Genomic DNA, 67780 nt, shown 5'->3' on the forward strand with positions numbered 1-67780 from the left:
ATCTGCTTGATATGTAATAATGCTATTAGCGTACCAAAGTTACACAACATTAATCGTCACTATGAACAACGTAAGTCAAAATATGATAATTACGAGGGATTAATGAGACAAGGAAAGTTGAAAGAGCTCAAGTTGAGGCTGAATAAACAGCAGTTCGTGGTGACTAAAGTATCTCAAGAAAGTGAAGCGGCGGGGCATGCAAGCTACGTCTTGTCGGAGTTGATAGCTAAACCCTCGAAACCTTTTACTGAAGGTGGTTTCATCAAGGAATGTCTCATTAAAGCTGCAGAAATTATTTCTCCTGGAAATGGGAAGTCTTTTCAGAGAATCTCTTTGTCTCAAAATACAGTTGCGGAAAGAGTTACTGATTTGGCCAACAATTTAAGTATTCAGATCAAAGCAAAATCACCTAGTTTCGAAGCTTTCTTCATTGCCTGTGACGAGAGTATGGACATTGGAGGCGTTGCTCAGTTAGCTGTGTTTCTTTGCCCTTGCGACACGGATTTCAACATTTTTTAAGGAATTGTTAGAACTCGTACCGATGCATAACACTAGTACAGGACAAGATATATTTAATTGTGTTTTTAAACTTGTAAATATACAATCTTGCAAATATACAATCTACCTCTCTCAAAATTAACTTCTGTAGCTACAGATGGAGCTCCTTTGATGACCGGAAACAATGGTTTCGTGGAATTACTGCAAAAAAAAACAACAAAGTGAAATTTATAATGGATCCAAGATTTATCATATGCATTGCATTATACATCAAGAAGTATTATGCGTAAAGAAGGTAATAAACATGGAAAGTGTGTTGACATCTATCAAAAAAATTATCAATTTCATAAAATCTCCAAGTTTAAATCAGCCACAGTTCTCTGCTTTCTTAAGTGAATTAGCGAATATTCCAGTTTGTCCTACTATACTGAGGTACGTTGGCTATCCTGCTCCAAGGTTCTTAAACAATTCTGGGACTTGAAAGAAGAACTATGTCAGTTCTTAATAACTAAAAATCAAGACACAAGCCTGTTTTTTGACAAGATATGGTTGCAAGATTTATCTTCATGGTTGATAAAACAAAACACATATATGTTTTGTTATAACTTAAAACTGCAAGGAAGAGATCAGATTATTACAAACATGTGTGACCAAGTCAAAGCATTCAAATGTAAGCTAGATCTTTGGGAAAAGCAGTTGAAAAATGAAGATTTAATGCACTTTCTGGCATGCAACATGAACAAATCAAGTTTAGGTGAAACTGCATCGTATCAAAAATACGCAGAAGAAAATGTAAGCCTTAGAACTGAATTTGAAACAAGGTTTGCAGATTTTAAATTTTTGGAAGAAATTTTCTTCAATTTTTTCAATAAATATAGAATCAGTACCTAATCAAATGCAAATGGAGGTAATTGAGATCCAGTGTGATTCAGATTTGAAGGCAAAATTCAGTGAAGTTGGCGTGCCTGAATTTTACAAATATTTACCTGCCCGGTTTGAAAATACTCAAAAATTCGCATATGAAATTATTTCCATGTTTGGAAGTACTGATCGGTGTGAGAAGTTCTTTACAGTTATGAAAGGAAATGTCTCCTGTCAGATCCAGAATTAGACGTTCCCCTTGGTCAGTTTTGAAAGTTATCACTGTGAACAAGATTTCCGCCGAAGTAGGAAAGACAGTAGCAGAGGAGAGATGCCAGTTGTCAGGAAGAAAACATTAATTTTATCATTGCTCTTGTGCTTTTTTTTTTAAACACTTTACTTTTCGAAATAAACCTACGTTTCTATGAAAATTGAAGCTTTTGCTTTGTTGCGGTCCACATAAACTTAAACCTTGTTTATTTGGCCCATTTAGCCTTTGCGTTTGACATGCTTGCTCCAGAGCAGTGGTTCTCAACCTTCCTAATGCCGCGACCCTTTAATACAGTTCCTCATGTTGTGGTGACCCCCAAACATAAAATTATTTTCTTTCTTTCTTTTTTTCATTTTTTTAAAAAATATATTTTATTGATTTTTTACAGAGAGGAAGGGAGAGAGATAGAGAGTTAGAAACATCGATGAAAGAGAAACATCGATTAGCTGCCTCCTGCACATCTCCTACTGGGGATGTGCCCGCAACCCAGGTACATGCCCTTGACCGGAATCGAACCTGGGACCTTTCAGTCCGGAGGCCGATGCTCTATCCACTGAGCCAAACCGGTTTCGGCACTTTTTTTTTTTTTTCATTTTTTATGGTACTACATTTATTGAAAGTGTGAAGATACAGAACCTTTATAAATATCTAGAATTAAAAATTACCTATGAAGATAAAAACAGATTGGTTTTAAAAAGTCAATTTAGTAAATATTCTGTTTGCTCTGTTTCTATGACAATATTTGGTATAAACACTACAAAATAAGGCAAACTTCTGGGAAAAGTCATTAATAAAATTCTATGAAAAAGTGTTCGGTCCTATTTTAATTTGTAGAGTCACTGGCAAAGTACACCAGGCGAGTAGAGCAGTTTCGAGGTCCAGTTTCAGACAGAAGGAGCCTTCTCTATTTTGGTGCCAGAGGTGGTCGGACGCCCCGCCGCTTCATTTCATCGAGTCCTTTCCAGTATTTAAAATTGTTGTCCAGGTGCTGCAGTGACTCCTGTAGGTCTACACAGTCGTCCCAAGCACGGTACCTGTCTGTGACGAAGCAGTCGATGAAGGAGATCTGGGACTGGGGGATGCTGCAGGTGTTTCGGTCAAAAGCTGGCATCGCCACAGGTAAGTCCAGCCTCTTTTCCTCTTCGGTCTGAGAAAAACACTCCTCCGAGATGCGAGATGCGTGCAGCCCACTGGATGCACTGCTCCCAGGGCCGGCAGGGGTTGGACACGTCCCCGCACTTGATCATCAGCCGCTTGATCAGAGTCGGGTTCTCTGGAGACCGGAGCATGGTGTCTACATCCCGAGGGTTTGGCTCACTCCCCTCGCTTTCCTCCAGCTCTGCCAAGGGCTTGACGACACTGTTGACAAACTTATTGATGTGCTCCAAGTGCCTGGTCATCTCCGTGGCCAAGACCATGTCGACGATGGCCTGGCGCAGCGTCCGGGAGTCATTCCTCTCCACGTTCTTGAAGATGTTGCGCTTGTCCTCCCTGGCGGCCAGCTGGAAGGCCAGGGCCGCGTGGTGGCTCTCCAACACGGCACCGTCGTTGTACAGCACGGCCCGCGCGCTGCCCGCGTTGCACAGGAAGAGGTTGGTCCTCCCCGGGTGGTCCAGGTCCTGGATGGCGGCTGCGATGAGGGCGGCGGCCTCGTCCCCTGAGTCTAACACTTGCTTGATCCTCTCCTGGCAGAGGCAGTAGGCAGTGGCGTGCGGCACGTGGGCGGCGTGGGTGGAGTTGTGGCAGGGGTTGGAGGCGTGGTGGTTGGCAGCCACAGTCACAGCGTCCTCTCCGAGCACTTCAAGAATTCACAGGCCCCAAAGCGAGCGAAGATTTCGAGACCAAGAAAAGTCAAAGGCCTTTTCTGAGTGGCAGTCTCCAGTTCAAAAACATTATTAAAGTCCCAGTCGCCATCGTTTTCCATGGCCTCAGCTATCCGCGGTGGGATAGCGTGAAGGGACTCGGAGGTGAGTAAGCTGCCCAGAACTTGCTGCAGGTTTTTTGTGGAGAGAGTACACTCATTCCCAGATAGTCTTCGAAAACCGTCAGACATCAGGCCCCCAATGAGGCTCTTGGGGTGCGGATCCTCTTCCTTCGCCCGAACTGGGGTGAATACAGCTCCGAGGTTCTCAGCATTTCCAGGGCGCGGTCTAAGGCTTCCGTCACAGGCACGGAGCTGTTCTCCTGGACAGCACTGATGATACTGATCACCTTGGTGATGGGCGCCTCGGTGGTCATGGAGTGGATCCGGGCCATGGAGGAGTGTCGCCTCTGGCTGGCCACTTCGCCTGCTCGTGAGGCCGCACTCCTGACGTCCAGGGAGCTTTTCCTCTTGTCTTTATGTTTACCCGATGGATTATCCGTCGGAATGTCAGAATAAACAGATTCCGTGATCTTCGCAGCCTTACTGTTGGCGTTGCGCACTCGGATGATGGACACATAGTGTCTAATTTTTCCTCCCCGTCCAAGGACAGGTAGTATCTTCACATCTTGTTGTACATTATCTCCGTTTTGGGCGTGGTAAACGCCGTGCCACTCCTTGCCCATCTTCGTGCATGAATGTATAGTATTGAACAAGTCAGCCTTTTTCTCATTTAGAGGCATTTTTGCTAACTCCTTCCCTAATCATTCACCCGACTCATAGCCCACTGTTGTTTCAAATGCTGGATTTACATACTGTATGTAGTTGTCCTCACTCGTGATTTTAATGGCGTCTTGGCGTTTCTCTAGTGCAGTGAATACTGAATTACAAGCCCCGAGTTTCAGCTGTGACCGCACCTCTCCAAACTCCAGCTGCCGCAGCTCCGCATAACAGGCCAGGAGGCTGGGGTTCTCCACGTCCTCCTCGTAACGCCGGCACTAATGGGGGGCATCACAGACTCTTCTGCATCCCGCCTGCGTACTACACCAACGATAACTGTGTTTTCTGAAACTTGTGTGGCTCGAATAGACTGGCACAGCGCCGGGGCGTCCAGCTGCTGGGGGTTTCTGTGGTCGATGATGATGATGTCGTGATTTGCAGCCAGGAAACAGGTCAGGACAGCCTGGACCTCCAGGGCCACCGTGCACTTGAACCCTGCTTTTTCACACGCCTTACGGAATCCTTCACACGGGCTGTCGTCTTTGATAAACGCTAACAGTACCTGGAGTTGATCTGCATGAAACCTCATGGGGCCAAAATGCACGTGAGATGTCGGTCTCTTCGAGTTGGGGTCCGCCGGGAGGGCGCCGCTGGTGGTGGCCAAGGCTTCGGGCTCCGGACGGGGCAGGGCGCCCGGCCCGCCCGGCGCGGGCAGCTGCGCCGCGGGGTCCTGCGCGTCCTCGGCCTCCCGGGCGCCCGGGTACACGGTCTGGGTCTCGGTAACGTGGATGCTCGGGGCGCAGCCCATGCTGGCGGGGCGCCGCCCATGCTGGCGGGGCGCCGCGGACACGCTGGCGGCGGCCGCTCTCCGGTCAGCAAACGGCCAGCAAACGGCCAGCTAACGGCCCGCCCGGCGCCTCGCGGCCACCGCCAGCGCCGTGTCATCGCCGCCCAGGCGCCCGGGCGGGCGCGCGGGCGGGCGGACGGCGGGAGCGCGGGTCTCACGTCAGGAAGCGCGGCCGCCGCTTTTATCCCGGGGCGGCGGCGGCGGCGGAGGGGGCGCTGGGGCGGGGGCGCCGCGGACCCCGCCGAACATGCCCTCCCCAGGCGCCCGGCCGCCCTCACATCGCCCCCTCGCCGGCCGCGCTGCGGGGAAACGCGGGGGAGGAGATTCGCGCTCTCCCCGCCGGGAGCCCCACGGCGCCCGACACCTCGGGGCTCCGACCCCCGAAAGCAGCGCCCCGGCGGCCTCGCCGCGCCCGCCCTGAGGCCCGGGCTGAGGGGAGCCCGAGGGGCGGCCGCCCGCTGAGAGGCAGGGAGCGCAGACCCAGGCGGCCCGGCCCGCGCCCTCGAGCACCGCAGACACGGCGCGCCCACGGGACCTGCGGGCTCCGGGTCGGGCTCCGCGGATTGCATAAAATTATTGTCGTTGCTACCTCATAACTGTAATGTTGCTACTGTTATGAATCGTCATGTAAACATCTGATACGCAGGATGTATTTTCATGGTTACAAATTGAACATAATTAAAGCATAGTGATTAATCACAAAAATAACATGTAATTATATATGTGTTTTCCGATGGTCTTAGGCGACCCCTGTGAAAGGGTCCTTCCAGAACCGCTGCCCTAGAGGATTTTACACTGGCAATTACGAGCTCTGGTCCAAAAGAGGCAGTGTGTCTCACAATTCATTGGCCAGAACTAGTCACATGACTCTACCCAAACACAAGGGAGTCAGAAGGTGAAATCTTAGCATATTCCCCCAAGGCAGAAAGCTAGGAAGATCTGGTGAACAGCATTCATGACTACAATATGAAACTAAATGGCTACTACTGAATCCATCAGACTCTGGCTTAAAATTACACATATGAGATTTATACACCAATGTTCATAACAGCATTATTCACAACAGCCAAAAGATGGAAACAACACAAATGTACATCAACTGCTGAATGAGTAAACAAAATATGGTCTGTACATACAATAGAATATTTTCAGCCTTAAGAAAAATTAAATTCTGATACATCCTACTACGTGGATGAACCATGATGATGTTATGCCAAGTGAAATAAGCAGACACAAAAGGACTGATGTATGATTCCACTCTGGAATTCTCTAATAAGAATTTTAAAGCAGCCATCACAAATATGCTTCAATGAGCAATTACAAACATGATTGAAACAAATGACAAAAAAAAATAGAAAGTCTCAGCAAAGAAATAGAAGATATATAGAACCACTAAGTGGGAATTTTAGAACTGAAAAATACAAGAACTGGAATAAAAAAACTCAAAGGCCCTGGCCGAGTTGGTTAGAGCATCGTCCCCATATGCCACGGTTGCAGGTTCAATCCCCCAAAATTCTAGCAAGAAGTAGGCTGAGAAAACTACACAGCACAAAAAACGGGCTGCCTTTCATAGAAAAGGGTGATTCAGAAGGTAAAATCAAGAACATAGCAGGCAGAGCCATAGAGGATGTACAAATTGTCCGTAAACACTTGAGATTACATCTTGGAGAAATGCATTAGGAAAATGCAAATCAAAACCACAGGGAGAGAGGACTTCACATTTATTAAGAAATATTGAATCAATAACATGTACGATAACGTGTGGCAAGGATGTAGAGAAATTGGACTCTTCTCTCATTACTAATGGGAGTGTAAAATGGTACAGTTGCTTTGAAAAACATTCTGGCAGTTCGGCCAGAAGTTAAACATAGAGTTACCATGTGAGTCAGTAATTTCACTCCTAGTTATATATATACCTTAAAGAACTGAAAACTTTTGTATGAAAACTTATTCATAGCAACATTATTCATAATAGTCAAAAGGTGGAAACAACCAAAATGTCCATCGATTTACAAATAGATAAATAAAATATGGCAGATCCATAAATGTAATATTATTCAGCCATAAAAAAAGAAATGGAGTGCTGATACTTTATACAACATGAATGAACCATGAAAACTTTGTTAAGCAAAAGAAGTCAGACACAAAAAGCCATATATTTTATAATTTAATTTATATTAAATGTCAGAATAGGTAAATCCAATGAAACAGAAAAGAGATTAGTAGGGGTTAAAGGGAATGGAGAGTGATTAGGATGATGAAAATGTCCTGGAATTGGATGGTGGTGATGGTTGCACAACATTGTAAATATACCCAAACCACTGAACTGTATACTTTAAAAATAGTAAATTTTATAGTATATTAATTATATCTTTTTTAAAAAGATTTAAAAAGATCCATGGAGACACTCCTGGACAGAAATCAGACTCAGTTTTAATGAAGGAAATGTCAACATTTTCCCAGCTGGATTTGAGAATTGCTATGGACCAGTGACTCGTGTGCCTCTCAATTCCCTTCTTATTTCTTTTCTTTTTTATTTTATTTTATTTTTTATTTTTTTAAAAATATATTTTATTGATTTTTTACAGAGAGAAAGGGAGAGGGACAGAGAGTTAGAAACATTGATGAGAGAGAAACATTAATTTAGCTGCCTCCTGCACACTCCCCACTGGGGATGTGCCCGCAACCAAGGTACATGCCCTTGACCAGAATCGAACCTGGGACCTTTCATTCCACAGGCTGAGGCTCTATCCACTGAGCCAAACTGGTTAGGGCTCTTTTCTTTTTTAAAAAAAATCTTTTTATTGATTTCAGAAAGGAAGGGAGGTGGTAAAGTTGATTGTGGTGGCCCTGACCAGTTTGGCTCAGTGAATGGAGCGTCGGCCTGCGGACTGAAGGGTCCGGGGTTCGATTCCGGTCAAGGGCATGTACCTCAGTTGTGGGCACGTCCCCGGGGAAGGGGGTGTGTGCAGGAGGCAGCTGATTGATGTTTCTCTCTCATCATCGATGTTTCTAACTCTCTATCCCTCTCACTTCCTCTTTGAAATCAATAAAGATATTTTTTTTAAAAAGTTGATTGTGGTGGTAGTGGTGAAAGTGGGGGTGGAGGTAGAGGTGGAGGGGATGGAGGAGGTGGAGGTGGTGTGCCAGAGACCATTCATCGTCTTCACTAGCTGAGTTTAGACAGAGACCCCCAAAAGCTAGTAGCCCTTCAAAGTCCTAGTAAAGGTCAGGGCTTGAAAGTCCTAGCAAAGGTCAGGGCTGTGCACCACCCAGTTAATCTAGGAACCACTCAGTTAATTTAGGTAATAATAGTTGAAGCATCCCCACCTTAGTTCCCTTAATTCCTTAGATACTTATGTAGATTCTTGTTGATTACTGTTAATCAGATACCCTGCCTACTCCCGGAAACCTATTGATGAGCTAATCAGATACTTAATCTATTCCTGGAATTTGTCCGCTGATCCCTGTGTCATTGAAACCTCCTTACCCTAGGGCTACCCCAAACAAACCTCCTTACCCTAGGGCTACCCCAAACAAACCTCCTCACCCTAGGGCTACCCTAGACCAAATAAAAGGTTGGAACGGCCTGAGCATCAGTGGAAGTCCCTCTCCTTGAGTTGGACTTGCCCGCCTGGTCCTCCAATATTGCAAAATTATCTCGTGTCTCTTTCTCTCATTTGTTGTGCGGCTACTCTTTCAGATACCGAACCCTACTCCACGCGGGTCGTGGAAGGAATCACCCGACAGTGGTGGTAGAAATGGAGGTGGTGATGGTGATGGTGGAGGAGATGGTGGAGGTAGGGTTGAGGTTGGTGCTGGTGTTATCTACGCAAACTGCTCATGAGTTCTAGTCATTTGAGCTGGATAGAGGGTTGGACTGCTGTCCAGGGCACATGATACAACCCCCTATAGTGCTCTCACGGTTTAACCAGCCTCTTTCCAAATGCCATTTTGCTCTTGAATTCTTCACTGTGAATAAATTAAGCCAACAAATTCATAAGTGATATCTCTTTCCTGATCACTCCCCCTATCTCCTAACGAACAAATTTTGAGATGGGGGTAAAAAAGTGTAAAGAGGCTTAACTCTTGAGAGATATTTGCCTGGCTGTGTACAGTGTGCTTGTGGGAGAGGTTGGGCAGGTTTGGGGACCAAAGGGTGCCAAAAGGCTCCTAGGTAGAAAGAATTCGGAAACAAACTTGTTCTTTCTCCCTTCCTCTCCTTCTTCAACAACTGCCAGAGATGATAAATAAGAGACAATTTATTCCACATTACCCAAACTGCAGGCCAGGTGGGAACAAAGAAGAGGAGCGCAAAGCGGGTCCAAAATCCTTGCTTCCTAATGATTTGCAGTGAGGAGGGCCGAAGTACTTAAGGGTTGTGGGAAAGAATGAGGAGGGTGATCCGGGTCAAAGGACAGAACTGGGTGCCAGGAGTTCAGAAAAGCTTACAGAGATTCCTTGCCTTGTTCAGATGTCAGGCTTCTTCCAAGCTGACGTAGAGGTTTGAGACACCGTACTCAGCGAACCTGACCTGCTGCTGCTGAAGGACAGGGTGGAAGACGCACTGCTCAGAATCAGACTCCAGAATCTTTTATTGTTGAAGTAGCAGAGGAACGCTGGGAAAAGACAAGGGAATGGGGGAGAGGAAAGTCAGAGAGTGGAAGGAAAGTGGCAAGCGGGGTGAGCCCCAAAGGAAGTCCCTGAGAACCTGGCCCTGTGACGGTCAGCCACCTCGCCACACTTTCTCTGCCCTGACCCACACCCACGTCCCCTTCCCTCCCAGGGCCCTCCAGACACTCACCACAGATGAGATATAAGATAAACACCACCCAACCAATAAAATAGCTCCACCCGATGTGGATTGAAAAATTCTTCTCCACCTCGTAGAGCCAGACATCAATCGGAAACAACAGGAGGCCGGAGAAAAGTAAGGCAACTAGGAGACAGGAAGCAGAAGGGTCATTGCCACCCAGGGATCCCATAGGGACTCTTCCTCACCTGCGGTGCCATCGCCACAAACCACAACTCCCATGAGCGCACACAGAGTCCATGGCCCCAGGGGTTCCTGGGAATCAACCCCTCCCTTCCACCTCTCTAGTGACCAGGAAATGATGGAAATCCATTTCCAGCAACAACTACCAGTTCTACCTGTTCTGTTTTTCCACCACCCACCAAGCCCCTCCCCAACGGCCAGAGAAAGGACGAGGGAGCAGTGCCGGGGAAGATGGGGTTAGGAGACACTGAGGATCTTTCCCAGAACGAAGGGGCACCTTCACAGACGCTTATGATGCACCCGATCAAGCCAAAGAAGGGCACTCTCTGCAGACCAGGGATGTACGGCAGGTACAGCCAGATGGCGTAGAAGAAGCCCAGCACCAGGGACAGGCTGAAGGTGATCTTGGCCACCCCAAAAAACGGGTGCTCTGTCCACAGCTCCAAACTGTCTGGAGGAAAGGAGAAAACGGGATACACGTAAGGATCTGCAAACAGACAAGCTATCATCCACAGAGCAAATCTGAGAAAATGCTCCGGCCCGTTAATAACCAAAGAAACACACACTTGAGATAACAATGAAATATCACCTCTGAAACAGGCAACGGTTTTTGATGGAGATGGTTTGGTAATCCTAACCCTATAAAATCAAATCGCTCAATAGAAAAAATAGGCAAAAAACTTGAACTGCCATTCTCAGAGAAGAAAGTAAAAAAAACATACGAAGCTCAACACAGAGAAATGCAAATGAATTGTGATTGTTGCTGTTAAGCCTCACCCAAGGCTATTTTTTCCCCACTGATGTTTGTTTGTTTGTTTGTTTGTTTGTTTGTTTGTTTAAGAGGGAGTGGAAGGGAGGGAGGGGGGAGAGAAACAGACTCATCGATTGATTGCCTCCTGCACTCGCCCCAGTCTGGGGCAGGGATCAAACCTGCAACCCAGGTACATGCCCTCGACCAGGAATCAAACCTGCAACCATTCTGTGGGCAGGCCGTCACTCTAACCATGGAGTCCACCAGCCAGGGCAAAATGTGCTTTTAAAAATCTATTAAATTAGAAAAGATCAAGACAAAAGTGATGATATCTAGTGTAGGAAAGGATTTAGAAGAAAGAAGTACTATCACATACTACTAGTAGGCAGCATTTCTAGTAAGTGATATGGCATAAAATAAAAAGAAAATAAAACAACAAAAAAACACACCCTAAACTGTTAAGCCCTTTGACCCAGAAATGTTTCTTTTTGGAATTTACATTAAGGAAATCATCCAAGATCACACTATAAAGTATATATAGAGATCTTTGCAGAGATATTTAAATGTACAAGAGATTTGTTAAATAAATTTAAGTGTACCCACACATTGGATTAATGGCCCTAGCCGGTTTGGCTCAGTGGAAAGAGTGTCAGCCTGCAGACTGAGGATTCCGGGTTCGATTCTGGTCAAGGGCATATACCTCAGTTGCAGGATCTGTCTCACAGCCCTGACTGGGGAGTGTGTGTGCAAAGGTAAGCAATCAATGTGTCTCTCTCACATTGATGTTTCTCTGTCTCTCCCTCCCTCCCTTCCATTCTCTCTAAAAATCAATGGGAAAAAATCCTCAGGTGATGATTAACAAACAAAATGATGATAAGACAGCTGATTGTCTTTGAATAGAGTGTTTCTAGGAAGAAAGGAAAAACAGGAGGCTCACTTCACTATATAATCTTCTGCATGTTTTGAATTTTCACTCTGTGTATATACAACCTAAGCAGATAAATTGTAAACATAGGTGTTGCTATAGAATAATTATTTAATGATATAAGTAAATGCTCACAACTGAAAAGTGGAGTTTGCAACACAGGGCATGTAGAATGATTACAATTTTTTAAAATAATAGACATTTATTAAAATAAAATAATGCATGTGAAACCTATATAATTTGATTAACCAATGTTGACCCAATAAATGCAATAAAAAGTAAAGTAAAATAAATATATATCTATATTTCTGTATTTATTTTATGTATATACTAGAGGCCCGTTTCAGGAAGATTCCTGCAAGAATAGGGCTTCCTCGGGCCAATCGTGCCGCCAAGCCCTGCCGCCCAAGGCCGCACATGGGGGCCCAGATGGCAGCTCGCGCTGACCTGCCCTGCCTGCAGTATGCAAATTAGCTGCCATCTTTGTTGGCGGTTAATTTGCATATCACTCTGATTGGCTGATGAGCGTAGCGAAGGTATGGTCAATTAGCATCTTTGTCTTTTATTAGATAGGATACACACAAAAGGCTGGAATTAAAACCATTGTAATGTCATTGTGATTATATCTGTGTGGGGAATTTTAGGTGATTTTTATTTTATTTTTTAAACTTTCTGTATCTCCCCCAATAACTATGCAATGTTTTTTTAAAATTAAAAGTTACACAATTATTTTTAAATGTACATATTTAAAGAATAGTTTATTGATTTTTAGAAAGAAAGGAAGGGAGAAAAACATAGAAACATTTATGTGAGCACAACATTAATCAACTGCCTCCTGCACCACCCCAGGGTGATCTAGCCTAAAACCCAGGCATATGCCCTTGACCAGGAATCAAAACAGCAATGTCCTGGTACACAGGACAACACCCAATCAATGGCGCCACACCAGCCAGGACTAAATATATATGTTTAAATATATATATAGTTAAAGTTAATAGTCATTGCTAGCAAAGATACAAGGTAACAAGACTTCTCATACATTATTAGTGGAAGTATAAATAGCTATCATACTTTTTGAAAACAACATGGAAAATATTATTAAAAGCCTTAAAATATTCATACTATTTGACCCAGGAAACCCACTTTGGGAAATCTATACCAAAGAATTTATATTAAACACAGAAAAAGCTTTATTTTGTTGCTTCCATTTTCCTCAAGTGTAAAGTTAGAAATGCATTTGCCAAGAATAAGAAAATAAAATAGTCAAGTAAGAGGTGATAAATTTATTAAGTTGAACATTATAGTTACTTATAAGAAAATGTTTATTATATTGCATAAAGATAAATTTTAAAATAATATAAATTAAAAAATAAAAGATATAAAATTATTTAGAAGAATAAATACATCTAGGTATGAGTCATGTAAAACGTGTTCAGTTTTTTTTTTTAAAGCCTAGAAAAAATTGGTGCTCAACACACTGCTACTAGTGGCTGCCTTTGAGCAGCACTATAGAGCAAGTTGGCTGCTTACATTAGTTTTGGAGCCAGACACACCTGAGTTATAATTGTAAACATGCCATTATTAGGTTGATCCATATGAATTTGCTCTTTTTTGTAGATGAAAAGCAGTCAAATATTGTCCATTTCATGTGATTAAACCTAATAGCTTTATGACCCTGAGCAAGGCACTTAATTTGAGTCTCAATTTTTTCATCTATAAAATAAGAATAATTGCCCCATCAGGTTTGAGGATTCAATGAACTAAATAAAATAAGTGTATAATAAATAATAGCTTTTGTTTCCCCAAATGTATTGTAATGAGGGTGTATTACTTTTATAATAGAAGAAAATAATAACAATGTGATTTTAATATATATATGTGTATATATATATATATATTGACTTCAGAGAGAGAAAGGAGAGGGAGAGAGAGACAGAAACAGCAATGGTGAGAGAGAATGATTGATTGGCTGCCTCTAGCATACCCCACCCTGGGGATCAAGCCAGAAACCCGGGCATGTGCCCTGACTGGGAATCGAACCATGACCTGCTGGTTCGTGGGTTGACTGACGCTCAACCATGGAGCCACCACACCAGCCGGGCTACGTAACTTTTTTTGAAAATGTTAATGACAATGAAGAAAAGGAAATGGGGAGGTCAAAGGTTCTGGTTTTCCACCAGATCTGAGAGAGGAGGCCCAAATCTGCAAGTGAGAGGACAGCATGCTGTGAGATTAACAAGAGCGGGGAATGAGGCACCTGCAAGAAGCCAGGACAGAGAGGGCAGGGAAACCAGATGTGGAAACCCGGAACTGGCCCAGAAAAGCAAAGCCTGAGCCAAAGGCAAGAGCAGCTGCTGGGACCAGGGTGGGAGGGAGAGCGTTCTGGGGACTCCTCCCAAAACTCTGGGTACGCAAGCCTCGAGAAAGGAAATCTCACCCTGATGGGCTCTTCTCCCAGGATCGTGGTGAAGGATGTGATTGATGAGTGATTCACGTGCCCTGCCAGTCCAGGCCCCTCACAACATCTTTCCAAGTACAGACTTGACTGCAAGCCTTATTTATCAAAAGCAGTAACACTTTCCACTGAAGGGCCAGGCAAGTCAGTTTGGCCAGGCTTGGGGAGGAAAAATGATCCTTGGCAATCTCGGGGCCAGTGGAGTCATCTTGTGGGCCAACACACTGAGGATGATCAGAAGGAAGGGACAAGAATACCGGGGTGGCCCTAACCGGTTTGGCTCAGCGGATAGAGCATCAGCCTGCGGACTCAAGGGTCCCAGGTTCGATTCCGGTCAAGAGCATGTACCTTGGTTGCGGGCACGTCCCCAGTAGGGAGTGTGCAGGAGGCAGCTGATCGATGTTTCTCTCTCATCGATGTTTCTAACTCTCTATCCCTCTCCCTTCCTCTCTGTGAAAAATCAATAAAATATATTTAAAAAATAAAAAGAATACCGGGGTGTAAATGGAGAGGCCAAGGCAGACTGGAGGCCTGGAATGGGATTGGGGGGTGGGGGTGGGGGTCTCACCTTCCTCATCCCCTGAGGAGAAGCAGGTCTGGAATACGCAGATCTGCAGGAGCCCCCGGGACATGACGTGGGTAGACGTGTAGATGCGCTCTGTGACAGCCGCAGGCCAGCGCTGGAAGAAGCGGATGGTGGAGGGGTACAGCCACGCTTTGGAGAAAGCCATGATCAGCATCAGGGACAAGGCGATGAGGCTGAGCACCGAGGCGAGCACCTGCGCCTTCCAGCGGGAGGTGTGTGCAACTTTCCATTTCAGGGGCAACAACGAGTCCCGGTGGCGGTACAGCAGCCTGTTTCTGCTGGGGGAGGCGGCGAAGTCCCGCGCCCCCTCTTCTTGTCCCGGGTTCACCTCTACCGCATCCTCCTTTTTAAGCACCCCCTTCCTTTCCATGTTTCCGAAGTTTACCACTTTCTCCTCACCCCTAATGTCCCCTATCCCAATCTTGAGCCTCCCCTGTCTCCCCTTCTATCCTCCACCCCATGTCGCCCCTTCCCTTCCTAGGCTCAGTTGTCCCTCACGTTCTAAATATTTTCATCAAGCGGAGCAGGTGCCACCATAGGGCCTGGCATCTGGGAAAGAGCCACCCATCTGGCGGGACAGGGCCCCTAACTGCCATGGAATATTCCTGGGCGTCAGTTACATGGGGGAGGGGCCCACGGGCTCACCCCCAACTCCTTCTCCAAACACTGCTCCTCAGGTCTCAGCTCAGAACTGTGGCTCTGCGGCCTCCCTTCACCTGAGAGCAATGGTCTCTGAGGGTCTCCTTTCCCTTCCCATTTCGCCTGCCCTGACACCAACCTCAAATGCTCACTGATGGAGCAGGAGGAGGGAGAAGAAGTGTGTCCCCAGGAAAACATTTGGAAATGTCTTCCAGAGGTGTAATCAACCTCACTACTGACCCCTACCCGTCTCTCCCACCGCTCCTCACTTCCAGTCAACAGTTGCCATTCCCTTCCCTCTTCTTTCTTCCTTTTTTTTTTTTTTTTTTTTTTTGCAGGAGGAGGGTAGGATAAGGACAAGGTATGTGGGTGTCATGTAATCTGAGAAGATTTTTCTAATCTCTCTTTTAAGTTATAGGAAAAGAAATCTGAGTCACCCATGGCAGCCCGGTTGGTTATAGTGGCTCCGGACCTCACTTAGCTCCTGGGATTCTATGAGGAGAAAGCTTTTCACATCTGGGTGTGAATTTGAATCCCGCCAGAGTTGGTTTGCTTTGTGGAAAAATGACACATGTGGTGAGGCTCACAGGCGGTAGGGTGTGAATGCTGGGCTTTCCTCTTAACAGCCTCGTGAACCTACATGAGTCAAAGCTTCTTTATGCCTCCGTTTACTCATCTGTAACACAGGGACGATAATACTTGCCTCAGGGCTTGGTTTGAGTGTTGAATGAGAGAAGGAACAAAAAAGCACTCGTCGGTTCATAGTAAATTCCCAGAAAGTGATCGTTATTATTGTTAAATTATCGTCTTAATTATTTTTGTGCTCTTTCGCCTGAGAAGGAAACAAAAACAGCGGTTTTTGGCAGACTTCCTGGCGTATCAGTGGCTGTAAATGCGGGAACAGAACCTAAATGAAGTAAAAGGTGAGTTAATCACGAATCCTGAGGTCATGTGCATAGCTGCACCTTGGGGACGGCTGGAATCAGGAAATCATATACTGGCAGTCCAAGATCGCAGTGCTGTCATGGTCGTCATGGTTGGGTGAGGCCCCACTTCCAAGTCGCAGACTTCTCGCTGTGTCTTTATGTGGGGATAGCGAGCTCTGTGGGGTCTCTTTTACCAGTGTAAGGGCACTAATCCCATTCATAAGGGTCCACCCTGATGACCTAATCACCTCTCAAAGGCTCACATCCTAATACTATAAATCTTGGGGTAGTTTTCCAACATATGGATTTGGGGGTGCACAGACATTCAGACCATAGCACTCCGACTCTGGTCTTCCTTCTCCCAGAATATCTTGCTCTTCCTCTGCAGACCAACCTCCTCCTCTCCTCTGGTCCACGTAGTGAGAAACGTGGCCCTGACACCTGTGGAGAGCGGCCACAGTGTTTGGACAGGTTCAAGCCTTGGACTAATGAGAGGGCACAGTTCTCTCATGGCCACGTGCAAGTCCCAGCTTGGAGGGCACAGCCCTCCCAGCACAATTATAGCCAACAGCTGTAGTTATAAGCTTGAACCTATGGTCCGAACACGTGGCCCCATGTGTCTGAGTGATGTGGGCTTGATAGAGTTCAGGTGCATGTAAATGAGTAGGATCGAAACCCACGAGAATGTTGTAAACATCTTGACCACATCCTTACTTTGCCTCGTGGAAACTGGCTATAAAATAAAGACACGGCTTGTAGTCCGTGGCGCTGTCGCTAGCTCTCCATCAGAGAGGCTCTCCATCAGAGGGGACAGCGTTCCACCCAGACCCAGCTTTCTTCTCTTGTCTGTCTTTTTTCCATCCTTCACCGCCCCACTCAGGCTCACCGAACCTGGCTGAGCTGGCTCAGCACATAAGGCGCCCAACATGGCGCCTGAGTATGCCATGGCCGTGCCAGCTCACCACAGACACCTAAGCTATTAACCTTTGGTTGTCAGAGAGGACACCTCTCAGTCTTTATATATACATATATATTTCTTTATTGATTTCAGAGAGGAAGGGAGAAGGAGAGAGATAGAAACATCAATGATGAGAGAGAATCATTGATTGGCTGCCTCCTGCACACCCCACACTGGGGATGGAGCCCGCAACCCAGGCATGTGCCCTTGGCCGGAATTGAACCTGGGACCCTTCAGTCCAGAGGCTGATGCTCTATCCACTGAGCCAAGCCGGCTAGGGCGAGACCTCTCAGTCTTAAGTCCAAACATTCTTTGGCCCTGCCAGGGACCAGTGCCATCCCTAGAACAATCAGCCATGGTCAGGGGCACCCGGATGTGGAGGCTGACCCATGAACTACTGACAGATAGGGAGTTGGTGAACAAATTCCCTAGCTTTCTTGGCCATGGATTGGGATAACTCTCTTCTACACTAGGAGGGGGCAGTGATGGACAAAGGGGGTGCTGGGCCTACTGGGACTGACATTCATATAGAGCTGGTGACCATCAGGATTGTGTTTCCTTCTCTGGCTCTGTTTCAGTTTTTCCTGGAGTTCCTAAGAGTTTGTAATCATAATAAACAGTTCCAATAGCAATGCAAAACAACATGGAAGAATCTTGGAAATACAGTGTTTCCTGAAAAAACAGAACTCCCAGAAGACTACATTGTAAACATTTTTATAGAGCTCATAAACAAACCCAACTAAACAGAACATTGTTTATGCATACATGCTGTTATGAGTGCATGGATTTTTTTTTTTAAGCAGTGGAATGATAAACACAAAAAATGATATTGCCTCTCTCTCAGGGGGAGCAGGGGAATGGGACAGGGAGGATTACATTGGCACATGCACATTACTGGCACTAGGTTCCTGGTGCCTGATTTGGGTGAAAGGTACATGGTATTCATTATAGTAGAATCATTTATAACTAACATATATTTCATATAATCCTGTGAATCTATCAAATATTGTCTCTCAAAAGGTAATTAAAACAGTTCAAGAAAGGAAATGTAATCTCAGTGATTACTAGCTCTGCATTGAAAGATATTTATAAGTCACAATACATAAGGTAAACACTGTTAATTGAGTTTCAACTTTTAGAATCAACAGATGGACAAAGCACGGAAGACTTAACTATTGCTACAAAGGTAAACATAGCTGTTATCCTCTTTGATGTTGCCCGAGTAAAAGCCTAGCGGAGGTAAACGGAAAGTGGAAAGAGGAGAAGAGAGCTGAGGGGAAGGGGTGGGGGGCCCGACAACAGGGTCTCTACGTAAGGCTGTGTTACCTGTGCTCTGCACAAGAGCACCCGGCTGACGGGGGCAGTGAGAGCTGAGCTCCAGGCTGCATTTTGCTTGACAAGCCATGGCCCCTATAGGAGGGCTGCACTGGAAGAGGCCCTTTGTTCTCTATTTCATAAAGGTGCTGCTCCCCGGAAGCCATTTACCCCACATCTATTCCGAGGGGCTGTCTTTTGGCCACAAGGTGAAAGGCACAAAGGCGCCTTCCCGGCCAACTATCTTATAAGGCTGTGTAATCAGTGAGAATTCTGTGGTTGCCAACACAAACCCAAACTAAGTTAGGAAAAAAGGAGTGTATTGGGGCGATGCTGAATCAACACGGGCTCAAAGAGGAAGCGGAACACCCAGGCCTAGAACTAGGCAGGAACCAGAGGAGCCTGGGAAGGTGGATGCTCTCACTGACAACCGCCAGAACCACGTGGACTTGCGGAGGAACCGTTTTCCAGAAGAAAGGAAGCCACGCATTCAAAAAGTAATTGTTGTGTCATAAATCATCGAATGAGATACAAGACGCCGTCATAAGCCAATTAATTAGGAGTCGTTCATTGCGCACGGCCCAGAGGGAGGTGTCTCTTCCAAATCTCTGAGCCCCGGCATAGGGGAAGTGTCTTGTATTTATACTTTTTGAGCGTCTTTGTTTGCAGGTTTCACTAAGACCTCTGTGTAGGTTATTGTTACAGTTAGTTTGTAACCTTGAATACATAATGAGTTAGTAGTTGGAATTATTATCAGTATTAGTCTATTTTATTTTATTTTTTTTAAAATATATTTTATTGATTTTTTACAGAGAGGAAGGGAGAGAGATAGAGAGTTAGAAACATCGATGAGAGAGAAACATCGATCAGCTGCCTCCTGCACATCTCCTACTGGGGATGTGCCTGCAACCCAGGTACATGCCCTTGACCGGAATCGAACCTGGGACCCTTCAGTCCGCAGGCCGACGCTCTATCCACTGAGCCAAACCGGTTTCAGCAGTATTAGTCTATTTTAGTCTGTTACATTAGATGGCTAGCTTGCAAGGTCGGACAGTTAAGTTTATCTTTTTCTATTATTTGAACTAAAAAACAAAGTCCTTTTACAGAATAACAGACTGTCTTGAAGTGACAGTTTATTTATAATGACAGAGTTTACAGGAGTAGGGACTATCTAACAATAGCAGAGAGTTTCAAACAGCAGTTTTTTTAATACCAGATAGAGGTTACTATGCTTCATAATAACTTGCTTACACAGGTGGGGAGTACAGCCAGAATGGAGTGCAAGGCTAGGAGGTTTCTGAAAAGGAAACTGCTCACCATTCCAGCAGTGAGGACAGGTACCTGGACATCCCTTATGGCAGCGGTTCTCAACCGGTGGGTCGCGACCCCTTTGGGGTCGAATGACCCTTTCACAGGGGTCGCCTAAGACCATCAGAAAACACATATATAATTACATATTGTTTTTGTGATTAATCACTATGCTTTAATTATGTTCAATGTGTAACAATGAAAATACATCCTGCATATCAGATACTTACATGACAATTCATAACAGCAGCAAAATTACAGTTATGAAGTAACAACGAAAATAATTTTATGGTTGGGGGTCACCACAACATGAGGAACTGTATTAAAGGGTTGCGGCATTAGGAAGGTTGAGAACCACTGCCTTATGGGACGTAGCCCCTCAATGACTGTGGGCAAAGCCGACCTGGAGAACACGGCCTTGGGCTTACACAGCCTCGTCGATCACTCCTTGACTGTCCATGTGGACTTGCTTTGCTACCTGCATGACACTCAGAAACAGTCCCACTCCAGGCCAGCTCACCCCAATACACAGGAGTGTGGCTCTCCTGGCCGCGAGCTCCCAGGCCCCCGGCATTCTGGGATAATTCAGTGGCCAGAGACCACACGCTGCAACGTTCCCTCGCCTTTGCCTCTGTGAAAGTACGCACCCATCTTTCTGTGGGCCTGATGGTGATGGTGTGTTCCACAAACTCTAAAGTGTGTGCTGATGACTGGGCAGCTCCTTAACAGGCAGATGCCCCGCCTGTAACAAGGTCCCAGGTGATGCCCCAGGTTGCTGGTCCGAGGCTCACACACCGAGTGGGGAAGCTGTAGAAGACGCCCCACAATGTCTCGTCACCTACAGGGTTTGGCACACAGGGAAATGATAGGCAGATCTGCGTGTCAGTGTGTGTCCTGCTTGCGTGGCTCTGCCTCTACCTCTGCGGGAAACTTCATTGCCTTTTATAGACCAACTGAGCAGAAGTGGGAAGGAAAATTACTGCGGAAAAAAAGCAGAAAGTGACCGCAAATTAAGAATTCCTGGACAACCCGCTTGGGACCCCTCTCTGCTACAGAGAGCTTTGTTACTTTACCTTCTCTAATAAAACTCTGCTTTTGCTAAAAATAAGAATTTCTGCTCTGAAAAACACAGTTAAGAGGATGAAAATACAAGCCACAGACTGGAAGAAAATGTTTTCAAATCACATATCTGCTAACGGAATTATCCAGAATATATAAAGAACTCTCAAAACACAATAAGAAAACAAACCACCCAGTTTTTAAAAGGCCAAAGGATTTGAACAGACACTTCACCAAAGAAGATATTCAAGTGGCCAATAAGCACATGAAAAGATACTAAGTACCATTGGTCATTAAGAAAACACAAACTAGCCCTAGCCAGTATAGCTGTGAATAGAGCGTTGGCCTGCAGACTGAAGGGTCCCAGGTTTGATTCTGGTCAAGGGCACACGCACAGGTTACGGGCTCAATCCCCAGTAGGGGGCATGCAGGAAGCAGCCAATCAATGATTCTCATCATTTTTTTAAAATATATTTTATTGATTTCTTACAGAGAGGAAGGGAGAGGGATAGAGAGCCAGAAACATCGATGAGAGAGAAACATCAATCAGCTGCCTCCTGCACACCCCCCACTGGGGATGTGCCCGCAACCAAGGTACATGCCCTTGATCGAACCCAGGACCCTTGAATCCGCAGGCCGAAGCTTTATCCACTGAGCCAAACCGGTTCTGGCAATGATTCTCATCATTGATGTTTCTCTTTCTCTCTCCCTCTCCCTTCCTCTCTGAAGTCAATTAAAATCTATTTTAAAATCAAATTTAAAATCACAATGAGAAATCAGAAACATCAATCAAAAAGGATATATGCACCCCTATGTTCATAGCAGCACAATTCACCATAGCTAAAACAGCCTAAGTGTCCATCAGCAGATGAATGGATTAAAAAACAGTGGTACATCTACACCATGGAATACTGCGCTGCTGTAAAAAAGGAGAAATTCTTGCTATTTGCAACCATATGGATGGACCTGGAGAGCATTATGCTAAGTGAAACAAGCCAGTTGAAGAAAGATAAATATCACATGATCTCACTCATTTGTGGAATATAATGAACAAAATAAATTGATGAACAAAAATAGATCCAGAGACATAGAAGCACCGAACAGACCCTCAAACCTCAGAGGGATGGATGGCAGGGGAGGAGGGTTAAGAGATCAACCAAAGGACTTGTGTGCGTGCATATGAGCATAACCAATGGCCACAGACAGAAGGAGGGGTTTTTTTGAGTTGTCTTACATGTAATCGATCAATATTACAAAGTGTTCATGCTACATACAACCTCATAACATCCAGGGGTGTGGGGGCCTATAAAAGGGGGGACTTCCGACCTCTGTCCTACAGGGGGGCTCACCGGCCTGGCCTCCTGCGAGGTCAGGGGCTGTGGACGCTTGACCCGCAAGCTTCCGAGTGCTGAGCACGGAGCCCGGCTCCTCCAGGCCTTCCCGCGAGCTGCGCGTGAACCTGCGCGGCAGGTGGGACCTTCGCAGGCATGGCCGTGAGCAGGCACACGCCACGAGAGAGCTGACTCAGGGGCCTTTACCTTCTCTAAGAAAATTCTGTTTTTGCTAAAAATAAAAAATAATGTCTCCTCCCTCCCCCCCCCCCCCCCCATTGACCTCTCCCCGCCGGCTCCTCCCTCCCCAGTCACTCATGTTATATGCTACCCCCGGGGCTGCTTCTGTTCTCCTCCCTCAGCTCTGTGCGCCTCTGGCTGCAAGGCAGCGGGGCCTAACGCCCGAGCCCACGCTCCCGCCCGCGATCTCTCGAAGTGGCCCCGAGGTCCCCGGCCGGCGTTTAGCTGGCTGCACCGGGTCGACTGCGGAGCAGTTTGGGCTTAAGCACTAAGGCCAGGCTGCGCTCCCGAAGACAGACGTGCTTGCAGAGGACAATGGGAAACGTCCACCCCACCTCCGATGCTGGGGAATTGGGGTCAGCCAGCTACACGCCGGCCCTGGACCCCGGCGAGTTCGGGGCCACTTCGAGAGATCGCGGGCGGGCGAGTGGGGCGCGCTGGCCGCAGTGGACGGCAGGCGCAGGACCGGCGCCTCGACGTCTGAAGGATTTCTCGGTGGGGGCGGCCACCCCAGGTCCTGCCTCGCGTGGGAGGCGAGCGCTGAGAACCTGCACACCCAGCTCGGCCAGAAGACGTGCCAAGGCCGAGAGCTGGAAACCGGTGTCGCCAAGTAGGTCTGGGTGCACCGGGACCCGGCCAGGGCGCGGCGGGGCGGGGCGGGGCGGGGCGGGGCCTGGTCTGGGGGCGGGGCCAAGCCAGGAGGCGGGGCTACGAGGGGCGTCCAGGTTAGAACCGAAGGGGACCTCTGGGAGTTTCTCCCTTTGCTCCCGTAGCTCCCGTAGCTCCCGTTGCTCCGGCCCGAGACTTTCTCGGGCCGCTGGAAGGTGGAGAGCCGCTGGTTTGCAGAGGGCGTGCTGGGGAGCCAGGTCGGGCGGCCGTCGGGGTTTGTCCGGCTGGTGGAGGGACTGTCGGAGGAGACGTACTCCTGCACCGGGTGGTTTGCCTGCCTGGTGACTGGCCAACCCGAAAGCGGGAACCAGCAGATACCCCGGTAGCTGAAGAGAGAGGCGAGTCCCGCGAGGAAGGAGGGAGGAGAGAGAGAGGAGCTTTCGGGAACGGACAGAACCAGGCCGCAGGGCTGGGAAGGATCTCAGCAAGTGGGCTGGAGGGCCTGTGGGGCTGGAAGGCGATGGCAGGGGGCTAGCGAGCAGGCTGCCGGGAAAGGGGGCCCTCATCCGCCTGTTGCTTGTGGTCACGATTGCAACCCGCCTCCGCTCACCGGTAACAATGGCCACAACGATGCGGACCCAGAGGTCATAGAAGGGCCAGTGCAAAGAGAGGTCAGTGCCCTGTCCTAGCTGCATTATCACTGAATCCCCATATATGGAGGCCACAAATATGAGGAGCGGGACTGTGGGATGGAGAGAGAGAGAGAGAGAGAGAGAGAGACTCCCAATGGGGCCCGGCTTCCCACCCCCCACCCCCCATACACAGCTGTGCCTCCCCGGAGCCTATGAAAATATGAGTTTCTTCCACCTCCCCAGCATGATAGAATGTGAAGGCATGGAGTGATGGCAGCTTCAGGACCCCCAAATGGGTCAATGAACCTCTCTACCACCTGGAACATTTGTACTGACCCCTGCCACCCCCACCACCATGCCTGGAACACCAGACGGGGCAGCACTGGGAGACGTCTCCCAGAACCCTCCTCCCATGAACCCTCCTCCCACACCTGTGAGGAAGCTGCAGAAGGTGACTCAGAGGGGCAGGAAGGGTGAGGAGCACCACAGGATGGAGAGGGTGCTGGGCCAGCAGGAGTAGAACAGGTATATGACAGAGAGGTACATACCTGGTGGAGGTGTGCAGGGGGTGGAGGGAGAGAATTCATGACTCGCCAAGTTACCTACAGTCCCCGGTACCCCCTGTACCACCCCATCATTCCCCACTCTGTCTTCCTTACCCCAGCCCCAGCCCTCTGCCCATCTACTTTCTCCACATTCATGGTGGTCTCACTGCCCCACATCCACCCCTCTCCCACATAGCTGTCCTTCATGCCCCTCGCCCTCTCCGACTGTCCTGCCGAATGCACACTCCTCCCGGACTGCACACACTCACTTGTCACCCCAAAATGGAAAGGGGGCTCTAAGATAACAGAAACAGACCATCCCCTCTCCTTCCTGTCTTTTCCGTCTCTTCTGGAACATGTGGTTGTATTTTATGTGCCTTTACATCCCAAAACAACTCTTATCTGGTCTTTGTCTTCTAATTACCCCATTACTAGGACACCTGAAGTGGGGCTTGGGGGCTTCCTCAAGGCAGGGCTGAGGGAGGGGTTGAGGAGCTAGGAAGTATCATAGATCGGTCATATGTGTAGCTTTGTGTGAGCCTCCGATGTCTGCCTGTCTGTCTGTTTCTCTGAGTATTTCCAAGAGAGAGGGAGTTTGGTTGGAGGGAGAATCCCCAACCAGGAAACTTGAAGGAGCAGGTGCACCCCACCACGACCACTACCTTCATTTCCTGGACTTCAGTCCCTTTGATGCTCTTTGCACAGATCTTCCCAGGGCTGCTCCCTTCTTGTCATTTGTGTCTCAGCTCAAATGTTACCTCCAGGATCTTCTCCAAAGCTCCCCCTCCACCCTCACCCCCCCCCCACCCACACACACACGGAGTATTCTACATCACAGCCCTTGCTGTATTTTCCCCATAGCTGCTGCCTGGTTTTATCTTGCTTATTAAATTGTTCACAGTTGGAAATTGTTCTTTCCACCTGGCCCCAGACCCAGGATGTCCTCCTTGAGGACAAGGCCCTTGTTTTCATCTCTGTATCCCCAGGTCTTAGAACAATGCCTGGCACAGAGAAGGCATTCAGTAAACAGGCGTAGAATTGCTTGAATTAAACACAGTGATGCTTGGCTGCTCAGGAAAGACCTTTATTGCTGACTGCCCTCTTTGTCCTGCTCCCTGCATCTCCATCCCCTGCTGGAGCCCTGGCGCTGCCCTATCTTCTCCCCCAACCTGCGGGAGCCTTGCACCCCAGCATCTGCAAACCCACCACCACCGCAGCCTCGGATCCCTGGGCAGGGAGGAGTGGGCTGACACGCTGGAGCCTTGAGCCTAGTCTCCAAGCCCGGTTCCCAGCGAACTGACCTCTGCTCTGGAAGAATCCCTTTCCAGCCAGCCCCACTCCCCTTATAAAGCCACAGCGGGAAACCACTGCTTCTTTAAGCACACAGTCCCCCAAAGAGCCTCAATACAGCTCCACCAACATTTATTGCAGGTTTCTCATCTGCCAGGCACAGTGCTCGGTGAATCTCCAAAGTCACAGACATGCCAATGCCAGTGCCTGTCTCCCTCTGAGTCTCCGAGAGTCCCTGCGCCTCCTGTGGTCAGCGTGGCAGTTTCTGTCCTGGGCAAGTTTCTGTGCACGAGTGAAGGGCAGGGGTGATGGCCTCGCTCAGAGCAGGCCTTGTGCTAGACCTGGGCCCCCCTCGCCGGCAGCTGTCTGCTCCACTCCGTCCGTCCCTCAGCTCCGGGTGGCATCGCATGGGGGCCATTTCTCATCCGGAAGCAGACCCTCTCCATTCTCTGCCCACTGCTTGGCCCCACGTCTCTGTGAGAGGACCAGGATGAAGGCAGGAAGGCCCAGCAGCTCACCCGCTGGCCCATGATCCACAGCTTCCGTTTCTTGGGGTCCAAGGCCAAGGCTGGACGCTGATTATAGTTCAGTTGGGTGCTTTCCCAGCAAAGATTACAGACGCCAAGCTTTGGGGCAAGGAGAAGGGCTTGTGGGCTTCAGGGGCCCTCAGGCCCCAGCTACTGGCCGTCTTCAGAAGTCCCGTGGGCTCCTCTGCCAGGCTGCTTGTCTGCTCCATAACATCACCCTCTAACTGTCATGGGACTCTGGCCTCCAAGAGTCCCAGATCCCAGGGCTCTCAACCGAGCTCTGGCCTCTGGCTGCCAAGCCACACCCAGCTCATTCTCCTCTGGCACTCAGACCTGGGGTCTTTCTCGGAGAGAATAATAGTTAAAATGGGGGCTGAGGGAAGAACTGGGCCAGTCACTCATCTGGGAGAAGGCAAGATCATACACATACCACACTCACAGATACACACACACACACACACACACATTCTCCGAGAAACACACACTGGATTCTTCTAGAAGAGAAAACCTGGCTTGAGAGGACATAGGAAACACCCTGAGAATGAAATCTAATACTTCTTCGATTCAAAGGGCAGGACTGGCTCTTGCTATAGAACCGAAGAGAGTCACTACTGATCTCTTGGGTCCAGATCAGCCGCTCTGCACCTAGCCTCTGTCTCCATTGGCCACACGCTCAAACCAGCCTCGTTCTCCCTCATCGCCTGGGCTCTGACCATCCTGTTTTCATGGGCTGCCTTGTCCTGAAGCTTGGTCCCTATTGGTTGCCACTAGAGGTAGTATTTCCACTGACAGCGAATCCAATAGATAGATGAGCTTTGTCCTCTCTGTGCCACGCTGCCAGCTGTCCCCGCCTGTGCCCCCTCCCCAGCATGCATTAGGATTGAGGGGCACTGGGGTTTCCTGAAGACGGTCCAGCAGCCTCAAGGAGCCTCTGGTGCTGGCGAAGGTGCCTCCTCCTTTCATGTTCCCCTGTGACTTCACACACCAGTTGGGCAGGGAAGGCCCCAGGAAGGCCCTTCAGCCAGCCTGGAGAAAGAGAGAAGGGGCGCCAGGGGAGCCAGGGAAAGGGGCAGGGCAGGGGGGAAAGGAGGCACCATGGGGTCTAGTGTCTGAGGGTCATGGTGAGAACGGGAGCATTGGCAGAAAAGCCACTGGAGGTGACAGTATCACCAAAGAGGGTCAGGGTCACTCCTTTGTCAAGCCCTGCAGTGGCTGCTCATCCCACTCAGAGTGGAAGCCCGAATCCTTGCAGGAATCTCTGAGGACCCACATGATCTGCTCCCTGTTATCTCTATGACCTCGTCTGCTTCTCTCCCTTCTCCGCGCTCCCTCTAGCCACACATGCCTCCTTACTGTCTCCTAAACACACCAACCAACCACAGTGCCTTCCGCTGACTCTAGTCTCTGACTGGAACCTTCTTCCTCTGGGTGCCACGTGCCTAAATTCCTCAGCTCCATCAAGTCATCGCCGACACGGTGCCTCCTCCTGGAGGTCCACCTCAGCCTCCCTCTTTAAACCTGTAACCCACCCAGCCCTGGGACGCCTGCCCTCCTTGACTGCTGCACTTGGGTTTTTGCCGTAGACTCATCGCCTGCGGTCGCACTATATGCAATTTACTTTTGATCTTGTTTGCTCTTTATTGTTTCTCCTCCACTAGAAGGCCTGCTTCGCAGCACAGGGATATCTGTGTGTTTGATTCACAGCGCCTAGAGCAGAGAGCAGCCCCTCCCAGGTGCTTAACATTTACTGAATGAAGAAATAAAAGACTCACCTTCAGGGCTCTTGTGTAGGTGCTTGGGGGGAGCCCTGGACTCCAGACCCTGTCCCTCAGTCTTGGCTGGTGTCGAAGGCTCTGAACACAGATCCTGGGAACATTCTGGTGGGGGTTGGGTGACATTACAGCAGGATCAAGACTATATTTAGCTTCTCCCCCATATTTCCCCTTGAGATTCACCTTTCCTTCCTTCTCCCTCTAGGGGTTACTCACCACAGTCCTCATAGATGGTGTCTGGGGAGCAGGGAAGGGGGCCAGGGGTGGGGAAGGCTCCCAGCCAGCGCTGCATGTCTGATCTGGTGGGACAAGGGAGGGTCCCAATTGGCCCAGGAGATCCTACCGGGGGTTAGGCAGGGGCCACAGAGGAGAGAGATTGGGGAGGAGGTGGTAGGCTCTGAGAGGTCAGGTCAAGGCCCCTTTAGGAGACACAACTCACAGGGAGGAAGCTTGGAGTAGCCGTTGGGTGGGGCGGCCCTGGTGGTTGCTGAGAAGGGAGAGGCGGAACGTCGGGGGTCCAGATGGGTCTGGAACCTGCTGGGCCTGGACCAGGGAGCGATGGGCATAGTCCAGCACCTGTAGCCGCTGCCCACTGCCCAGGGGAGAGGAAGTTCAGAAGGAGAACGGACTGCTTCTCCCCACCCCTGCCTGGCCTCCCACCCTCCCTGGGACCCACCTCTTAGGCTGCGTGATGAGCAGCAGGTCACTGAAGAGCAGCAGGCAGAGGGGAGTGAAGCGGGGGCGCGAGGTGAAGAGCATGCCCCCTCTCCGGCACCCTAACTCCGTCAGCTCCCCCTGCAACTCCAGGCGCCGCGACCAGGAGACCAGGGGCAGGGCCTGGGAGGGAGCAGGGAGGGGGTTCTGGCTTCTTTATCCGCACAAAATGGGGAAAGGGATGGTGGGGAGTCTAGACAGGGGCTGACCTTGACTTTGTGGAAGCGCAGCCTCTGGGTGAGCCGGATCAGCTCCTCCGTCTGCTTCATGCGCCCCACCTCAGCACTGCAACGCTCAATGATCTGGGTGAGGGGAGCTCGGTCACTCACCCCTACTCCCTTCCTCCCTTCCCTCTCCCTGACCCCCTCCTCGCCTCCCCGGGCCTCAGCATCCCCCGCAGCCCACCTTGCTGATAGCTCCCAGGGCCTTCTGGGCATTCTCCTGGCGGCTGGACCCCTCCTCTGTCTGGTGGAGGATGTTCTGAGGACAAGGAGGAAGGGTGGCTGGGCCCCTGCTCTGCAGCCCTGGGGTTCAGAGGGGCTGCAGCTCGGAGGCCCCTTGCCTGGCTTGGCAACATGCTCAGTTTGGGGTTCACAGGGCTGAGGAACCAGCCTCAACAAGGCTGAGAGACCTCACCACTCACTGTCTGCCTAACCCTGAGCAAGTCACGTTACCTCTCTGAGCCTCGGTTTCTGCATCTGTAAACTGGGGGCAATACCCGCCTAGCCTACCGATGGAGGATTCAGCAACGTAATATATGCAAAGCACTTAACATAGTCCTTGCACATAGTGAGTGCTGGAAAGAAGGGTGCTGTTATTTTAATAATTACTAACCACAACTATTAGTAAAAACAATGAAGCACAGTGGTTAGAGTGCCTGGAATGAAACTTTGTCTCCATCAGTGATTATCTGGATAACCTGGACATGTTATTTAACCTCTCAGAGGAAGGGAGAGGGAGGGAGAGATAGAAACAATGATGAGAGAGGATCATTGATTGGCTGCCTCCTGTACGCCCCCTACTGGGGATCGAGCCCGCAACCCAGCCATGTGCTCTTGACTGGAATCGAATCTGGGACCCTTCAGTCCACAGGCCAATGCTCTATCCACTGAGCCAAACCAGCTAGGGCTCAATCTTTTATTTTTTAATTCAGTATCACCCAGCTCAGGAGCCTTTTTAGAAATTTCATACCACAGATATGCTGTATCTTTTATGTAGCAGGGCCCTTTGAAGTACCACAACCATTAGAATATTTAGGATATTTTTTACCTCCCAAAGAATCAATATTGCCTCCTTGGGTGTGATATCACCCCACTGGGGAGGGAGGTATGCAGTGAGAGGTACAGCTGAGGTGGCCACCACATTCCCTCTGAGACCCAGAGAGAGAAAGGGACTTGCCCAAGGTCAGTCAGCCAGTTCGAGAACTCCTGCCTCTAGCCAGAGGTTCATTGCCTGCACCCAGCATGCTCCCTGAGACATCTGAGTAGCTCCAGGCAGAGTCTGGCGGGTCCTGGACTGAGAGGCCCCGATTGGGTCTGATTTAGGGAAGCCCTGTGTTCACGGTGGGGTGGGAGATGGCGATGGCGGGGCAGGAGAGGCCCCGGGCCCCACGGTACCTGCAGCAGCATGCGGAGCCGCGTGATGCGCTGAAAGGGCAGCAGCAGGAAGGACGGCAGCGGGAGCCGCTCACACTTGGGGAGGCTCTGCAGCCGGCGCAGCTCCGCGGAGAAGCGCACGTTCGTGTCCCTGCAGAAGCAGCCCGGGCCGCTGGAGTGGGCCTGGAGGCCCCGGTCCCCCCGCCTGCCCGGGCCTGGACCCCCCCTGCACCCCAGGCTCCCCCACAGGTGTGACCTGGCCCCTGCCCTGGAGCTCACATAAGGCGGCTGTAGGTCTCCTCCTGGTACTGCTGGTTGCGCACGTAATCCACGTACACGGAGAAAGGGCCCACGGCGTGGGCATGCACCACGTCGCAAAGGTCGTTGATGTGGGGGGAAGAGCGTACACGGGACAGCAACGCCTCGAGGAACCTGCAGGGGTGGGGAGCCGTCGGCGAAGGGGGGCAGAGAGCCAGGGGCCCTGGGACAGGCTGCAAGTTAAGGGGCGCTCCGTTGGCTGAGAGGGCAGCACCCCACTGACCACTCGCTGACTTCCTGGACCCTCTGCACGTTGGAGAAGAGGGTGTGGTGGTCGCGGGGGGTGAGCGTGTCCCGGAGCGCCTGGCTCAGCACGAAGGTGTCGGTCAGCAGCTGCAGGGAGCGCAGATAGGAGGCCTCGGAGGTCACCACCTCGAACAGGCTCTAAGGGGGAAGAGCAGGGGGGATGTGGAAAACTCAGTTCCCAGCCTGCCCAGGGCCCAGCCGCACTCCTGCCCGGGGCCAGCCCCCAGGTACGCCACCTCCTGCATGCGCCTCTCCTGGGGGCTGAGCGTGTCCAGGAGGCCACTGGCTCGCACTGCTGGGAGCTCCTGCCACAGCGTGTTTCGGGGGCCAGGGAGTCGGGCGAAGGTGGGAGCGTCTCCAGGGTTTGTGGGAGAGGGACTCCCCTCCGCACTGACCCCCCACAGCTCCTCTGACAGCACAGCTGCGCGGTAGGTCTGGTACAGGGGTTCTGGAGAGCAGACAGCGCATCAGGGAAGTCCAGTGCCCCCAGAGCCCTTCTCCCAGCCTGAGGGCCACAGCAGGGACCCCCAGGCCCAGAGGCCTCACCATCCTGCAGGGGCACCTCCCAGTTCTGCTCCTTCAGCTCCTTCAGGCCCTCATCCCTGTGGAGAGAAGAAGGGATGGAGTCCCCCAGAGCCAACCCAGCTGCACACCTCCAGGGGCGCTAGCCACGTGATAGTGTAAGGTTGTGTGCGGGGACCCTAGCGGCTCCCAGACCAAACCCCAGATATTGTTATGTGCCTGTTGTATGGGAGGCCCCGACTCAGCGGGCTCCATCTCCGCCCGTTATCTCAATGCTGTGTACCAGAGACTTCCAAGTCTTTACCTTTCCAGCCCTCTCACGTAGCAACCACCATCTGAAATGTCCTCTCTGTGGCTCCGTGAGACTCAGCATGATAAACCCAAACTCACACCTCCCCTTCGCCCCCCCGCAGCTCTGTCCCTCCTGTTCTGGTTACCACATACCCATTCCCCCAAGCTAAAACCCCAGGAGAACAAACACCAGCAAATGCTTGTTGAATGAATGAATGGGCTCAGATGAACTCTGATAGTGATGGGGAATCTAAGATCATTAACTAGCCCAGACGACACTGAAGAGATAATTACAATAGAGGCATGAGGTGGGGAACTAAAATGGAGCACTTACTAGGGACTGGTTCTTCACCAATGTTATAGTCTATGAAGTGGTTGGTATGCTTACCCCCATTTCACAGATGAGGAGCCTGAGACCCGGAAAGGTTACGTGACTTACAGAAGGTCACAGAGCTGATAGGGGACAGCGCTGGGATTGCTTGTCTCTAGAGCCCCAGGCCGCCTTCGCTCCAGCTTTGTGGAGGTGGGACTTAGCAGGACCTGCAGAGTCTGCCCTCAGGTAGGAGTAAGGCGGGGAGCGTTGTTGGTACCTGCCCTCCATGGTTGCTGGAGCGTCATTCTGAGGGGCTTCATCTGGACTGTTCCCTAGAGAGAGAGCCCAGAGTGAAGAGAATAAATCCCCAGAATCCCCACCCGACTCCTGACTCCTGCCCCAGCAGAGACTGTTACCATAAAAACTACCGCTCCCATCAGCCCTGGAGCTGCAGCTGGCGGAGAAACAAAACAAGCTCAGGGCCTATTGGGGGTTGCAGTTTGTTCATCTGTAGACCACTACCCCTCCACCCCCTCCCCTCCCAGCCAAAGGACCCACTCTCCCAGGCCCTGTACCTGTTTGGCTTCCATCTTCAGAGGGCAGACGGAGATCTGGCTGTGGGGGGTCCCCCGAGATGGTGGGGTCCTGCCTGACCCGAGTTGGTTTTGGGGGTTTGAGAGGTGGCAGGAGTTTGCGCTCAGCAGTGGAGCGGTAGGACGTGAGGACCACCGAGGGGTGACTGATGCTGGGGGGGTTGGGGCGGGAGCGGGAGGCCCGCAGGGGGGAGGCTCTGCAGAGGGCCTTGGGACCATCCTCATAGCCCCCCACAGGGACCCACCGGAGCTCCAGGCCAGGCCGGGCTACGTGGCAGACACAGGGGCAGCAGGGCGGGCAGGCCTGGGCAGCATCTGTGGGAGACGAGGTGTCCTAAGGAAAAGACCCTTGGCCCCACGCTGCCCAGGGTCCTTCCCCTTAACCTGCCCAGCAGCTGAACATGGCCCAGCCCCAGGCATCTACTCTTCAACACGGACTCTCTTGAAACTCCCAGAAATATGAAAATCAGATCTTCTAAACGTAAAAGCCAATGTTTAAAAGGTAGCCCCTGAAAGGACCCAGCCTTAAACCATTGAAAACAATAAAAGAGGAGCTGGATTGAGCCCCCCTCGCCCCATGAAATGCTTACCCGGTGCGCCACTCTCCTGGGATCCCCTTCTCCTGAGGCTGCCCCGGGGAGTCTCTCTCTCCCCATTCACATCCACGCCCCCCTGGGGAGCTGGCTCTGTCGCGTGTGCAGCCTGGACCCGGCCCTCAGTCCCCCATTCGAATTTGCCAGCCAGTCTCCGCACAGTGCCTGGGGCAGAGGCAGGGCCATCCTGGGCTTGGCCCCGGGGGGCTGGGTGCGGCAGGGGCAGAGGTGTGCGGGGTGACCCGGAGGGTTTGGGTGGGGGGACTGGAGACCTGGGTGCAGGTTCTGGGGAGATGGAGCGCCGGGACACTGGACTGGGGGTGCTGGAAGGGGAGTCTGGGGAGGCCTGAGAGTCGAGGCTGGTTTTAGAAGCGGAAGGGGGCAGCAGGGCAGGGGGCTTGAGGGAAGAGGCAGGGGGTTCCCAGAAGATGGGGGAGCACATTGGGGTCGGTGCATCATTGGAGGTGCCAGAAGGTTCTTGAGGAGAAGAGCCGTTGTGGGGGGGCCCAGGGGACTGGGCAGCCCGAGGTCGAGAGGGGGGGCGCGGGCGGATGATCCGAGGGGGCTTCTGGGTAGGGGGTGTTGCTGTAGGAAGAGACGGGTCTGACATCTTCCTTTGAGCTTTTCAAAGGAGTGGGGGGCTCTGCTGGAGTCATCCCCTGAGGAAGAGGGAGGGAGAGACAGAGAGACCCTCAGTGGCACCCCCTGACCTTCCCTGGGTAGACGACCCCTCAAGGCAGAGGTTCTCAACCTGTGGGTCGCGACCCCTTTGGCGGTCGAACGACCCTTTCACAGGGGTCGCCTAAGACCATCCTGCATATCAGATATTTACATGACGATCCATAACAGTAGCAACATTACAGTTATGAAGTAGCAACGAAAATAATTTTATGGTTGGGTCCCAACATGAGGAACGGTATTTAAAGGGCCAGAAGGGTGAGAACCACTGCTCTAAGCAGAGATTGTTTGCCAGCAAATCAGCCATGATTTTGGAGTCAGGAGGGAAGGCTGCTGTGCTTCCCCTCCTTCCTGCTCATTCCCAGTCTTCTCTCTTCACCTCGCCCCCCTCGCATTCCCGAGGCCCCTCCCAGGCAGCCTTTCTTGGCCCTCCCAGCCTCCCTTTCTCTCTGGCCTGTAGCTTCTGCAGCCACAGTCTGGATGGAGGAGACAGTGAGGCTAGGGTGGGGGTGCCCCAGCAGAGACCCAAGGCAGGGGAGGGGGCACAAGAGAAGGGGATGGGAAGGGGAACTGAGCTTGCCAGTCTAGCCACAACGCCTCGGCTTGATGAGTTGTGTGTGTGTGTCCATAGAGTGTGCGTGCGAAGGTTGTGAGTGTAGTTTAAGTGTGTGTGCGCTGTTCCCAGTGCTATATCAAGGGGTGGTATGCAGGGGGAGAGTGGAATGCGGGGAACGGAGTGTGGTGGGAGAGGGTGCGAGGGTGGCTGTGCTCTGCGCTGTCTGTGGGGACGTTCGCCGTGTGTGAGTGTCTGCGCACACGCCCGCCGGTGCTGGCGGTGGGGCTGCATCACTATTTCCCTGCTCCCGCCGGCCCTCCGCCCCCCATTTCCCAGTTCCTCTCTCCGGACTCTCCCTTTCCGGATTATTTTTAGTCTCCTTTTCCTGCCGTAAAGATTCCTGGAGCCTCTGACCCCAAGAGACCAGGAGGCCCCGGACATGGTCTCTCCTGCCCCGTCCTCTTACCCCTGCCCGCCCCATCCCGCCATCGGGTCACAGAGAAAGAGGCCCAGTGGGAGCCTGGGTCCTGCCGGGAGGCCTGAGGGTGGCGAGGAGGCCAGACTGAAGGCCAGAGCATGGGGACCTGGGCCCCACTCCCTCCCTCCGGGAAGGAGGCCGTAATCCTGAGAGGACCGCAGGGTCAGGGCTGGGGGACGGGGGTGAGCCCCAACTCCCCTCAGGAGTCAGCAGGAGAGTCAGACCCCCCCACCCCCGCCCCAGGCTCCAGATTGGGTTCTTGAGGAACGAGGCAGGGTGGGGGCCTGCAGCATAGACTGTGAGCCTTGCCGCTCAATGGCCTCTGTATCCTGGCAGGAAGCCCCTTATCAACATGACCCAGGCAGTGGCCTCCCTGGCTGGCCCGCTCCTCCCCAGCTTTGCCCGCTCGGGGGTCCCGCCCCTTCTCAGGTACCTTTGTTTGCTGTTCACTTCCTCTCCCACCCCCCACACAGCCTCTCACAGGGACCCAGGTATTGGCCCGAGCACTCACCCTCGAGTCCTCTCCACTCTCAGTCACCTCCTAGGGCTGAGTGAGTAGGAGCAGGAAACAGGAATCAAATCCTCCTCCCACCGGACACCCCCCCAAGCCACACCGCACTCCACATGCGCACACCGGGGCTCTGGAAGATGGGATGGACCCGTGTCCTGGGGTCCTGAGGTTCACAGGGCCTGGGGAAAGGCTGAAACCGGGGTGTGGACAGCCGGCTACTCTGTATGTGCACGTCCTGTCGGCATTGCTGTGCAGATGGGGGCTCCCGGGCTGGAGGTGAACAGGGGTGGGGTGAGGATGGGTGAAAATGGCACGGGGCTGGGCTGACACCTCTGGCTCAGCTGAGGGATGGTGTGTGTGCTCCTCGCGGCCTGTCTGACCACCTCTCCCACACCTCACCCGGCTGCCTGTCACCATCGCTTCCAGCCTGTTCCCGGGTGTGAGCCAGCCCACTGTCACACCAAGGGGCCCCTCCCCCATCCTCCCCCCCAACTCTGCAATAGCTCCCCCTGAATTTACCTTTATCTTTTTGGAAGTGGTTTCTATTTTCAGCCTGTCCTGCCTGCCCCTTGGAGCAAGGAGTGCGGGGCCAGGTCTCCGAGTGTCTGTTCCTGGGTTTCTGGGGCGGGAACTGAGGGCCCAGATTGAGATCTCAGCAGAGGAAGCCAGTTCCTCAGCCCCACCCGGCCATTGTGTCAGGCGTGAGTGTGTGAGTACGTGAGTGTGTGTGTGTGTGTGTGTGTGTGTGTGTGTGTGTGTGTGTGTGTAGAAGGGATGGGGACGAGGGTGGAGGTGGAGAGGAAGATCTGAGATCTGTCTCTTTCAGGAGGATATGACTTTGCTGGGCCCCCTGCCTGCTCGCCATTCTCCATCACGGTCTCTCTGGTCCCAGCCTCTGACTTTCTCTGTCTCACTGGGAGGCTTTGATTGGCTGGCAGTCAGTGCCCCTGGGGGTGGGGGGCGGGCGAGGAGGGGAAGAGTAGGGTCTCTCTCACCTCTAATTTGCTCTATGCTTGAGCAGCTGAGTTCCAGGGCTGGGGGTGTGTCATAAAAACAGCTGAGGGCGTGGAATGAGCCACACCCCAGGCTGAGAAGTAGGGTAATGGGAGGAAGGTGGGAAGGGCAGTTGTGAACTGCCCGTGCCTTTGCCCACACCCAGGTGCCTGCCTTTGCCAGACCTTCACACACATACACACACACACCAACAAGACACAGGGAAGAAAAGCTAGAAAGCTGGGAAAAAAACATTTTTTAACCTCTTTTTCTTCAGAGTAAAAGCCAAAGTCCTTACAATGACCAACAAGTCCCTGGACTATTTTCCCTCCGACCTAAACTCTCCTCTCCATGCCCTGACTAGTTTGGCTCAGTGGATAGAGCGTCGGCCTGCAGACTGAGGGGTCCCAGGTTCGATTCTGGTCAGGGGCATGTGCCTTGGTTGCGGGCACATTTCCAGTAGGGGGTATGCAGGAGGCAGCTGATGAATGTTTCTCTCTCATTGATGTTCCTAACTCTCTAGCCCTCCCTTCCTCTCTGTAAAAAATCAATAAAATGTATTTTTTTAAAAATAAAAAATAGCCCTAGCCGGTTTGGCTCAGTGGATAGAGCGTCGGCCTGCGGACTGAAAGGTCCCAGGTTCGATTCCGGTCAAGGGCATGTACCTCGGTTGCGGGCACATCCCCAGTAGGAGGTGTGCTGGAGGCAGCTGATTGATGTTTCTCTCTCATCAGTGTTTCTAACTCTCTATCCCTCTCCCTTCCTCTCTGTAAAAAATCAATAAAATATATTTTTAAAAAAAATAAAATAAAATAAAAATAAATAAATAAATAAACTCTCCTCTCCGGCACCCTGCTGCCTCGGGGACTTTGCACGGGCTGTGTCTTCTGCATGGAACCCTCCTTCCCAAGACATCCACATGGACGCGTCAGTCCCTCACGTCTTTTAAGTCATTGCTCAAAGCTCACTTTCTCAATGAGGCCTGCTGCCCCATTCTTTACAGTTGCAGCCCACAACCTCACACCACATTTTGGACCTCTCTTCCCCCGCATAGCTATCATTCATTGTAACATACCATATACTAGTAGTTTATTATTAAATTGTCGCATATATAGTTAATTGCCTTTTACATTAGAAATTGAGCTTCCTAATCTTTATCTGTTTTACTCACTAATACACGCCAAAGTTCTGGAACAGGGTCAGGTTATAATAGTGCTTAATATTTGATGAATTGAACCAAATTGAACCCCACAGTCTACTCCTTCCCTGACTCCCTTTCCGTACAGATCATTTCCATAATTCTATTGATTCCACCAGTTTCCCATCACACACACACACACACACACACACCAGGACCAGGCACTAACCTCCAAGCCTTTATGTCTAGATCCTTTTGTGTTTCCTAGGAAAGTAAATCTCTCTCCAAAAGTGCCCCAGAGACCCGATCAAGAAAGCTAGATACACATGTGTAGCCAAACAAATCCTGTTTTGTATTGTTTTTACTGAAATGGAAATATCTTTATTAGTTTTGCTACTTACAGAAATATCATTGAAAAAGATACCTGGCCCAACTGGCGTGGCTCAGTGATTGAGCGTTGACCTATGAACCAGGAGGTCACGGTTCGATTCCTGTTCAGGGCACATACCCAGGTTGCAGGCTCCATCCCCAGTGAGGGGCTTGCAGGAGGCAGCCAGTCAGTGATTCTCTCTCATCATTGATGTTTCTCTCTCTCCCTCCCCCTCCTCTCTGAAATCAATAAAAATATATTTTAAAAAACAAAAAAATAAATAAAACACACACACACACACAAAGATAACTAACCAAAAGTGGTGATTGTCAGCTACGAGCATAAGTGGCACTTGGTCCCGCGTGAACCACCCCAAGTTTGAGCGGGAATGTGCGCAGAAGAGGAATTAGATGGGATGGGCTGCCCTAGACCTTTGCCTGCCCTCCCTGGCAGGTCTGAGCTCATTTCATTTTCTTCTTTCCCCAGACAGACCCACCTGGAGGCCTTTTACCTGTCAGGGCAGCATGTTTTGAGGAACAGACGCTCCTTGGAGCTTCACTGAGAACATTCTAACACGCCTGGCAAAAAGTTCCCATTGGGCCCACTGCTCAAAGCAACCATCAAGTCTGTGCAAATCACCATCTATTTAGTTGTGCCCCATCCAATTCCAAAACAAAACTGAGCTCCGTAGATGGCACTGGGTTGTCATTGCTGCTGCCTCCACCGTGTTGTGCCCGCCCCTCGAAGACCTAAGGGTCAGCGAAGGCTGATGCTCAGTGGGAGAGTGGTGACCAAGGTCTTTTCTGCTCTGGGACTAGCCTGGCCTCAGCCAGCCTGCAGACTGCTGAGGTTTGAAGCAGGAGATGGTGTGGTCAGTGTCCCTCTCATTAGAGCTGGAGGAGAAGCCATCATGAAGGTCTCAACAAGGCCCGGTGATGCTCTAGAATGGGAGGCAAGCCAGTTGGGAGCAGATTAGACCCAGCTCCAATGTTGCTACCTTTTCCTGGAATGTAACCCTGCATCAGCTTCAGGGGTCCTCAAACGTTTTAAACAGGGGGCCAGTTCACTGTCCCTCAGACCGTTGGAGGGCCGGACTATAGTTTAAAAAAAAAAAAAAAAAACTAGCCGAAACCGGTTTGGCTCAGTGGATAGAGCGTCAGCCTGCGGACTGAGAGGTCCCGGGTTCGATTCCGGTCAAGGGCATGTACCTGGGTTGCGGGCACATCCCCGGTGGGGATGTGCAGGAGGCAGCTGATCGATGTTTCTCTCATCGATGTTTCTAACTCTCTCTATCTCTCTCCCTTCCTCTCTGTGAAAAATCAATAAAATTAAAAAAAAAAAACTATGAACAAATTCCTATGCACACTGCACATATCTTGTTTTGAAGTAAAAAAACAAAACGGGAACAAATACAATATTTGTATTTGCATGTGGCCCGCGGGCCGTAGTTTAAGGACCCCTGAGCTAGATGTTACCATCCTAGTAACAGCAGCAAACGTCTTCTAGGAGACTCTCCATGCCCGACCCAACTCCATATGGTTCTAGTGGGACAGCCAACCACAACGGCCGCCTCCTGGCCACCTGGCCAGGTTTGGTCAATCACAGTACCCATTGCTCCGGCCACAGACACTGGCCCCGGAATGAGCAAGTCACCCACGCCAGCACAGCCTCCTGCCCTGAGCCTCTGGGAAAGAGCAGCTTTCTCTTTCCTCCAAGGTCACAAAGCAGGAATAATGCAAGTCTGCAGCAATCTGTGCCTGGGCCTCTCTTCCCTCACACTAGGGGAAACCAGTCAATAGTGGGAGAAAATGTGCCCCATACCCAAAGGAAGCTGAGCCAAGAGAGGGTGGGAGCCCGACTTCATTTGAGTCCCTTGGCTGTCCAGGTTCCTAAGCCACTGAATTCACTTTTGTGCTTAAACTAGTTTGAGCTGGCTCTGTCACTTACTGCTGAAAGAATCTTCATCACTGCAATGCATTCCCTACTGCAGGACAGTTGGGTAGCTTCTCGTTTTTGCTATTGCAGTTAATGCTGCAATGAACATCTTTGTGTCTCCAATTTGAAATATGACAGAGTAACCCTAGAAGGGTCGCTGTGATTGATTTGATGGTGCTTGAAGATTTTCTGGAAGAATGGAGGAGTCCTCGGGTCTTTCTCATCTTTACTGCCGGGATCCTGCCCCAGCGAGTCCAGGGGTCCCCAAAGGTGTGGACGGAGTCGGCGAAATAGGAATGACACGGAGACAGTGTTCAGTTGATCAGCAGCCTAGCCAGGATCTCTAGCCAGGATCTCCAGCCAAGTTCTGGTCTGGATCTCCAGAGAGGTTCTGCTTAGGATCTCCAGCCAGGTTCTGTGTCCATATTCTCTTGCTAGGTTCTCCAGCCAGGTTCTGTCTGAGATCTCCAGCCAGGTTCAGTGTCCAGGTTCCAGTCAGGTTCTCCTGCCAATCTCTGTAGTCAGGTTCAGTCCAGGATCCCTTGCCATGTTCTCCCGCTAGGCTCTGTCTCTAGGCTCCGAGTAGGTTCTGTCTTCTTGATTCTGTTCTAAGTTCTGAGTGTTTCTGTCTTGTTACAACTGTATTTATACCAGTTGATTCAATCCTATCAATCTCTATTACAAAGGTTAGGGCGTTTCTTATCTCCATTCCAGGGAGAAAAGATTATGTAGTTTAAGCATGATTGTTCGTAGTTAAAGGGATTAATTACCCGCCTGGCACTTAGTTGAGGGGTTTTATTCCCTCCCTAACTTCAGGGGAAAATCCCTACCTGGGGAAAACAACCTTTCTCAGAGACCTTGGTTAAAACACATAGTGCCAAGAAGGTGAGCAAACATATTAAGAACCGTATGCCATATATGCCAGGTCCCTTGAAACAGCAAGGATGGACCGGCTCCCGGCACTTTACTCCACAACAGGTGGCCTTCACCCTTTTTCAGTCTTCCTTATGTCGCTCTCTTAGAGTTTTCCTTGAAAATCAGGTAGAGTTTGGACATGCTGATGGGCAAGGCATGACCATTTGGGGAGACCACCCAAGGGCAGGCACATTGAAGAAGAAAGCAGGCCTATCCGGAGAACTGTGAAAGGGAAGCTTAGATAAAAGACAGAGGGGTCTGAATGAGGCTGGAGGAACAAGTAGAATCCACACTGTAGGCAACCTGACAGGGCAGAACAGGCACTGAAGGTGTCTGAGCAGGGGTTGGGGAGTGGATAGCAATCGTTTTAGCCAGTTTTATACCCAATTTCCCCTCTTCCGGTACCAGCACCTGGTGTGTTTTGTTTTGTTTTGTTTTGTTTTGGGGGGGGGGTCGCCCCTCCATCATTCTAGGTCCACATGACCCATCCTGGGGGAATGCATAGCCCAGAAGCAGCCAGTCAACACATTCTTTCTTCCCTAGGTACTGAGATTAATTCAGGAATAAGCATGTGACACAAACAGGGCCAAAGCATAATCCACCACGCCTTACTCAATTATTGGAAAAGAAACTCTTCTCTCTGGTGGATTATTTTCATATATATAATTGATTTCAGAAAGGAAGGGAGAGGGAGAGAGAGATAGAAACATCAATGATGCAAAGGAATCATTGATCGGCTGCCTCCTGCACGCCCCCTGCTGGGGATGGAGCCTGCAACCTGGGCATGTGCCCTTGACTGGAATCAAACCCGGGACCCTTCAGTCCGCAGGCCTACGCTCTATGCACTGAGCCAAACCAGGTAAGGCTCTGGTAGATTATTTTCAGAGATGGCTGCAACAATCCCTCCCATACAAATGCCCTTTTGCAATGTGGCTTTACCACTCCTCCCATTAAGAGGTGGAATCTATTTCCCCTCCAATTCAATCTGGGCCGGCCCTGTGACTTGCTTTGATCAAGAAAATGCAAAAGAAATGACACTGCCTATTGGTGCCCCGGCCTTAAGAAAACTGGCAGCTTCCACTTTGTTCTCTTTGAAGCTATCCACCATGTACTGTAGTGTGGGTTAGACTACTGAATGGTGAAAAGCCATGTGAAGAGAAAAGCCACTTGGAGAACCAGGATGCACCAGCCATCAGTAGGACTGAGGTCTTAAGACAGAGAATTCACAACAGAGGGCTACTGTAGTCATCTTTTTACTTGATAACCTAAGGAAAAAGAGGTCAATATCCCTGACTAAATAATCAGATATTGCATGTTTTAAAAATTCTTGCAGCACAAAAGTTGAAAGTCACTGCTATAATGCATTTGTCAAAACTCTTAGAACTTTACAGCACAAAGAGTGAACCTTAATATATGTAAATTAAAAAAAAAAACATTTAGAAGGTCAAGGGATCCCAAGAAAGAATGCAGAATGTGACTAAATGTAAGTGCATTACAAATGTATGAAATGGCTTTACTAAAGGGAGTGAGGAGGGGGGAGTGCTGGCCTAAATAACTTCGGAAATGAGTGGAGTCTAAAGGCAAAAGGAACTGCACATAAACACTGTGGTCTATTTCATAAAGTACTTTCCCATGGAGATATGGGTTCATTATCCTGAGACTCCTATATATGTATACTGGAATTGAACAATTAAGCAAATAGATGGCAGATGGTAGGAGCCAAGTTTCTCATTGTTAGAGAGTTTACAGATAAGTATAGAGAGGTGGCTACAATGATCCATGTAGTAATAGACATCTAGTAGTATGAACTCATGTTTAACTTAATACACAGATGCTTACATATAGAAATATCTATAGACTAGAGGCCTGGTGCACGAAATTTGTGCACTTGTGGGGGGGCGGTGTCCCTCAGCCCGGCCTGCACCCTCTTGCAGTCCAGGAGCCCTCAGAGGCCTAAGCCATCAGTTGGACATCCTTAGCACTGATGTGGAGGCAGGACAGGCTCCTGCCACTGCCACTGCGCTCGCCAGCCATGAGCCCAGCTTCTGGCTAAGTGGAGCTCCCCCTGTGGGAGCGCACTGACCATGGGGGGGGCGGGGGCAGCTCCTGCATTGAGCATCTGCCCCCTGGTGGTCAGTGGATGTCATAGTGACCAGTCGTTTGCCTTCGGGCTGAAACCAGCTCTCTGACATCCCCCGAGGTGTCCCAGATTGGGAGAGGGTGCAGGCCGGGCTGAGGGACCCCACCGGTGCACCATCAGGGCCGGGGAGGGACATGGGAGGTTGGCCAGCCAGGGAGGGACCATGCGTGTGAGGACCCCAGGGCATGCCCGGCCCATCTCGCTCAGTCCCAATCTGCCCCAGCAGCAAGCTAACCTATGGGTCAGAGCATCTGCCCCCTGGTGCACATCATAGTGACTTGTCGACCAGTCAACTGTCTGCCCTCTGGTGATCAATGCACGTCATAGCGAGCAGTTGAGCGGTCTTAGCATATCATTAGCATATTATACTTTGATTGAACAGACAACTGGATGACTGGACACTTAGCATATTAGGCTTTTATTTTATTTTATTTTATTTTATTTTTTATTTATTGTCTAAAGTTTTACATATGTCTCCTTTTTCCCCAGTTGACCCCCCCTCTCCAGCCATTCCAACCCTGGACAAGCCCCCACCTTAGGCTTTTCCCCCCCACCTTAGGCTTTTATTGTATAGGATATGTATACATGCATGTGTAAGTATACACAAATATATTTACTTGCTCTCCCAGCCAAGAGGGTCTAAAAGCAATGACAATCCAATGGCAACAAGCACACCCAGTGCCCAGATTTTGGTTTCAATAAAAGAAACTAGGGCTCCTTGGAGAAATGACTGGGGAAGCAAATATACAACATGAGCTTAGAGCAGCGGTTCTCAACCTATGGGTCGCGACCCCTTTGGCAGTTGAATGACCTTTTCACAGGGGTCGCCTAAGACCATCCTGCAAATCAGATATTTACATTACGATTCATAACAGTAGCAACATTACAGTTATGAAGTAGCAACGAAAATAATTTTATGGTTGAGTCACAACATGAGGAACTGTATTTAAAGGGCCAGAAGGTTGAGAACCACTGGCTTAGAGTGTCATATATTGCCAGAAAGTAAGAAAATGCTTTACATTTTTTTGCTTAAAAAATTATGGACAGGAATGTGCCAAAGAAACACAGGAATCAAGTAAAAGAGCTTCCAACCTGACTGGCATGGCTCAATGGTTGAGCATCTACCTATGAAGCAGGAGGTTACAGTACAAGTCCCTGTCAGTGCACACGCGCAGGTTGCGGGCTCAATACCCATTGTGGGGAGCGCAGGAGGCTACCGATCAATGATTCTTTTATCATTGATGTTTCTGTCTCCCTCTCCCTCTCCCTTCCTCTCTTAAATAAAAAATATATTTTTAAAAAATATATAATTTTAAAAAGAGCTTCCAAAGGCCAAAGCTAGAACAATTTGAGAACAAAATAAAGTATGACTGATTATAATCTAAATTATAAAATAAATATCCATTAGTTCATACTGATAGAAATGGTTGGATAAATAAACAAATGAGGCCCTGACCGGTTTGGCTCAGTGGCTAGAGCATTGGCCTGTGAACTGAAGGGTCCTGGGTTTGATTCCAGTCAGGGGCATGTACCTTGGTTGCCGGCACATCCCCAATAGGGGGTGTGCAGGAGGCAGCTGATCGATGTTTCTGACTCTCTATCCTTCTCCCTTCCTCTCTGTAAAAAAATCAATAAAATGTTTTTTTAAATATATAAATAAATAAACAAATGAGATGAATCTCCCATGCAGAATCCAATAATTTAGATACTTCTCCACTCCTAACATGTGGGCTGTGCATAGTGGCTTCCTTCCAAAGAATACAATATGGAACGGAGGAAAGAAAAATAACTTTACAGTGGAGAAACCTGACAAACTACCTTCGGGGATCAAAGTCAACATCAACAGTAACAAGTCATTCTGATGGTGTGTCTCTAGTAGCAGTTCCCTTCACATGACGTGATAAGTGGCAGTTACTTTACTTCCATGGTCTCCCTCCCCCAAACCCATGACCTCAGTCCAATCATGAGAGAAACACACACAAAAGAGAGGCATCCATAAAATACTTTACCAGTACTCCTCAAAACTGTCAAGATGATCAAAAACAAGGACAATCTGAGAAACAGTCACAGATAAGAGGAGCCTGAGGAGCTATAACAATTAAATGTAATGTTGTATCCTGGATGGGATCCTGGAACAGAAAAATAACTTTAAGCAAAAAATGAAGAAAACCTGTATAAAGCATGGACTTTAGTTAAAAGTAATGTATCAATATTGGTTCATAATTCTAACAAAATATATTAATACAAGATGTTAATAACAAGGGAACTGGATTGGAGTACATGGGAACTCTCATAGTATCTGTACCAATTTTCTGTAAATGTCAAACTTCTAAAAAGTAAGCTTTTTTTAATTTACAAGGTCAATTTTTAAAAAAATATGTTTTTAATGACTTCAGAGAGGAAGGGAGAGGAAGAGAGAGATAGAAACATCAAAGATGAGAATTCTTGATCAGCTGCCTCCTGCATGCCCCCCCCCCCCCGCCCCCACTGGGGATCGAGCCTTCACCCAGGCATGCGCCCTTGACCAGAATCGAACCTGAGGCCCTTCAGTCCGCAGGCCAACACTCTATCCACTGAGCCAAACCAGCTAGGGCAATTAAGCTTATTTTTTTAAAAAAATAACACTTTAAAAACTATCTGTATGCCATCTGGATATTACAAATAAAACTTTAGCATTCATCAGAATAACCTAGAGAATTTGTTGAAGCATATTGTCAGGCTTCACCTCCAGAGTTCCTGGTGGAGGTGGTCTAGAGTGGGACTAGGAAATGTTCACTTCTAATAAAGACCAGGTGCAGCTGCTGCTTCTGTTCCAGGGACCACACCTGAAGAACCACTGGTGTAAACTCAAGGATTAAAACAATGAGGAACTCCCGTCCTATCCAGCAGGTGGAGGCATTTGGGGAGCACTCCTTGGAAAATTTTCAGGGACCCTTCCCGAGCCCAGGAGAAGCCCCATTATCTACTCAACCTTCCACCCCATTATCTACTCAACCTTCCACCCCTCCTGCTTCATCCTAAGGCTCAATGACTTAGCAGTACACTGGGGAGGTAGAAATGCTTCAGTCCAAGTCAGCAAGGCACCCAAGAACTTCCCCTGTGGCGAGGGACTCTGAGAGTAAACAATTGCTAAACAAAATGAGAAAGAGTGATAAATGCCGGACTGGAAATGGCTTGAATGTGGAGAATTTGAAAGGTGGAGTCCAGGGTCAGGAGATAAGGAATGATTTGAATGATTTGGAGATCACCAAGAGAAGGTGGCAAGGATATGCTAATCTGGCCGTGGGAGCAGGACACTCTAGGGCACACGGGTCTAACAGCTCTTGATGCTTCCAGAAATCTGTAAACTGAACACCAGGTGCAAGTCCAACAGTCCCACTCAGGTATGTGCAATAGGTAATTAGCATTCCCATTTTACAAAAAAAAAAAAAGCTCTGAAATGTTTGAACTGTTAAGCAACTTGCCCAAGGCCATCCAACCAGTAAGCAAGAAGAAGCGAGCTGGCATTTAGAAGGAAGGCCGGCTCAGTCTAAGTCTGGCGATGGCCTCGCACGCAGCTGTGCCCCGGAGCACAGGTCCTATCCTCCTGCCTTTTCCCAGCTAGTAGTTTCCCTGGTCGCTTTTCTCAGAACTTTTCCCGTGACTCATGAGCAAGGGCAGGAGGCCAAAATCTCAGGATCTTCCCACCACTCGCGGGCACTGTGTAACCTGAGCCCAGAGACCTCTGCTTTGGCAGGTCCGGCTTCCTCCAGGTAGCGGAGGGCGAAAGAGCCCAGCAGAGAGACTACGCTCCCCGGGCCTCCATCACCCCCCGCTGCCGCCACCACCTCCGCGCCCGCAGCCACACCCCGGAGCTAGAACCCACAAGTCCGGTCCAGTCGGTGAGTCTCACATGCCCCACGGACACAGCCTTAGCTTTCAGGCTGTGCTGGCACCGGCACCCACCAGGGCGTGGATCTACAGGTGCCAATTCCACTGGGCCCAGACCCGGGACACAAGGGAAGAGGGGCAGCCCCAAACACCCCAAAGCGGGACTGCAGCCTCGCGCTCCGCCTCTGCGCCCGTCCAGTAACCAACCTCTCCTCCCCACCGGCGATAAGCCCTCGGCCCCGCAGACTCCCGACCCGACCCGAGGCCCTGGCACCGGCCCTGGCACCGGCACCGGCCCTGGGGCAGAGCCGGGAGAGTTAATCCCAACCGCCTCGCCGAGGTTCCGGGGGTCAGGTCGCCGGGAGCGCCTCCCATTGGCCGCGGAGCCGGCGCGGCGCTGATTGGCTGGGGCTCTCCCAGGCTCCCCATTGGACGCCGCGCGCCGCGACTGGAGGTGGCGGTCCCGCCTCTGCAGGTTACGGGGCGAAGCGGCTGCGACTCTCGCAGCTCCCGGGGGTCGCTCAGCCCCGGCCTGAGTCCCGACTTACTTCCTCGATCCAGAACGCGTGGCTCTCCCGGGACGTCAGCGGACCTCCTCCCGGATCCTTTTCCTCCATAACCTGCTGGGGTTATTTTTCTTCCTCCCCGGCTTCCAGCTCCCAGCCCCGCGTTTCCCTTCCCTGCTCCCCGGCCCCCAGTAGCCTGCCGTTCTCAGCATCCCACCTGCCATCGTCCTATCCCCCTGGCTTCTGCCCCTTCTTGATCTCAACTCCTTTGACCAACTGAGCCCTATCATAACCTTCTCGCCAAACTCTCCTAAACTCCTCTTTCTTCTCTCTTTGCCAGCTCCTGACTTCCAAATTCCAGCTATCCTTTCACCTGACATTTGACCCTGACACTTGGCTCCAGAACGCGACATTCCTACCTCCTGCAGCCCGTTGAAACCGAGGTCTTTCCTGATTTCTGACCTCGTTTCTGAAGCTCGTTTTGACTTTCTTACTCCTGGGCCAGTTCTTGCTACCACTGCCCCACCATGGACTTCTTGATGAGTGGCCTGGCAGCCTGCGGGGCCTGTTTGTTCACCAACCCCCTGGAGGTGGTGAAGACGAGGATGCAGTTACAGGGAGAACTGCAGGCCCCCGGCTCCTACCAGCGGCACTACCGAAACGTCTTCCATGCTTTCATCACCATCGGCAAGGTGGACGGCCTGGCTGCCCTGCAGAAGGGCCTGGCCCCTGCCCTCCTGTACCAGTTCCTGATGAATGGCATCCGGCTGGGCACCTATGGGCTGGCTGAGGCTAAGGGCTACCTGCACTCAGCTGAAGGCACCCACAGTCCTATCCGAAGCGCAGCAGCTGGGGCGTTGGCTGGGGTCCTCGGAGCCTACTTGGGGAGCCCTATCTACATGGTGAGAAGAAGGGTCTTGCCTGGGGCCTTCAAGGCAGACATTTGGTGTAGGGTGGGGACCTGGGCCTTCCTTCATAATCTGATACTAAGGTTGGAAGTGGACTTGTGTAGGGGAGAGTGCGGAATTTGAGTAACGTACCTCAGTAAGTGTGAGGACCAGGGGAAGTCCTGGATATCACAGAATTACAGTCTCACAGTCGGCCCCTTCGAGCCATCTGGTATAGGTGAAGGGTTTGTAGCCTGAGGCCCAGAGAAGGGAGGTGACCAGCTCAAGGTCACACAGCTGCTTATTGCCAGGACTAGGTCCTGCTTTGTGCTCTTCCTGGAAAGACCAAAAGGCAGGGTATGAGATTCAGGACAGTGGCCTCTCCAAAGTAAGCTGAGCACATGCCCCCATGGGGCTTTGGGGTCAGAGAGCAAGTTTTGTTCATGATCTCCCAACCTACCGCAGAGTCTGATGGGGAAGCCTGGTCGTGCTGGTAGCTGGAGATCCAGTTTGGGAAATGGAGCTGGCATGAGAGACTAGACTCCCGGGTCTTGCCCAAGATGAATAATCTTAGGAAATATTGCCATTCTTCAACCTCTCCATTTCCCCTCCACCCCCGGCCCACAAGGGAAGGAAGAAGTAGAGGGGTGGAGTGTCTGTGGTGCTAGGTGATCCATCACCCCAGGGGACTGGAGCCAAGAGATAGAATCTCATGACCAATTTGTTAAAGGAAAACAACAATAATTATCAGGTCAAAAGGATATTCATTGTTGAACACACCCAGTGGTTCTCAACCTTCCTAATGCCGCGACCCTTTAATATAGTTCCTCATGTTGTGGGAACCCCCAACCATAAAATTATTTCGTTGCTACTTTATAACTGTAATTTTGCTACTGTTATGAATCATAATGTAAATATCTGATATGCAGGATGTATTTTCATTGTTCGCGACCCACAGGTTGAGAACCCCTGCGAGGAAGTGTGAGGGGTTCAGGCGCTTGGGTCTCTGGGGTGAAAGAATGGTCACTGGGCCATAGGTTGTGATACTCTCTCGTCCCCAGGTGAAGACACACCTACAAGCACAGGCAGCCTCAGAAATTGCTGTAGGGCACCAGTATAAGCATCAGGTAAGATGTTCCCAACCCCACTGGAGTCTCTGCCATTCTCTCCCATCCGCCCCCAGCTCTCTGTCTGCACCCAACAACTCCAACCCAGCCAAGGCTCTGCTCAGCCAATCAGTTCAGCCTCACTCTGCCCCTAACGTCCACCCAGGCCCTCTTTCCCACACGCTCCCCAGCTCCTCTAGTCCTCTGCACCTGTTTCTCCTGCCCTGTTCTCCTGGTCTGCTAATGTCCTCACTTCCATACGCCCTAGTCTGGGATGGCAAGGGAGGGAGAAAGGAGGTGGTAGACAACGGAAGGGCCACATTCTGGTGTTAAGCTCACACACAACTGGTTGTCCAGACATCAGATGCCTGTTAAGGACCCATCCTTAGCAGTGTTAGGAGATGGCAGCCCCTGATGCCAGGGTGACTAAACCCCACCTCATGGTCTTCCCCCTCCCAGGGCATGTTTCAGGCGCTAACCGAGATTGGCCAGAAACATGGTCTGGTGGGGTTGTGGCGTGGGGCCGTGGGCGGCCTTCCCCGAGTTATCGCCGGTTCCTCCACCCAGCTGTGCACCTTCTCATCCACCAAGGACCTTATTACCCAGTGGGAGGTACTGCCTGGGCAATGGGTGGGGCCGCCCTGGGGAATGTGGGCAGGGGGGAGTACGAGCTGAACTGAGCCCTAGAGGGGTGAGGGAGTGGCAGGATGGCTTGGGGGTCAGCTGCTACACCAAGCATGTCAAACTCAAAGGCTAACAGGACAAATAAACAAGATGTAAGTTTATGTGGGCCACAAAAAAAAAAACCCAAAAGCTTCAATTTTCATAGAAACATAGGTTTATTTCGATAGAGACATGCTGAATACAAAGGGCTGAAATAAATGAGTCATCGTTAACATAAAATAATAGAACATTTTAATAAAAATTAATATTTTCTTGAACATTAACTTACCACTGAATAACTGCACAAATAAGCAAATAAGCCTATTTTTCTCATTCTCTGAAAGCGAACTATTTCCTGTTATGCACACCAAACAAGTCAGCCCAAGACTAATGACATGGCCATCGGCTGCTAAAATAACCGCTGCTAGTATTAGTGTAGAGAAATGGTGCGCTGTGCGTAAGGCATGTAAGAAAATGAATGCGACACGATGATAGTAATGTCATTAGCGAATGTTGTTCGTTATTAATAATTATGTATAACAGGATATTGTAAAAATTAAGTTATGAATTTTTTATTAAAATGTTTCTTACATACCGTTATATTGGCTGGGCTGCAAAAATATTCATTGTGGGCTGCGAGTTTGACATGCTTGTGCTATACCCTTCCCTCAGCTTTTGTCACTTCCTCTCAGGTGTACCTGAGCCTTCACAGTGTTATCACACTGTATTAACTGATAGAGTGGAAGTTCCCAGAGTTACCAGCTCTACTGTATCCCCAGAGCAGGGCCTGTCCTTTCCTAGGAGTTGAATGACTGACTGACTGACAAAGCTCTTCCTCCCTCCCTTTAGATATTTCCTCCCCAGAGCTGGAAGGTGGCTCTGGCAGCTGCCATGGTGAGTGGCATTGTGGTGGTCCTGGCCATGACACCCTTTGATGTGGTGAGCACAAGGCTCTACAACCAGCCCACAGACACTCAGGGCAAGGTAAGGGAGTGCTCTGTGGTTCAGGCAGGGAAAACTGCAGGGGGCGGGGGGCAGATTGCGGAGCCAAGTGGGACAGCCTAAAAGGTAGCCTGCAGAGGTGAGACCCCTGCTGGGCTCTGACAGGCTCCTTCCTTGTTCTCTCCCTCCTTCTCCAACCTGCTCTCAGGGCCTCATGTACCGAGGGGTGCTGGACGCTCTGCTGCAGACGGCTCGGACAGAGGGCATTTTTGGCATGTACAAGGGTATTGGAGCCTCCTACTTCCGCCTCGGCCCTCACACCATCCTCTCCCTCTTCTTCTGGGACCAGCTTCGCTTCCTCTACAACACGTACACCAAATAACAGCCACTCCCCCTCACTTCACCAAGTTGGCACTCCTTGGACACTTCTGCCTCCATTACTATGTCCTGGTGACTTCTTACCAGGCGACCTCTTATCCATCAGAGGGGGACAGCCAATCCCACTCCCTATCTGTTTTCTCAGGGTTGAATCACTACAAGAGATAGTTTCCCTCCCTTCCGTGGCTGTCTCTTTAAACTTTCTCTACCTGTCCCCCTGTACACTTCACTCCAAACTTTATGCCCCCCCCCCTTTCTTCACTGCCAGCCTTGGGTCCCTTCTGATCACACGTACAACTTTAAAATCCCCCTCCAAGACCAAAGGGAATTGGGGGGACCCAGGTGTCCTGTTAGATTCAAAGGCACAGAGATTATATTGGTTATAAAGCAAGTTTATTTCTGCAGAGAGGTGTCTTATGTTTATCCACAGGGAAGGAATTTGGGGAATATATCCCACCCTTTGTTCCCCTTGCAGAATGGGGTCCCCAAGTCTTTAGCGGCATCATGTAGCATTTCAGCATCTTTACTGGGGACCAAAGATGTTGGGATCATGAAGAGTCAGACTGGTCACCAGCTGTTCGAAGTCACCCAGGCTCCAGGGTGGAAGTGACAGATTTTCAGGGTCAAGAGATGACCTATTGTCAGGGCTTGGGAGCGGGGGAACAGACGGGGAGAGAACATCATCCAGGCCTCACGTGTGGAAGTTACCCTCTCCTGTTCCTGGGACGACCTGGGTATCTGTGACCCCAAAACTCTGGCCCACTCCCACTTCCTTGGAGGACCCCGCCAGGCGGCTTCCCTGCTCAGCCCCTCCCAGCCCATGCTCCTGAGGACCCCCCCCCCCCCCTTGAGCCATGTGCCCTCTCTGTCCTCCTTACGGGGGCTGATTGAAGGTGAGCAGGAGATCAGTCTGGTACGGAGTCAGCCTCAGCAAGGCCTGGTGCAGGGTCACGTCCTTCGCTACCTAAAGGGATCGGTGTCAGGATGTTCGAGGGCCCACCTCTTCGCCCCCCCCCCCCCCCCCCCGGGCCATCTCACTCGCCCTCACCTGCTGGTTCTCTTTAGCCACCTGCTGCTTGCCCGAGAGGACCCAGGCTTCTTCACAGCAGCCCCTCAGGGCCAGGTTCTCCAAGAGGAGGGGCTGCACAGCCTCCACTTGAACAGTCCTAGCGCCCTGCACCCCACCAACGTCCTCAAAGTGGTACCTGGAGTGGGGAGGGACAGGGTCAGGAAGGGGCACCTCCCACCGTCGCCCCACAAGCATTTTGACGTCTAGGCTTCGCTCACTCTGCGTGACACGTGGCTGCCATGGGAGTTCTCGTCGCCCAGGGAACCGTCCCGCGCAGGCCCCGCCCACTCCGGGCCCGGCCCTCCCATTGGCCAGCCACGGCCCGCCCCGCTCACCGCGCGGCCTCCTCTCCCCGCACGTGGGCCTGCAGCTCCAGAAGCTCCACGATCAGGCTCTGGTCCGTCACGCGGTGGCAAAAAACTTCCTGGTTGTCCGGGACCGGTCGGAGGTCGCTGGAGAGAGGCGAGGCAGGCACCGGTTGACCCCGGTTCCTCTCCGCAGCCCCACCCGGTCGGCTTCCATCCGCGCGGGGGCGTTTCTCACCTCACGTCAATGGCTCCGGGAGGGAGCGTGGCGGAGAAGGCGCCCCCGAACAGTGGGTAGTCTTGCGTGGGCTCCATGGGCCGGGGACTAGAGAGATTTAAAGAGAAATCGACACGGGGCCACGTGGCGTCCCGCCCCGCGTCCCGCCGCAGCCCCCGCCCTCACCGGGCTGCCTCGGCTCCGGCCCTTTAAGATGCGGCCCCGCCCCTGCGATCGCGCCGGCCAGTGGGCGCCCGCGCCTCCGCCGCGGCCCGCGGGGCGCTCCCAGAAGCCCGGTCCCTCGGCGGGCTCGGGCGGGCCGCGGGGCCGCCTGGGAGTGAGACCCGGTCCTGGGTTTGTGACGTCCGGTGGCGGCTAACTCGCGCCCGCCCGTCTCCTCCTCTTAAAGGGGCCGCACGGTCTAAGAATGTCGCTGAGACCCTCCGGAGGGGTCGTTGCTCGTCCGAGTGACCGGTGTCTGGGTCCGGGGAGACTGTTCTCCGCCACCCAGGCCCCTCCAAAGGCCTCTGGACAGCGAATGAGCCGCCAGATCGCTAACTCCCGCATCGGTGGATCGGTTGCAGGGAAGTGAGGGAACAATGGGGCCAGGTGTGGGGCCGGATTAGGATTCGGGCCTCACCCGTTCCTGGAAGCGAGACCCAGCCCGGGGATTACATAGCTAATCCTTCTCAAATCTTCGCCTCGGAGGGCGTGGGGAGGACGGCCCATACCGCCCCCCGCACACCTGGACCGAAGCAGAGGTTAAGCCCGCTGTTGTTTTCCTTGCGCAGGTTTGTCCTTAAGTTTCTGCTCAGTTCCACCCTCCCAGCTAATCTCTCCATTCATCTTTGATTCCCAACACCTGGCCGAGTGTTTAGAGCATAACAGCCCCATTGTGCACTGAGTGATTAACTACGTGGTTCTGGAACCCAGGGTGGGGCCACTCCGGCCCTCAGCCAGGAGCTGAGCAAGAGGATCCTCATCCTACGGCCATCCCTCCCACGGGATTCCAAGTGCCGACCATTCCTCTGGACCCGAATAATTTTGTAACACGGGCCAGAGGGCACATGTATTTTGGTACCTTACTCTGCCAGGCCCTGTGTGAAGGGCTGGAGACACAAAGGCAATTAGGACACCACCCCTGCCTCGCCGGAGGTATACAGGGAACTGTGGACTGAGAAGTCAGGGTAGCCTAGTGTGGAGAGCGGCCACAGCGTTTGGACAGGGTCAAGCCTGGGACTAATGAGAGGGCACGAGCCTCTCCCAGCACAATTATAGCCAAAGGCTATAGTTGTAAGCTCGACCTTATGATCCGAACCTGTGGTCCCACGTGGCTAAGTGATAAGGGCTGCGGGAGGTGCAGCAAGTAAACAAAGCTTGATCAGGTGCATGTAATTGAGTAGATTCGAAAGCTGGGAGAATGTAGTAACCACGCCCTTTCTTTGCCTCATGGAGTCTGGCTATAAAATAAAGACTCGGTTTATAGGCTGTGGGGCTGTCTCCATAAAAGAAGCAGCGTCCCACCTAAACCCAGCTTCTCTTGTCTATCTTTTCTAAATCCTTCACCGCCCCTTCTCAGGTTCACCCATGGCCGTGCCCGCTCGGCACAGCCGCAGTGATGGCGAACCTATGACACACGTGTCAGAGGTGACACGTGAACTCATTTTTTTGGTTGATTTTTCTTTGTTAAATGGCATTTAAGTACATAAAATAAATATCAAAAATATAAGTCTTTGTTTTACTATGGTTGCAAATATCAAAAAATTTCTATATGTGACATGGCACCAGAGTTAAGTTAGGGTTTTTCAAAATGCTGGCTCTCGGAGCTCAAAAGGTTTAAAAATAGGCAGGGTCACGGGCACAGGCACAGGCATGGGAGGGACCTAAAAAAAAGAAAATGGGCAAAGGACCTGAACAGACACTTCTCCAAAGAGGATAGATGGCCAATAGACATGAAAAGATGCTCAACTTCACTAATCACCAGAAAAATGCAAATTAAAACCACAATGAGGTATCACTTTATACCTGTCAGAATGGCTATTATCAATGTCAACAGCCCTAGCTAGTTTGCTCAGTGGATAGAGCATTGGCCTGCGGACTGAAGGGTCCCACGTTCAATTCTGGATAAGGGTACATGACCGGGTTGCAGGGGCTCGATCCCCAGTGGGGACGTGCAGGAAGCAACCGATGGATGACTCTTATCATTGATGTCTCTGTCTCTCTCTCCCTTCTTCTCTGAAATCAATAAAAGTATATTTTAAAATAATAAAAATAAATTAAAAATGGAACTGCATATGACCCTGTGATTCTACTTCCAGGAATTTATCCAAAGAAATCCGAAACACTAATTCAAAAGAACATATACACCCCTGTTTTCATTGTGACATTATTTACAATAGTCAAGATTTGGAAGCAGCCCAAGTGCCCATCAGTAGAGGAGTTGATAAAAATGATGTGGTGCATTTACACAATGGAATACTACTCAGCAGTGAAAACAAAGGAAATCTTACCTTTTGTGACAGCATGGATGGACCTGGAAATTATTATGCTGAGTGAAATAAGCCAGTCAGAGAAAGACAAGTACCATAAGATTCCATTTATATGTGGAAACTAACAAGCAAAATAAACTAACAAAATGGAGACAGACAACAGACTGACAGTTTCAGTGGGGAGGGTAGTTGGGGGCTGGGTGAGATGGGTGAAGGGATCAAGCAAAGAAAAAAATACTCATGGACACAGACAACAGTTGGCGATTGCAAGAGGGTAGGAGGAGTTAAAGAGGGTAAAGGGGATAAATAGTGGTAGAAGGAGACTCGACTTAGGGTGGTAAACACAAATACAATATACAGATGATGTATTATAGAATTATATACCTGAAACCTATCCTTATCTAATAAAAGAGAAACATGGTAATTGGCGTACGACCGCTACCCTTCCCATTGGCTAATCAGGGGAGATATGCAAATTAACTGTCAGCCAAGATTGCTGCCGGCAGCCAGGAAGCTTAAACTGAACATGAGGCTTGCTTGCTCCAGTGATGGAGGACTGCAACGTTCCCTGTTCCCTGCCTGCCTTGCTGGCCTCTCAGCCTGCAGTTTAAGAAACATAGTAACAAGTAGAAGTTAAAAAAAAACACCCAGAAACCAGCTTTCAGGGAGCTGGGATCTCAGAGCTGGAATTGATACAGAGTTTTGATTGTAGAACCGAAACTAACCAGATACGTGCTTTCAGAAGCGGAAGCCTCAGAGCTGGAGCCTCAGAGCTAAAGCTGGCCCATAATAAAAAAAGAAAAAAAGGAGCAGTTGGGAGCTTCAGGCACAGCCTGAAAGCAGCCCTCAGCCCCTCACCCAGACTGGCCAGGCACCCCAGTGGGGACCCCCACCCTGAAGGGTGTGTGACCAGCTGCAAACAGCCATCATCCCCTCACCCAGGCTGGCCAGGCACCCCAGTGGGGACCCCCACCCTGATCCAGGACACCCTTCAGGGCAAACCAGCCGGCCCCCACCTGTGCACCAGGCCTCTACCCTATATAGTAAAAGGGTAATATGCCTCCCAGCACCGGGATCAGCGGAGCCGCGAGACCTCCGGGCACTGGGATCATCGTGACAGGGGGCAGCGCCCAAATCCCCTGATCGCCCTGTGGCTCTGTGTGTGACAGGGGGCGGGGCCACAACCTCCCTACCCATCCTGCTCTGTTCCTGACAGGGGAAGGCGCCCCAACCCCCTGATCGGCCCTGCTCTGTGCCTGATAGGGGGGATCTCCCCAAACCCCTGATCGCCCTGCGGCTCTGTGTGTGACAGGGTGTGGCGCCTCAAACCCCTCACCCCACGGGCCCTGCTCTGTGTGTGATGGGGTAGAGCCATAACCTCCCCATCGGCCCTGCCCTGAGTGTGAGAGTGGCGGCGTCCCAACCCCCTGATCCGCCCTGCTTTGTGTGTGACAGGGGGCGGTGCCCCAACTCCCCTATCGGCCTTACTCCGTGAGTGACGGGGGAGCTCCCCAACCCCTGATGGGCCCTGCTCTGTGCGTGACAGGGGGTGGCGCCGCAACCTCCCCATAGACCCTGCCTTGAGTGTGACAGGGGGCAGTTCCCTAATGCCCCAATTGGCCCTACCCTGAGCGTGATTGAGGGTGGCATCGCAACCTCCCATTCCGCCCTGCTCTGTGCTGACGGGGCGGTGCCCCAACTCTCCAATCGGCCCTGCTCTGAGCCTGACCAGGGGCTGCACCTAGGGATTAGGCCTGCCCTCTGCCACCAGGGAGCAGGCCTAAGCCAGCAGGTCATTATCTCCCAAGGGGTCCCAGACTGCTAGAGGGCACAGGCCGGGCTGAGGGACCCTCCCCCTCCCCCCCGAGTGCACAAATTTTTGTGCACCGGGCCTCTAGTATAATTAATAAAGTAAAAATAAAAAAGAAGCAATCAATGAATGCATATATAAGTGGAACAACAAATCAATGTCTCTCTAAAAAAAAATCAATAAAAATAATAGAAAAGTTAAGGAATGTTGTACAATAAAGAACTTGATTACCGAACCGGTTTGGCTCAGTGGATAGAGCGTCGGCCTGTGGACTCAAGGGTCCCAGGTTCGATTCTGGTCAAGGGCATGTACCTTGGTTTCGGGCACATCCCCAGTGGGGTGTGCCGGAGGCAGCTGATCGATGTTTCTGTCTCATCGATGTTTCTAACTCTCTATCCCTCTCCCTTCTTCTCTGTAAAAATCAATAAAATATATTAAAAAAAAAAAAAAAGAACTTGATTGTCTATGGTTCCTAAGAGGGAAATTCTAAATGCTTGGAATTTCCCTAGCTGGCAATAGAAGTTCTTTGTTACTCATAATGGGCCCTGATAGTTTATACTAATGAGATGATTAGATAGTTTATGCAAAGGAGAGTCAGTATGGGGGAAGGCCACATCAGAAAAAACAGCCACATGATTAAAGGGTTAGCACTTTGAGCCACTTGTTAACAAACCAATAAAACCCCAAACCAATAAAACGCCAAAATTCTGGACACTGAAGCTCAGGGAAACTTCTTGGTTGGTAAACACATTAATGTGCCAGGAGGGTGGAGCACCCTTACTCTCGGGGAAAAGGGCATGGACGATGTGCTTCTGGGATCCTTCCAGACCTTGCCGATGTATATTCTTACAATGAAATGGTAATCGTGAGTACAGCACTTCCCTAAGTTCTGAGAGTTATTCTTGCAATTGCTGAACCTGTGAGGATGGCAGGAACCCCTGAATATGTGGACAGCCTGGGAACCCATGAGATTTATGGCTGGCATCTGAAAGTAGGGCAGTCTCATAGAAAACTGAGTCCTTAACTTGTGGGATCTGGTGCCAACTCCTGATGGTCAGCACCAGAATTGTATAGTAGTAGTATGTCTAGTTAGTGTTAGACCAGTTGGGGGTGAAACAGAATAAGAACCCATTATACTATCCCAAGTTCAAGGTGGTAGAGGGTCTGCGCTAAGCTGGTAGAGGAAGAGTTCCCATCACAGCTCTTCAAAATCTGATGGATCCTCATGGAGAGGAAGGAGGCAGGTCATATTCTCAAAGGTAAAGTGGGGTTTTCTTGGGCTGCAACCCAAACTAGGATCCCTGTGTCGCCAACCCAGTTGGAATGTCCCCTGACCCTGTCCCTTCCCTTGGAACCTCCTAGAAGATGCCACCAGGAGTTCTGAGGGGTCCCAGACTCCAAAGTGCCTTTTAATTTGGCTCTTTTCACCTGCTTTATTAGTCAAGGCCATTTCCTTATATATGAGGTATTAGGGAGTGGGGAGAGCTGTCTGTATTATGTTGGGAAAGGATCTAGGGAAGAGAGGTCGGGTGAAGACAAGGTCAGCAGAGCTAGGATTCAGTGGTCAAGGAGAACAGGCTGGCCTCTCTAGTGTCTTCTGTTGCCCTGGATACCTTCCCAGGGGCATCCCAGGATACTCCAGTGACTCATGCAGTGGGAAGCTAAGCCAGTCAACTGGTTAGACTGTAACATTAGCAGTGCCCTTTCTTCTCAGTCTCCCCTTCTCTGCCAACCCCTTAAATGGGGCGTTAGCAGGCCCTACACACTCCTCCTAGGTAACCTCACCCATGCATATGCCAGTGCCTCCCAAACCCTCATCATGTCCACCCAAGATCTCTTTTTTTTAATGTTTAATATATTTTTTATTGACTTCAGAGAAGAAGGAAGAAGGAGATAGAAACATCAATGGTGAGAGAGGATTATTAATCGGCTGCCTCCTGCACACCCACTACTGGGGATCAAGCAGACAGCCCCGGCATGTGCCCTGACCTGGAACCAAACCCGGGACCCTGCTGTCTGAAGGCTAATGCTTTTCTATCCACTGAGCCAAACCAGCTAGGGCCCCAAGACCTCGTCTGCCTCCTGGAGGCCCCTAATTCATGCCCCACCAATGCCTCAAACTCAACACTCCCTACGCAAAGCACATCTTTCTCCCAAACATGAGCCATCTGCTGTGCTCCTATTCCAGCTGATGGAATTATCACCCACCAAAGAACCCAGCAAGCAGACTGGGCATTGGCTCCTTTCTTTCTCTCCTCACATCCAGATCCTAAATATTCTACCTCCGAATGTCTCTCAAATCCTTCCATTTCTTTCCATATCCACTGCCACAACCCCAGTCCTGGCCAGCATTATTTCTACCTGGATACTGCAAAGCCTTCTTATTGAATTCCCCACATCCTCTCCTTTCTCCTCTGTAGCTGGAGGGATCTTTCAAAAAGGCAAATCGAGCCTGGCTGGCGTGGCTCAGTGGTTGAGTGTCGATCTCTGAATTAGGAGGCCATGGTTTGATTCCCGGTCAGGGCAGATGCCCAGGTTGCAGGCTCAATCCCTGGTGTGGGGTACGCAGGAGGCAGCCGATCAGTGATTCTCTCATCATTGATGTTTCTCTCTCTCTCTCCCTTCCTCTCTGAAATCAATAAAAAAATATTTTTAAAAAATGCAAATCTACATGTTTATCCTCTATATAACCCCCTTCAAATGGTTTCCCATTGCTCTTAGGATAAAGTCCAGATTCCTTAACATGCTGCTAGTGCCTGTGCCATTTACAGTGTTCCAGACAGACCCATGTTTGTTCAATTCCTTACTATCGCTCACTTCTGAGGCTTTGCAAATATTCTTTCCTAGGGTACCTTCCCTTCCCTTTCTTGTAGTAATCTGCTACTCATTCCTCAGGTCTCAGCTAATCCCAGGAATCCTTCCTTTTCCTAAAACTTTGGGCTGCATTCCCTGCTAAGGGCTCCCATGGGACCCTGAGCTTCCCCTAAAACAGTGGTTCTCAACCTTCTAGCCCTTGAAATACAGTTCCTCCTGTTGTGACCCAACCATAAAATTATTTTCGTTGCTACTTCATAACTGTAATGTTGCTACTGTTATGAATCGTAATGTAAATATCTGATATGCAGGATGGTCTTGGGCGACCCCTGTGAAAGGGTCATTCGACCGCCAAAGAGGTCGCGACCCACAGGTTGAGAAACGCTGCCCTAAAAGATACTTCATTGAAATTGCTTGCTCCAGCCCATGTGGCTCAGTGGTTGAGCATTGAACTACGAACCAGGAGGTCGAGGTTTGATTCCCAGTCAGGGCCCATGCCTGGCCTTGTGGGCTTGATCCCTAGGAGGGGGCATGTAGGAGGCAGCCAATCAATGTTCTCTTTCATCATTGCTGTTTCTCTCTTTCCCTCTCCCTTCCTCTCTGAAATATATATATCTATTTTTTTAAGGAAGAAATTCTTATTCCAACTTTCTCCCTCCATGTGTGCCACCTGGGAGGAAGCCCTTGGCCATTTTCTTACCCAAATGACAGACTGGGTGTCATATCCTTTGTCCCCTTCTGCGCAAACCCACCCTTCCCCAGGGGAAAACGGCCCACCGTCACAGGCACTCCTGGTGGGCTGCGCAGAGGAAGGTCTTTCCTGAAGCCCGAGATAAGACCCAAGACCCAGGCTCCGTTATTTCAGTCCACAGGGCTCCACCCTGCGGCTGTTTGCTGCCCTCAAGTGCCCAATGACAGACTTCTTTGATTTCGCCCCAGGGTTTGAATACCACAGGTGCTGGGGGAATATAGCTCATGGGACTGGGGGCACTGAAGGCTCAGCTGCTGAGACCCCGCCTCCGACAAGCTCACAGATGGCTGGCCCCACCTCTTCTCCTGGCAGTCAGTTCCTGTGTCCATGTCCTGGTTGTGTCTGGTGTCCCAGGTGCTGTTTGGAGGGATACTCTGGAGAAAGTGGCCTCCTCCAGGTAGCCCCATGTGGACCCCTGTACCCTCCTCCCTGTCCTCAGCTGCTGGGGTCCAACCCCAGCAAGTCCAGGGGTCCCCAAAGGTGTGGACGGAGTCGGCGAAGAAGGAATGACACGGAGACAGCGTTCAGTTGATCAGCAGCCTAGCCAGGATCTCTAGCCAGGATCTCCAGCCAAGTTCTGGTCTGGATCTCCAGCGAAGTTCTGGTTAGGATCTCCAGCCAGGTTCTGTAGCCATGTTCCCTTGCTAGGTTCTCCAGCCAGGTTCTGTCCAGGTTCTCCAGCCAGGTTCAGTCACCAGGTTCTAGTCAGGTTCTCTTGCCAATTTCTGTAGTCAGGTTCAGTCCAGGATCTTTTGCCATGTTCTCTCCAGCGAAGTTCTTCTGTCTCTAGAGAACGTTCTGTGTAGGTTCTGTGCCTAGGTTCTGACTCTCTTGGTTCTGTCTTCTAAGTTCTGTCTTGTTACATCTGTATTTATACCAGTTGATTCCAATCCTATCAATCTCTATTCCAAAGGTTAGGGCGTTTCTTATCTCCATTCCAGGGAGTAAAGATTATGTAGCTTAAGCATGATTGTTCGTAGTTAAAGTGATTAATTACCCGCCTGGTACTTAGTTAAGAGGTTTTATTCCCTCCCTAACTTTAGGGGAAAATCCCTACCTGGGGAAACAACCTTTCTCAGAGACCTTGGTTAAAACACATAGTGCCAAGAAGGTGAGCAAACATATTAAGAACAGTATGCCATATATGCCAGGTCCCTTGAAACAGCAAGCATGGACCGGCTCCCGGCACTCAGCCTCCACCAGCAGTGCTCTTTCCAGCACCATGTGCGCCCACAGGGGACTATCATGCTTGCTCAGCTCAGTGCTGTTTCTTTTGTTCAATTAAGACAAGACTTACTACTGGTTCTCCCTGTCTCCTCACCCTGTCAACCCAGCAGGAAGCAAGAATGAAGAGAAGCAAGCACCCGTCCTTTAAGGACACTTGGAAGTTGTACACACCACTTTCTCTCCCATTGGCCAGCATCTAGTCAGGTGTAAGGGAAGTGGGGAGAGGTCTTTATGTTGAGAAGCCACAGCCTCTGCTAAAATACTGGAGGATTCTATTTCTAGAGGGGGAATCGAATATGGAGCATTGGGCAGTCTCTTCCACAGGGAGTACTGGGTGAGTAGGCAGAACACAAAGGGGTGAAGGTGACATAGGAAGGCATAAACCTAAGATGGGCACGATTTTCTTTGAAGAGAGTGGAAGTGCTACAGGGAAGACCCAAATTCCAACTCCCTGGCCTGAGGACGGTGAGGTGTGAGAATAAAAGCCATCACTTGGAGAGGTTTTCAGAGAACTGGTTTTCCATGCAGTGAAGAGAAAGCCTGGAGGAGTTTGCTAAAGGGTCTTGAGAGAGGACGGGAAAGACAGGAGGTGGGCCAGGGGCCAGGAAGGACAGAGTTGTGTGGCTACTGGATGAGAACAGATGAGAAGCTGGTCCTGGCAGTGTCAGAGGGTCAGTCTTGCGTGGCCAGGGTGATCCACGCCAGAAATTGTTCCACCACCAAAATGTATAAATTTACCTATACAATCAATCAGCAGGTAATCACACACCATCCTACCTGTGCATCAAGCATTTAGTAAACTTGGTATCTAAGCCTTGCTATCTGCCCTCAAATTGTACATTTGAGATGATCTAAACATTTTACATATACATACACATTGCTTCCCAAGGGCAGGAATACTCAAATGCGCAAAATAATCCATATTAGCCCCACACTGCTCAGGGTGAGTCAGTTTGCAAAACAAGAAACAATTATTTTCTCCACAGCCCTTATTTAAGTCTCATTGTGACCAGTCTCTTCTGAGAGGTGTGATCCATCTCCCCACTCCCTCAGGCCCCATACACTCCAGGATCTGAGATAATAGTCTCCATTCTCAGGGATACATCTTTCATCAAGATGTTGAACTATGTATGCCTGGCTGGGGTGGCTCAGTGGTTGAGCATCGACCTATGAATCAGGAGTCATGGTTCAATTTCCAGTCAGGGCACATGCCTGGGTTGTGGGCTCAAGCCCCAATGTGGGGCATGCAGGAGGCAGCTGATCAATGATCACTCTCATCATTGATGTCTCTATCTCTCTCTCCCTTCCTCTCTGAAAACAATAAAAACATATTTTAAAAATAAATTTAAAAAAAAGATGTTGAACTATTTAGGGGCAAATGAACTTGAGTTGTATAACAGAGAAGTCACAGGAAGTGACTTCTACACACAGTCCTGTGAGTAAAGGAAGCAATGGGTAGCTGTCAGCAGGAACTCTGATAATACTGCTGCCAAGAAATGTGACTGCAGGACAGTGAGCCGCAGATGCAGCAGAGGGAGCATGGGCCTGGCTCTGCCGCTTACAGCTGTGACCTCTAGGCAATTTAACCTCAATTCTTTCTTCCTTTTTTTTAAGAAATGGGGTTAGTACCTTGCTGAATTCTGTGAGAAATAACTTAGATACATATAAACTGCCTAGCACATGCTTGGCTCATGGTAAATGCCACATTCAGCTACTGTTTTAAATTCAGTTAGACATAAATTCCCTGGGGCAATGACAGCGCTTGGCACTGCAACAAATCACCCGATATTAATAGAATGGTTAAGGCTCAGTTGTAGGAATGAAAATGCTGACCACTCCTGTCAGGAAGGAAGCTGTTAAATTAGCAAAATTAGGAATACTGAGTTCAGAGGCCAGAGACCCTATCGGAGAAACTTCTGCCAACAAAAGCTTACATGTACACAATGCTGCATTTCTAATGAGGAATCCAGAAAGCTTCTGTTTTTCAGATAAGAATGCTGACATCCGGACTTGCATGCTTTTGTTTGGCTCCACCCTCTAAACCTCAGTGATGAGGAAAGGGCCGGAAAACATCCCTCCGAGCCCAGATGAGTGACATGAAGCACCACGTGGTGAAGGGAAGTAGGTCAATGGAACCTTCCCCCTCACCCCGCCATGCTCTGTGAATTCTAATTTTCTATTGCAGATTCTTTTCTCTGAATCACATGTTGCTTCCTGGGCTCATGAAGGATAAAAAAAAAAAATTGCAGCAGAAATACTGCAAACAAACCCAACAGGGCAGTGGAAACTAAAGAGAAAATAAACAAATGGGACTACATCAAAATAAAAAGCTTCTGCACAGCAAAAGAAACCATCAACAAAATAACAAGAAAGCCCACCGCATGGGAGAACATATTTGCCAATGTTATCACCGATAAGGGTTTAATCTCCAACATTTATAGGGAACTCATACAACTTAACAAAAGGAAGATAAACAATCCAATCAAAAAATGGGCAAAGGACCTAAAGAGACACTTTTCAAAAGAGGACATTCAGAAAGCCAAGAGACATATGAAAACATGCTCAAAGTCACTAATCATCCGAGAGATGCAAATCAAAACAACAATGAGGTACCATCTCACACCTGTCAGAATGGCTATCATCAACAAATCAACAAACAACAAGTGCTGGAGAGGATGCAGAGAAAAAGGAACACTCGTGCAGTGCTGGTGGGAATGCAGACTGGTGCAGCCACTGTGGAAGACAGTATGGAGTTTCCTCAAAAAACTAAAAATGGAACTCCCATTTGACCCAGTGATCCCACTGCTAGGAATATATCCCAAGAAACCAGAAACACCAATCAGAAAGGATATATGCACCCCTATGTTCATAGCAGCACAATTTACCATGCTAAGATTTGGAAACAGCCTAAGTGCCCATCAGTAGATGAATGGATTAGAAAACTGTGGTACATCTACACAATGGAATAGTATGCTGCTATAAAAAAGAAGGAATTCTTACCATTTGCAACAGCATGGATGGAACTGGAGAGCATTATGCTAAGTGAAATAAGACAGTCAATGAAAGAAAAATACCACATGATCTCACTCATTCATGGATAATAGAGACCATTATAAACTTTTGATCAATAATAGATACAGAGGCAGAGCTGCCTCAAACAGATTGTCAAACTGCAGTGGGAAGGCCGGGGAGGGTTGGGGGGCAGGAGGTAGGGGGGTAAGAGATCAACTAAAGGACTTGTATGCATGCATATAAGCATAACCAATGGACACAAGACACTGGGGGATAGGGGAGGCTAGGGGACTGTCTAGGGCGGGGGAAAAAAAGGAGACATATGTAATACTCTTTGTAATACTTTAAGCAATAAAACAAAATTTTAAAAAAACACCAAAAAAAACACCAACAACATAAGGCAAAAGTGGGCGGGTTTTTTTTGAATTTTGGTCCTTATCTGTCCAAGACACATTTGAAAATAACGAGGGTGCTTCTGAAGGTGACGAGGTAGAGAGCAGCAGTACCCCAGGGACAAACCATGAGGCCAGAGGAGTCTCCTGGCGGCTCAGCAGCTTCCTTCCTGGGTCCAGTTCCAGGCGTTGATGAAGAGCTGGAGCCAGGGGGAGGTGGTGAGAGTGTCGAACGGAGGGGGCTGCCATGCCCACTGCCAGGGCCTCACAGCCCGCTCAGGGTGAGGCATGAGGGCCAGGTGGCGGCCATCAAGAGAGCAGACACCAGCCACGCCCCCTGGGGACCCGTTGGGATTGAGGGGGTACTGTTCCGTGGGGTTCCCGTCATCGTCTGCCCAGTGCAGTGGAGCCAAGCCCTTGGCCTCGATCTGGGCTTGGAGTTCCGGAGAAGAAAACGCCATGTAACCTGGGAAGGAAGGAGAAGGGGAGCAAGAGCAAAGCTGCTTCATGCCCTCTCCCCACCCCTGCCCCCAGACACTCCCTCCTGCCTTCCAGTTGCCTCACCTTCACCATGGGCGCTCCACACAGGCAGCACGGCACCCTCCATCCCTCGGAGCATCAGGGCTGGCCCGGGCCCCACACGCACACTGGCCCAGCGAGACTCAAAACGCCCAGACAGGTTGTGGCGAAGCAGGAGGCCGGGCTGGGCTGCCCAGGAGTCGGAGTCGTGGCCCATCTCCTCTTCCTCCTTGTTGGGGTTGCCTCCCACCCAGCCCAGCAGAGCCAGCAGCTGACAGCCGTTACACACACCCAGGCTGAAGGTGTCCGGCCGCTTCCGGAAGCGCCTCAGCTCAGCCCCGGCCTGTGGATGAAAGGTCACGGCAGCTGCCCACCCTAGGAGGGAGCAGGACAGGTGGGGTGAGACTTGGAATGAAGGGAGATGGCTGCTTTTCCCGCTAACATGCACTGTTACATGCCCTCAGGCCCGCCCCCTCTGCAGAGCTCAGGGCAAGTGTAGGGGAAGAAATGGGTTCATCTGCTTAATTCATATTGCCAATTCCTGGGCCAGACATGGCCCATGAGGAGTCTTTTGCTGGACCAGCAGAGCATTTAAAAAATTTTTTATTTAGTTGCTTAACATTTAAAAATAAAATTTCATATGAAAATCTGGATTTCTGGCTTCTCTTAAAAAACAGAAGGATTGAGGCATGCTGAGCCAGCTCTCCCACAGCACAATCTGCTGGAGGTTAGACAGGGCGCGTGCCCTCCAGCCGCGGGGGCACTGCCCCACCGGCCACCTGCCTCATTTAAGTGAGGCATCTGGCCCAGAATGAAGGCCCTCTCCCCGGGCCTGTGGAGGTGCGAGGCCAAGGCCCAGCCTAGGAGGAGGGGAGCTACCACCTCCTCAGGAATGTGGGGGAGGAAGTGGGCAGAGCCTGCGCACTGACCTTTGGCAGAGCCCAGGACATCTGCGTAGCTGAAGCCGCCCACGAAGGCCACACCGCGGAACGTGTCCAGCTTGACTGCCCCCGAGCAGAGGTCTTGCATGGTCACATCCCACACCTGGCAGGGTGGGGAGGGGAAGTGTCAGAGGACACACAGTCTGAGGCCCATCCCCAGCTCTGCCAGGCTCACTGCTCACCTCGAACCCAGCCAAGTGGAAGGCATCGGCCATCTCCCGGTCTCCGTTACTGCCCTCCTCTCGCAAGATGGCGACTCGGGGGGTGGGACCACCTGGGGGGGAGAAGTGTCTCTTCTAGAGGGCCACTTCCCACCCCAACCCCCAGGCACCTTTTTATCCCTAAATTTTTATTTATTAATTTGAGAGAGAGAGAGAGGAAGGTAGAGATAAGAGAGAGTGAGAGAGAGAGATTGATTTGTTTTTTCACTTATTTATACATTCATTGGTTGCTTCTTGTATGTGCTCTGACCAGGAACCAAACCCGAAACTGTGGTGTGTCGGGATGATGCTCTAACTAACTGAGCTACCTGGCCAAGGCCCCCGGACTCCTTTTGCAGAGCAGGCCAGGGCCTCCAGGCCCAAGGTGCCCAGGAAGCCAAGCCTCTGCACACACTTCCTCACCGGGCTCGCGGGGCACGGACGCTTTGGGAAAGCTGGGGGGCAGGCAATAGCGGGGCCCTGTCCGCTCCCTGAGCCCTTGTTCCTCCTCTGCCACACAGCTCGGCTCTGCCTGCAGCCGGTCCAGCTGGAAACTCGTCTCTTCCCAGAGGGCTCGCAGCTGCCCAACAGGCTCCTCCAGAGCCACAGCCCCGTTCACTGACACCCGGACCTAGAGGAGGGTGAATCTCTCAGAGGCCAAGGGCAAAATGCCCAACCTGAGGCTGGAGGAGGTGAGCCACAACGCCCTCCACACCCGCTCTTCCTCACCATGGCATGGGGCCCGACGTGACCCGTGTGGCCCAGCTCCAGGCAGTGGAGGCCAGCATCCTGGTATCGCTTTAGCACCTGGGCCAGGTCTGTCTCCTGCACCTCCAGGACCAGGCCTGGCTCCTCAGCGAAC

At 50.5% G+C, this 67780-nt stretch overlaps 5 protein-coding genes and 1 pseudogene across 12 annotated transcripts in view; 1 reads left to right on the top strand and 5 right to left on the bottom strand.

The window, feature by feature from the left end:
- Nucleotides 1-2213: 2213 nt before the first annotated feature.
- Nucleotides 2214-5470, bottom strand: LOC132218028 (high affinity cAMP-specific and IBMX-insensitive 3',5'-cyclic phosphodiesterase 8A-like; annotated as a pseudogene).
- A 4058-nt stretch (nucleotides 5471-9528) lies between these two features.
- ODF4 (outer dense fiber of sperm tails 4) lies at nucleotides 9529-17282 on the bottom strand. Its single transcript, XM_059671645.1, has 6 exons — nucleotides 17228-17282; nucleotides 15488-15533; nucleotides 14754-15049; nucleotides 10332-10505; nucleotides 9863-9997; nucleotides 9529-9677 (listed from the first exon to the last, which is right to left on the bottom strand). The coding sequence occupies exons 1-6, from the start codon at nucleotides 17280-17282 to the stop codon at nucleotides 9529-9531; spliced, it is 855 nt and encodes a 284-aa protein (XP_059527628.1).
- Nucleotides 17283-25156: 7874 nt separating this feature from the next.
- On the bottom strand, nucleotides 25157-35955 carry ARHGEF15 (Rho guanine nucleotide exchange factor 15). 2 transcript variants are annotated; one of them, XM_059668660.1, is made up of 17 exons: nucleotides 35849-35955; nucleotides 35330-35599; nucleotides 33104-33765; nucleotides 32496-32828; nucleotides 32198-32252; nucleotides 31341-31396; nucleotides 31031-31242; nucleotides 30772-30932; nucleotides 30510-30662; nucleotides 30252-30381; nucleotides 29041-29115; nucleotides 28845-28937; nucleotides 28598-28758; nucleotides 28361-28513; nucleotides 28138-28220; nucleotides 27922-28026; nucleotides 25157-27175 (listed from the first exon to the last, which is right to left on the bottom strand). In XM_059668660.1, the coding sequence occupies exons 3-17, from the start codon at nucleotides 33714-33716 to the stop codon at nucleotides 27024-27026; spliced, it is 2535 nt and encodes an 844-aa protein (XP_059524643.1). In that variant the 5' UTR covers nucleotides 33717-33765; nucleotides 35330-35599; nucleotides 35849-35955; the 3' UTR covers nucleotides 25157-27023. The 2 variants fall into 2 exon arrangements, with proteins under 2 accessions (XP_059524643.1, XP_059524642.1); XM_059668659.1 differs by lacking the exon at nucleotides 35330-35599.
- Nucleotides 35956-46480: 10525 nt separating this feature from the next.
- On the top strand, nucleotides 46481-51576 carry SLC25A35 (solute carrier family 25 member 35). 4 transcript variants are annotated; one of them, XM_059668662.1, is made up of 6 exons: nucleotides 46481-46701; nucleotides 47537-48098; nucleotides 49145-49210; nucleotides 49649-49801; nucleotides 50702-50836; nucleotides 51003-51576. In XM_059668662.1, the coding sequence occupies exons 2-6, from the start codon at nucleotides 47724-47726 to the stop codon at nucleotides 51174-51176; spliced, it is 903 nt and encodes a 300-aa protein (XP_059524645.1). In that variant the 5' UTR covers nucleotides 46481-46701; nucleotides 47537-47723; the 3' UTR covers nucleotides 51177-51576. The 4 variants fall into 4 exon arrangements, with proteins under 4 accessions (XP_059524645.1, XP_059524644.1, XP_059524647.1 ...); XM_059668661.1 differs by lacking the exon at nucleotides 46481-46701 and adding an exon at nucleotides 47126-47318; XM_059668663.1 differs by lacking the exon at nucleotides 46481-46701 and adding an exon at nucleotides 47148-47165.
- On the bottom strand, nucleotides 51544-53326 carry RANGRF (RAN guanine nucleotide release factor). Of its 2 annotated transcripts, XM_059668666.1 has the most exons (6): nucleotides 52950-53326; nucleotides 52785-52871; nucleotides 52577-52693; nucleotides 52221-52377; nucleotides 52051-52136; nucleotides 51544-51819 (listed from the first exon to the last, which is right to left on the bottom strand). In XM_059668666.1, exons 2-6 carry the CDS (start codon nucleotides 52859-52861, stop codon nucleotides 51696-51698), a joined length of 561 nt encoding a protein of 186 aa, XP_059524649.1. In that variant the 5' UTR covers nucleotides 52862-52871; nucleotides 52950-53326; the 3' UTR covers nucleotides 51544-51695. The 2 variants fall into 2 exon arrangements, with proteins under 2 accessions (XP_059524649.1, XP_059524650.1); XM_059668667.1 differs by lacking the exon at nucleotides 52950-53326 and having other exon boundaries at nucleotides 52785-52943.
- Nucleotides 53327-65196: 11870 nt separating this feature from the next.
- Nucleotides 65197-67780, bottom strand: part of PFAS (phosphoribosylformylglycinamidine synthase) — a 15735-nt gene continuing 13151 nt past the window's right edge. For all 3 annotated transcript variants that reach the window (XM_059668669.1, XM_059668670.1, XM_059668668.1), the window contains exons 23-28: nucleotides 67648-67780; nucleotides 67342-67549; nucleotides 66901-66992; nucleotides 66707-66821; nucleotides 65823-66152; nucleotides 65197-65724 (exon numbers count right to left, since the gene is read on the bottom strand). The exon at nucleotides 67648-67780 is cut by the window's right edge and continues 13 nt beyond it. In XM_059668669.1, the coding sequence (XP_059524652.1) occupies nucleotides 65414-65724; nucleotides 65823-66152; nucleotides 66707-66821; nucleotides 66901-66992; nucleotides 67342-67549; nucleotides 67648-67780 (1189 nt within the window). In that variant the 3' untranslated portion in view covers nucleotides 65197-65413. The remainder of the gene's footprint in view (nucleotides 65725-65822; nucleotides 66153-66706; nucleotides 66822-66900; nucleotides 66993-67341; nucleotides 67550-67647) is intronic.

The sequence above is a fragment of the Myotis daubentonii genome, chromosome 16, assembly GCF_963259705.1.
Source record: "Myotis daubentonii chromosome 16, mMyoDau2.1, whole genome shotgun sequence".
Classification (NCBI taxonomy): domain Eukaryota; kingdom Metazoa; phylum Chordata; class Mammalia; order Chiroptera; family Vespertilionidae; genus Myotis; species Myotis daubentonii.

What these genes read in the sequence shown, in the direction of transcription:
- ODF4 (XM_059671645.1), bottom strand. Translation starts at nt 17,282, where the DNA reads ATGGCATACTCAGGCGCCATGTTGGGCGCCTTATGTGCTGAGCCAGCT. An exon ending in TCAGAGACCATTGCTCTCAG is followed by an intron (nt 15,050 to 15,487) that starts GTGAAGGGAGGC and finishes CGCCTCCCCCAG; the next exon opens with CAGAAACAGGCTGCTGTACC. An exon ending in TATCTTATATCTCATCTGTG is followed by an intron (nt 9,678 to 9,862) that starts GTGAGTGTCTGG and finishes GTCTTTTCCCAG; the next exon opens with CGTTCCTCTGCTACTTCAAC.
- RANGRF (XM_059668666.1), bottom strand. Translation starts at nt 52,861, where the DNA reads ATGGAGCCCACGCAAGACTACCCACTGTTCGGGGGCGCCTTCTCCGCC. An exon ending in CGGGGAGAGGAGGCCGCGCG is followed by an intron (nt 52,378 to 52,576) that starts GTGAGCGGGGCG and finishes TCCCCACTCCAG; the next exon opens with GTACCACTTTGAGGACGTTG. An exon ending in TGGCTAAAGAGAACCAGCAG is followed by an intron (nt 52,137 to 52,220) that starts GTGAGGGCGAGT and finishes CGATCCCTTTAG; the next exon opens with GTAGCGAAGGACGTGACCCT.
- SLC25A35 (XM_059668662.1), top strand. Translation starts at nt 47,724, where the DNA reads ATGGACTTCTTGATGAGTGGCCTGGCAGCCTGCGGGGCCTGTTTGTTC. An exon ending in GGCACCAGTATAAGCATCAG is followed by an intron (nt 49,211 to 49,648) that starts GTAAGATGTTCC and finishes TCCCCCTCCCAG; the next exon opens with GGCATGTTTCAGGCGCTAAC. An exon ending in CCACAGACACTCAGGGCAAG is followed by an intron (nt 50,837 to 51,002) that starts GTAAGGGAGTGC and finishes ACCTGCTCTCAG; the next exon opens with GGCCTCATGTACCGAGGGGT.
- ARHGEF15 (XM_059668659.1), bottom strand. Translation starts at nt 33,716, where the DNA reads ATGTCAGACCCGTCTCTTCCTACAGCAACACCCCCTACCCAGAAGCCC. An exon ending in CCAGGAGAGTGGCGCACCGG is followed by an intron (nt 32,829 to 33,103) that starts GTAAGCATTTCA and finishes CGTCTCCCACAG; the next exon opens with ATGCTGCCCAGGCCTGCCCG. An exon ending in CACCATCTATGAGGACTGTG is followed by an intron (nt 28,027 to 28,137) that starts GTGAGTAACCCC and finishes AACCCCCACCAG; the next exon opens with AATGTTCCCAGGATCTGTGT.